Raw genomic sequence first — 72,089 nt, 5'->3', positions numbered from 1 at the left:
AGACACGTTACAGCTAATAAGATTAGCATCAGGCGAATAAATAGTTTTTAAATTACATTATCCGGGTTTTGCCAATATTTCCGAACAAAATACTTTTTTCTAATGGGTTCAAAATTTACAAAAATTTACACAGCACAAGGAAGATACGTGTATCCATAAAATAGATATTTGATTTTAACGTACTGGTATTAACTAAAATGATTCTGGCCCTGTTATTTTAACACTTCCCTGCCATGAAACGGTAACTTTACAAGATTACTTAAGATAATTTAAATGCAACTATATTATTTAATCTAACTTCGATTATATTTCAGAATTTTTTGTAGCCATAACTCCATTCTATCACGGTGCTAACTTTAAAGGAATGGTGTAAATATATTTATTACCATTAAATTTCCCTATTATAATACAAGAAACATAACTACTCAATGATCTTAACTGTAAAGCAGTAAATATAAAATAGTGTAGTTTTCATTTTAGAAGCATAATGTGTGAAACATTCGAATATTTCAATTTTTCCCATTTTTTTCGTTTTTTTTTTCAGGTTCGGGAAAAACGGTAAAAAAATGTTTTTTATTACCCAACATTTCCTTTTTGTTTTTTTCTAGACCTTTGCAACACTAGTCGCACATATTGTGAACATTCATCAGACACGAAGATATGATTCATCACTGAAACTCCTATTCTCCAATCATCAGCAATCCAATGTTCTTTGCCACGTGCCCATTCGAGGCGCTTCTTTGTAATGATTGGAGTAATTTTTGCTTTCTTTCTTGGCCTGAGTGCTTTTATTCCCTTAACACAAAGAACCCTTCGAACGTTTTCAGGCAAAATGTCTACACCATACTCAGCCATTTTAATGTTTAAGTCTCTAGAAGTTGCGTTTCTGTTTCTCAGTGCCAATCTTTTTTAGTTTTTTGATACCTCTTAGCAATAGCTTTGTATCTCACCCACTGTTCCAAAGCCTATTTTGCTTTGGAACAAAATATATATTATTTTAAACTCTGTTAAACTAACTTTTGTGACACACAGAGTTTGACCCTGGTTTAGCAGATACCCAATAGTGACCAACAGATTCCCTTTTGTTGTATGTATATCTTATGTAAATAAACAATCATCATCATTATATATTTCCTCTCTTATTCCATTTTGCAATTGTTAAATAAGATTAACAAAAGTTTGTAAGAACTAATAGCGTTATATTAACAAAGGTTCACCAAATAGTTTATAAAATAATTTTGTCCTTATTTGTAATGGAATTGCAGGGGCTTATCGCCCATCCTTGTTAGGAAGAAGAAGCATATACAGTTTATTGCATTGCAGATAGCATACCCTACAGGGAAATTAAATTATAGGTCACACTCTATCACTGTACTACCACACCAAACTAGTAATATTCCAAGACAAGAACCATTGTCTTGTTCTACAAATAGCACTAGACTAGCAAGTGATAACACAATATGTGTACAGAAACCAATACATAGTCATTCAGGGAGTAGCCAGCAAGTTATTCTAGAGGGCCTTGATTTTTACAAACTAAAAACAAATCCAAAGTTTCTTTCAAGATTATGAAAGAATTAATAACGCATAGATACATACGTATTTCAGAAGTGCATATTATTATTATTATTATTATTATTATTATTATTATTATTAGTAGTAGTAGTAGTAGTAGTAGTAGTAGTAGTAGTACTACTACTACTAGTACTACTACTACTACTAGTAGTAGTAGTAGTAGTAATGGTAGTAGTAGTAGTAGTAGTAGTAGAAGTAGTAGTAGTATATTTCACATATGCTACATTTCTGAGACTTGAGTCTTGAGAGTACGTGAAGTTAAAATCAAAGGTTATGTTACGGACGGCAAATGATGGCTTAACACCAAAAACACATTCCTGGCCGGGACCCGGGGTTAGTCTGTTTTATGTTTACTAAACGTGTTTAATAATTACAGCAAATGAAGGATGTTTATAAAAGAATGTGAAAGAATACAGTTTTAAAAGAATTAAACTACGTCAACATGTTAAAATAATTAAAAGAACCTAATTAATTAGCCACTTTGTACTCTCGTTTGCTTAACTGGATGAACCGAGGCCTAAAGGAAAAAAGTTTTCTGCCCAAATCTTATAAGCAGTGGGATATTTTAATATTATAGAAATTGACCCTCCTTCCCCTTAGAAGTGTAATTTTCAAGATGCTGAAACATAGTATTTTATTACTTTTAGTTAAAAGTTCAAATACAGAGTTTCACGCATCTAGCTTAAACAAATCCTTCCTTAATTTATTTACATATTTTCAGAGTAAGTAATGGGGAATTCGAACATTAAAAAAGTGCTCCCTTTGCTCTTTCCTTTTTATGTGTTCAATTTTCAGTTTTTTTTTTTTTTTTTTTTTTTAACAGGAAAGTTTATATGCCAAGTTTAATTTTACTAGCTTCAGAAACATGTGAAATACACTACCCTTTAAAAAATCTTGCCCCACCCGTTTTACGATACTTATTTCCAAAAATTATTCCTTATGTCCTGCTTTCATAAGAAAATTATATTTTATAATTAAAATTTAACGACTCTACTTGTAGTAGCATGCCCAAAAAATTACTCATCTTTACTCTTTTATATAAGAGTACAGAAGATAAATACAGTCAAACAAATGGATTTCCATGAACAGTTTCCGATTTCTTATAACTACCTGATTCGTACATTTCTCACAAGCTGTGATTTTAAATTTACGCTCTGTCAAAGTCCAGGTTTCAGAAAGGTACTAACTGGAAATATAATAATATTATGTATTTGTGTACATGTGTAATATGTATAAAATTATTGTCTTATTGAAGCTTTCGTAATCTGGAAATAAACTTTTGATTTGCTTTTAATATATAAAAAATCATGCTCCCCTAGAAAAATTTGCAGGCTACACCCCTAAATGACTATGTAGTAATTTCTGCAAAAATGGCACAGGACCTAAAATTTAGGTCTAGTGCCTATATTTTTAGGACTTGTGCCGTTTAAGACTTATGAATGTCACCCACTGTATTGCATAATAAATGTTCTTTGCTAAATTTTAAATTTACTGCGTTCTTTATGTATACAGTTGGTATTTAATGTTCACTCGTTAAATATCTAGTGAGCTTATGTCCTAATTAAGTAAACTTTGGTGGATTTTTGTCCTACTCTTAATAAAATACACTCCGCACAGTATATATTGCAATTCTGAATGTTTGCTTGGTTTCAGAAGTCTGGTAAAATATGCTTTTTAAACATTTTTTAATTATTTATTTATTTATTTTTGTTTTAGGAATTTGTCTTGGGATTCTCGTATCTCCATTCGAAAAAACGAATTCCTTAACTAATTATATAATTAATTCTTAGAATGAAATAGGTTTTATTATGTAATTCGTGTATAAGTGCAGAACAGATAGTGATAATAATAATCTTAGTAGTACAAATATAGCTGTTACTGTTGGAATTAGATACGTTCGTAGCATTATTGCCAACTAGTTGCTGCATCGTCCCAATTTCGTGTGGTGGTGGCGAATTTCAGAACTAAAGCAAGTGAATGAAAAAGGCACAAGTCCTAAATGGCAGAAGTCCTAAAAGGCACAAGTCCTAAAAGGCACAAGTCCTAAAAGGCACAAGTCCTAAAAATCATATCGCGGCAGAAGTCCTAAACGGCAGAAGTCCTAAACCGCAGAAGTCCTAAAAATCATACCGAGGCAGAAGTCCTAAACTGCAGAAGTCCTAAAGTGCAGAAGTTCTAAACTGCAGAAGTCCTAAAGTGCAGAAGTCCTAAAGTGCAGAAGTCCTAAAGTGCAGAAGTCCTAAAGTGCAGAAGTCCTAAAATTTAGGTCTAGTGCCCATATTTTTAGAACTTCTGCCTTTTAGGACTTCTGGATGTCACCCGTTTAGACAATATGTCCAACTCTGTAATGTGGCGCTTGTGGATAATGGCGTCATATTAAAGAATAATAATGCGCCCATTCACACATATGAAAAAAATGCGGTATGGTTTGAAGAACATTTGGATCAAGCCTGCCCGATTCCCGGACCTGAACACAATAGAATACTTTTTGTCCATTTTGGAAACACGAATCAGGTGAATATTTCCCACTGCATCCTCTCTCACAGAGTGATGCACTGCACGCCAAATGAGGTAATATTCCAATTGATAACATTCATGACCTCTATATCTTCATTCTCCGTCACATCACAGCTGTTTTGAGGGCGAAAGCTTGCTTCAATGCTATATTTTTAGCTGTTCTTTTAACCCATTGCGCACTAGGAACGTACCTGTGAACGTTTTTATAACGTCGCACATAAATACCATGGACGGACCTGCGTACGTTCGTGGAATTACTACATAGACTTAACTTTTTTGTACCTGGTATTCTTAAACACAGTGTATAATTGTTACCCGGCGTTCTAAGCCGTGATTTTTTCACATGTCGATATTTTAATCCTTCATTTCCACTCACTAGATGACATTAGTATTCATTGAGTTCCTGAAAACATACTACGCGGGGTGTTTTTGAACGGTGTTAGTAGATGAAGGTGGAATTTTATTTCACTTGTTATTGTTGTGTTCTATTGAAAATATATCTGATTCGGACAGTGATTATATGCTAAATTTGGATGCAAAGGTTGATGACAGCGATGACAGCTTTGAGTCAAGTGATTACTATAGTATATCTTTAAATTGTATAATTCAGCCTCCTAACTGTATTTAAATAGCCATAACAGTTGAAAAAACGTATTAAACAAAATGTAATAATCTGGTATTATGGTCCCTTTATAGATAAATTGGCCTGGTGCGCAAGAGGTTAGATCAATAAGGATTTGCATTTTCTGATTGTCTTAGGTATGTAGATTTTTCTCCTGCAATTCCTACCACTTTATTTTATGCATAATTTATTCTTCTTTTGTACCACATTTCGAAGGCTTCCCAAAATAAATAAATATAAGAGACAGAAGAAAACGTTGTAATGAATAAGTATATCAATGAGAGAAAATAGAAATATAATAACACGACACCGGACGTATTAAGATTAATAATAGAAATAAGTGGCTCCTTGCAAAACAATGGAAGACACCACTTCCAGTGAAATTGAGTGATCGAACTACAGTGCGGTATGTGGGTAATTTAATTTTGGACATTTACCGGAAGATGACAGAGGAAGCTTGTTTGGTATGCGTCATTGCATTCAATATTATGAGATGGTCAACCTTATTTTCCAGTTTACTCGAAAGTTAGGAAATGTGACATACCATTGTTTACCTCCGATCAGCTCAAATAGAAGGTAAAAGAAGAAGAAAAACTACGTAGATCAAACTACTTAGGCCCACTCTATTTTTTGCAGTTAAATAATATAGTATTTGATACAGCAGGTTTTCTACAAGATACCCCCCAGCCATTCGTCCAGTGTCACTTTGATTAAATTTCAGTGAAGCAGTCAGATACTTGATACTTGAAGATACTTGAAGTGAAGAAAATATTGCTTTCCCTTCTTCATATAGAAAATTTTAAACTGTATTGTGTCTACTTTTAAGCGCAAGTATTACGGTTTCATAATTATTCGACTTCAAAATAGTTAGGAATAGCTGTATGAATAAATTAAAATTAGAAAGTATTTTTCTTTGACAACTAATAAATCTAGTGTTACTTTAAGTGCTTTTTAGGTCATCACAAGAATCCTTATCTTTTTTCAGACTCACTATAGTTCCACTTAATTAACTCAGTAGTAGAAAACACCAAGTATTTCAATCACAGTTAACTATAATATTTTATGATTTTTATAATAACATTGACTATATACATTTTCTCAGAAGGTTTACTGTGAATTTCTAAGTTGTAGCTCGTGTTTGGCCTTTTTGTGATGGGCACAAACAGTTTTTTTCTGTTGACTTCCACATCAAAATTTAATGTATCAATAAGTAGTAATGTGTCGAAGATCATCATTAGTAAAGTATTAGGAATGATTTTTTCTTTTTTTTTTCGTTTTTCTCTTTTTTTTTATTTCGGAAAGCAACTCTTCGTTTCATATTATTCTACATTTATATTCAGATAACTGTTTTTCATTTATATTTTCCGTTTGTAAATTCCAAATATAATGCTCATTTTGATTTCATATTTTTTTTTCTTTATTTTTAATGCTTTTTTTTCGAATTTACATACTCTACGTCAGTGGTGTATTTATTGCTATATGGCTCAAGCCCACCCTCCGAAATAAAGTTGTTAGTTTCTCCCATTCCACGTACAGGAATAATCCTTTGACAGTTTCTAAGAATTTCATTGACTTACCATTTTCTTATGCTTTTTGTTCAGAAATATTGATGATGCAGTATTTGTCAAATTTCATTCCATGTAAAAATATGTTATTTTTTTCTTCCTTTCGTCTATTCTACTCTTATGTTTATTTTTCTTAGTTGTTAGGTTGTTTCGTTTCTCCTATCATACATTCTACAGTTGCTAGATATGATTCAAGTCGGCCGTCGTCAGTAACACCAAAACTAAGGAAGTATGTATCTTGATATAGGTCCTAATTACCATACTGTTCACAAGCAGCTGTAAACAAAATGTAAATTCATTAAATTAGTTGTGGAAAATTATGTAAGAACAAATATTATATGTTATTTAATAAAATATGGTGTAATAATATTATCCTTATATTGTTCATAACTATCTTATTCTTTGATTACTTCATACAAGTTTTACCTTTTCCTTTAAATGACTCACATTTCTTTTCCTTATCACAATATCTGTATTTAATTTTAAACCATAAGTTATGTGTTTTTCTAAAATACGCAGCCACCGAATTTCATACCTCCTCCCCACGCATTTCCTTCTTCATAATTTAGGTATTATCTTACCTTTTAGTTATATCGTCCCCCCCCCTTCCTACTTTCACTCAATGTTTTCATTCCTCATACCTGGAAGTGTCATTGTACAAATATTAAAGAAACGAAAACGAACTTCATTAAAATTTGTGGGCAGTCAAAAGAAAAAAAAATATAAGTGCTTATTCACTTGTTATGCATAGCCTCCCTCCGAAACAAAATCCTAAATACACCACTGCCCTACATTGACGGAAACTGCCGGAATAAAATCGTATTGTTTTTCATACTCTTTTCTGTGAAAAATGTGTTACTTTTATTTACTTATATTGATTATTATTTATTTTTATTTATGCTTATTATTACCCATTATTTTTTTAAATATTAAACTTACCACATACTAAGAAAAAAACTTCACTACATTTTAAATCAAATGTAAAAGAACAATATAACAATTATATTGCACCCGCGAATTTCAATTTCAAGCAACTGTTATCTTGTTTTCTACAAAGTAGAACATACATCTAAATTCTTGTTTCCACTTCATCAAGAGATTTGTCAACTGAAGGCCTCTTGTAGTTTCTACAAATGTTAAATACCGACCTACCTGATATTATCGTATTTTTAATGCATATTCTCACACGACACTAGTAAACATGTATTGGTTTATATAATTACGTGTTTTTAATACGAATGCGTTAACATCAATAGCCAATTGTGGCATGCAGTTTGTTCTGATGTAGGGGAAAAAATGACCAAAACCAACTAAAGCCATTAAGCCAGATGAGTTCTTTTCTTAGCACGTGACAAATCACGTTCAGTGGATAACAGTCGTTAATGACTGCTTTGTACGTGATCAACAATGAAGCGAGATACCTCACGAAGTATTTTCACGTCTTTTGGTATCAGGAACGCATTTTCTTATGCAGTGTTGCCGTATAGCATATGGAGTCCGTACCTCCATTCCCAGAAATCACTGAGCGTGGATGTGTTGAAGTCACTAGGCTATTACCAGAAGACAATTGATACGTTCTTGAGAGGTTGCTTGATTTCCAAAATACAAAATTCGATGCTCAGTAGTCTCGTTGTTCTAGTAGAAAATACCAATGAAATAGCGTAACATTAATTTTGTTCTACTTTTGGAATTAACAAGCATATATTATGATGAATACGTTTAAAAACATCAGTCATATCTAACTACCATTGCATTATAGTGCTAAATATATGAAATAAAATATCAATTGTATACTATGAGATTGACAAATATAGGTGAGAATTTTCTGGCACGCTCAGATAAATACCAGTTATCAAATATGATGCATGCCTCGTACAACTTTTCAAGTCTTCTTTCTTCGGTCTTTATGCTACTGGAAGATTCTGAGGTGATTACTTTCATATTTTATTGTATTTCTGACATTTTATTCAAATCAGTGATGTCATTAAAATCGTTTAACAACCGTTTCTATGTATAATAATCAGTTCTGTGATCAGTATAGTAAGTTTACTTGCTGTTATGTTTATTACTTACTAGCTGTAAATGCGCTGTCTACTCAGCACATCGTTCGGTTATGACTATGAATTTCCTTCCCACTCTGCATGTCTCCTTATTCACACAAGTAAAGGATAGGAAACTCACAAGGAAAGTGAATTGCTAGGTATAGATGCTGGAGTGTGTTTGTAGCTAACTTGTAGAAGTAACACGATATCAAGTGGAAGTACTTTTTTTCTAATAAATCCATATCCGTTCAAGTACGCCTCATTGCGTCTCTTGAGGCCTTTCAAGTGGCCAGCATGCAATATTGTCATTCAGATTTAAGCAAAGCGCCTGAAATGTCCGTCAACCCGCCATACATAACTTATCTACTGGTTGAATAACACCGTAGTTTCGACCTGCAACAATAATAATCTTATGTGCTCAAAACGGTCCTTAAAATGTTGAACAGAACAATAACGACATTGTTTTTTTTAAAAATTTGAATGAGAACTGGACAATATACATAAAATTTGGAATCGACCACTGAAAATGACAAGTTCCTAGCACCTGTGGTTTTCAAGACCTCATTCTTGAAAGGATTGCGGACAAACATATAAACCCTGCATTTTAATATATAGACTAGCTAAACCTGTGCTCTCTACACAGCGCATCATTCACATATGAGCATGAATATCCCTATCATTCCTCACAGCATCTGTACATGTCCCTTTACAGACACAAGTGAAAGACGTCTTGATAAAAATCGGCAAGATGTACCGTAAAGGGGAATTTTTTGGATGAGTTTTTTTTTTTCAATATCTCGCACCGTTTGCAAGATCGAGACTACTTCCATTTGGAGTTTCTAATTCATGTATGATCAGTGTTTTTTTTTTTTTTTTTGCATGTAGTATGTAATAAATAAATACATTACATACACAACTAATTACGTCACTTCATTGGGCAAAACACTCCAAAACAATAAAGATTCATCTTAGTCTGGAGAAATGGTTACCCTTCGTTTTTCATTATCATTTGACCATGAAACAAACACCTTAGAGATATACAGCCATCGTATATAGCTATGTTGTGCTGGAATGTATAACTCATAGGGTATGATTTACTTTTTTAAAAAATCAACACTTCCACTATACCCTACAAATGTAATATAGAAATAACAGCCATTTTTTTTTTTTTTAAAAAAAAACATACATTCAGAACTGGACAATCTACAGAAAATTTGGAATCGGCAAGTGAAAACGGCACGTTTCTAGCACTTGTGGTTTTCGACATTTCATTGTCGAAACGATTGAAGACAAACATATAAACCTAGCATTTTAATATATAGATTCCAATGATACTAGTGATGGTGACTATGATTAAGCTATATAACATATTTATATTCATATTTTGAATATTTATCTTCAAAATCGTACTAGGGATATTTTTCCTTAAGTATTCGAACAAGAGCTGAAAGGACAAATTTTACAATCGGTTCCTGGAATCTGAGAAACTTTAACAACAGGTTCGGGAAAAGCAGTGTGAACCGGTTAAAGGACACCACCAGTTTGGATCATTAAGTATAAGTCATTGTAATGGTGCAAGGTGAATGTTTTATTCATCTATGATACATATGAATAAACGCACCATATATACCAGAATACCAGATAACTCACTGAATCTGTAATTTCAGAACAAAAAAATCTCAAAATATAGTCTACGTAGAAACAAATAAATAAAGAAAGAAATAGAGAAAATGTGTGTAACACCTTATTGTTTTTTTTTTTTTCAATATTAATACACAGTTTGTTACATACTCTTAATGTTAAGTGCTGGTTGATATAACCAACCAATTATCAGATTTAATTTGATTCTTTTTTGTTTTATTTCATGTTTCCCCCTATCCTATTCTGAAATTTCTGCTCCTACTTTCCTCCAATAGCTTACTCTCTTGTTCAGTTTCAAAGTAAGATTGTTACCATTACTTATTCGATTGATTCTAAAACAACAACAAATTTTAAACACATATTTCTTTGCATTATTCCTAAACTGTGTATACAATACAGTTGGGAGGGTTAAAACCTTACGTGTTTGCTTTACAAAATTCGATTTAGGAATATGCTGAAATTCTCTCCGAACAATCAAAATGACTGGAGAGCAAATAAAATGTACGGAATTGATCCCAACCGAAAATTGTTTAGAATTCAAAACACTTTCCATGTATCAGGGGTGTTATTTGCTTCCATTCTCCCGCGTGTATGCCTATTACTGTGGCCATTCAGGAAATGCTATTCTACTATCACTCATTTAAAATTATCTTACAGCATGTAAAGTTCTACGGTTTCATGATCAATGCGCAAATTACCTTACAGCATGTAAAGTTCTACGGTTTCATGATCAATGCGCATTTTGAATCAGAGTAACTTACCATCTGTTTCAGATAATAAAAGCTTTTCTACACTTAATTTGATTTTGAATTCTAAACGATCGTGTCTCACAGGAAAATAACAATCCTAATGCTCACCAGAAACTTGCAAAAACTGTCATTTCATTGTGAAGGGCATGTACATCTGCAAATATATGTCCAATTGCTGTAACGACTTTTACTGCTTTTATTTATTTATGTATTTTTGTATGTATTTTTTTTATTTTTGCTATTATTGAGCTGTAGTGAGATGTATATGAAATTAATTTAATGTTTACTAAAAATAAATGAAAATGATGATGTTTTGAAGCAGTTTGGTGTGTATATTACTATTACTATAACAATTTGAATCCATTCAAATTCAGCTCCCGCTACAATGAAATGACCGCTTTCCAAGTTTCAGGTGAGTCTTAGGATGATTTTATCCCCCTGCCAAACACGATATTTTATAATTCAATATCAAATTGAGCGTAGAAAAGCTTTTCTCATCTGGAGCTGACACTAAGTTGCTCTGATTCAAAGTATGCTTTGTTCATGAAATCGTAAAACTTTTCATGCTGTAAGGTTACTTTAATGTCATCCTGTTCCTCATAAAAGTACAGTTTATGTTTAAATTCTTAAGTTTGAAACTTTAGTATAAATATTTAAAAAAATATATTCCATAAAATAAACTGCCTGGCCTTGCGCTGCTATTGGAAATAAATCATAAATAATAGTTTTTTTGTTGTTGTTGTTGTTGCAATAATTAGACTAGCAAATTAAACGCTTAGAATTCAAGAATTATGTTTTATTTGGCATAGTTTGATTATTTTTATTATCTTTTTAAATTATACTTTATGATGTTTTAAAAGAAATATTTTTTTCTGGGTCCTTATGTAACCAAATTTATATTTACAGTAGCAATCGTTTGTTTGAAGTGGCGATGTGCCTTTATGCATTTTTTTTAAGTTATACTTTATTATGCTTTTAAGATTAGTTTTATCTGGACCCTTAGGTAACCAAATTCAAGGTAGGAACTGTTTGTCTGAAGTGGTGTTATGACTAGTTCGCTGTAGTAGTATTACTAATAATATATAATTCACATGCAAGTGTTCCTGGTAATTGCACGCAGGGTACTGTTATATCAATGCCGAAACCCAAGTCAGGCATAATTTCATAATAATACTTGAAAGTTTAGCAGCGTTATTAATGGTTGGCATGTGAGCATTTTAGGCGGAAATAATGGTAAGCGCCACTTCCTGTGAAAGTGAGTTATAGTGTGTAATAGGTTATGATCGAACCACAGAAGTGTATGAAGATACTTTAATTTCGGAAATGCACCTGTAGGTGAAAGGGAAAACTTGTGTGGTATGTATCATTGCATTGAATTACATGGGATTGGTCAACATTCTTTTATAATTTACTCGAAAGTTATCAAGGTCACACACACACACACATTATATATATATATATATATATATATATATATATATATATATACGCAAATTAATGTACAAGGCTGGCCCTAAGCATCTTGCCACCCTGTGCAATGGCATCGCTTGCCGCACCCTCACTTTTCTTCAGAAAGAACAAATCTTAAAAGCCACGATTTTAGTATGCTACACCGTCATAAACAACTGAGGGGAGGGAAAATGCACTCACACTCAGAAAGGCCTAAACACTTTAAATACAATCTCGTTGTGTCTATTTTGCTCTTTCTTTAAATAACAATCTATTATGTCAGTGAAGATAAAGCAAACACACTTACAGCTATTAAAACAAGTAAAAAAATAATAAATAAACGTTTCCACCTTCAATGATAAGTTACTTGTTTGTGGCACAGACAAGACTAGTTTTCATACCAGAACTGTGATAGCTAACTAAACGCAACAGGTGTTCGCTACTGTTCAGGAATTGAGTTCTTGTATTTGACAACACTCAAGCAATTCATCCTAGAATTTGTTTGACCAGTTACTTTAACACTGTTCATGTGATGCAACTTAAATGTGAATTATGAATGTAGTATCCAAATACAAGGTCAACTTAGTAAATTTAACTACCATCGTTATCAAGTCTGTTTCCAACAAGAAATGCTTACCTTAAATAATATAGTTATGACATTTTGCCGCCCCTCGGAACTTGTCGCCCGGTGCAAATGCATGTATTGCAAGTATGGCAGAGCCGACCCTGTTAATGTACAATATATAAATCCAATGTCTTAAGAAAATACTTACTTTCGTTCACCGCAATTCTAAGAAATTTAATATCGATATAAGCAAAGCGAACCCATTGTTTCTTGATCTGGCAACTCTGAGGCCTTGATAAATTAAGGAAGACTTAGTGAAAAGCAAATAAGAATGGTGCTGCCATATGATTATAAGCTATAATAATTTGACCCTTCTTCTAGACAGCTCGCAAGCCCGGTTATCAACGGCAATCACGACGCAGTAGGCGGTTTCTCAACGCATGTAGAAGCTAGTAGTTCATAGTTGTTGTAAAAAAAATGCAAGTGGGAAACAAAGGAAAGCAGCTACTCAAACTTCACCTCAAAACAGTTACAGTACGTCTGGGGCTTTAACCAGAAGCACTAGCACATATACAGAATTTCATTAATGTAGTAAGTCTTACACATTAGTTATTCCCACTAAGTATATAAAACATAAACAAATCATCTGCCAGTGTTAACATTACGAACGGATAATCAATATTTCCCTCTTTAAATTATCTAATTTCTTACGTAAGTTGGTAGATCAATGTCCCTCGTAACACCGTACAATACAAATGAAGTGAAATATTGGGTCGATGCATAAGTTCGTGCGGTTCATATATTTTGTTTTAATTCTGTTGTTCTATTAAGTCAAATACAAATACAACATAGACATAACATTAACGTATTCTACGAGTGTAACAATACACTGCATACATTTTACTGTCATTCACATTAACTCACATACACTCAGTGATGTATTCATCTCCATTATCTATGACCTTCTGTCAACGTTCAGGTAGCAGTTCAATGCCTCGCCTGTAGTACTGTTTTGGTTTTAATTGGAAAAAATCTGTTAGCCATTGGTCAAGATAAGCTTTCCTGTGCTGTACTTTCAACAATTGTTTCATTTCCGTACACTGCACAAATTGATATCGCTGCTTCTGCTGCACTGGATCCTTGGTTAAACTCGAAGAGTAAAATGTTAAGGTGATGACCACTTTTCTCAACTTGATATTCCATATTAGTTTGTCTGAAACAGTCTTGGAAAGTAACATAACGCAAATAATGCGTTAGTTTTTAAGTAACGTTTCCTAGTAATGCGTTACATTTTCACCAAAGTAAATGTAACGGTAACGCGTTACAAATTTTGAAGTAACGTACACAGTTTGTGTTACTTTTCTTGCGTTACATTTCGAGTGAGTAATTACAATATATGTATATATATTTTTCGGAAATAATTGTTTCTTTCCTGTAAGTGAATTTCTCAGAATGGATCAATGGAGCATGAACTATGTCAGTGACCAACAGTCAGTCACCGACCGTGTACCACTTGCTGTTTTTGGAAGATGAGTATAATCTCAGGAAAATTCCATGTACTGATTGCAAGCACCTGTAAGATTTTGTCGTAGATTTTGGTAGCTTCAAAACAATACATTCAGCAAGTGAACTATAAGTGCAATGGTAGTGTATTCTACTTTGATTGGTGTTGTTTTTATAAAGATCTAGAACGAAAATATTTTGCCGTTCGAACTTTTTAAAGAATACTTTTTCTTAAAAGCTGAGGATGGTGGTGGACAGAATTTAAAAGTAAAGTGTCTGAAGTGAAGCAAGAAATACTTACCAACAGTTAGGATGCCATAATTAACGATATACAGTAAGGAGATAATGTTGTAAGGATCCCCAAATCACGACAAAAGGACATGTCAACACAACATGTGTTATTGATTTTAAACAGTGCAGCAGACAAGAAGCCGACACGAAAGACACCGAGGAACGCCGAAAGAAGACGGACCTCACGAAAGGACCCGAAGAGGACAGATAAAAGCCCGACCACCGAGATACCTGGCATCAGTCGATCAACTGATCAACTAACCAACACCTGCCCTGAGGTCACATGGGACTAGGGGTATACCTATCCTTACCTGAGGTCGCATTGGACTAAGGATCCTTACTACAACCATGCCTGGCGAAGCTGCCTTGGGTTGAGGGGGTTATCCTTCAAGACTCACCACAACCAGCAGGTGCCTTGGAGACTGTACTAAGAGAAGGGACACCGTGCAAAACACCTATTTCTTCTCATCTGGTCAATAACAAGATAGACACTATTTTACTCTTTGTAATCAAAGAAATTTGTATTTAATAATCTTTATAATAAATTGGTGAAGGGGAAAATACTAGCCCGGACCATCATTTAGCCTCTACCTATAAAATCATTACAATATGAATAAATTGTTTTCTGATGAGCAGGCCTACTTTATTACTAGAAAATAATTTGTTGATGGTATGTAATATTGGATTGTTTGTAGGTTTATAGAGTTTAGAACAACTAGCTTTAAAAAGCATATTATATAATTAATTTAGTAGAATAAAATAAGCATTCACTTTTTTCTAACGCAGTATGGCACTTTAGTCAGTGTTACATTATATGAAAATATTCATATAGCTGTCAAGTAAGAATTTGTTCTTGCAACTTCCTAAAGCGATTCACAACGTACAATATTGAGTTTATAAAGTCAGCGAAGCATATTGCATTTCCAATAAAGTAACTTTCAGCATGAAAAGTTATAGCAACGCTACTATTATCAACCTACAGTTCTAAATATTTACGATAATTGGGTAAAACCAGAATGTTCAATAATAATAATAATAATAATAATAATAATAATAATAATAATAATAATAATAATAATAATAATAATAATAATAATGGTAGTAGTAGTAGTGGTAATAGTAATAGTAGTACAGAAAATGGAAGTAATAAGATTTATTTTACAAATTCAAATTTTCGGACCTAAAAGTAACGCGTTAGTAACACGTTACTTTCGAAGTAAGGTAACAGTTACTTTCTTGGGGCAAGTAACGCGTTACTAACGCGTTACATTTTAAGGGAAAGTAAAGTAACTTGTAACGCGTTACATTTTTACAAGTAACATACCCAACACTGGTCTGAAATATATACAATAATACGTTCACAATCAAGAAAACTTGTGTTTCACAACACACAAACCTCAAACTACGTTAAAACAACAGGATAACGATAAACAATCGCTTCACGCCGCATTCTTGTCAATCCAAAAGAAAACGGCATGAACTTATGCATCGACCTTTAGTTTAATTTTCCATATTTATTTATTTATTTAGATAGATAGATAGATAAAATTTGTGTTGACTATAATATTGGGGTGTTGGGTAGGCCTATGTCGCTTTCAAAGTTTTTTTTTCATCTTTGAGAAAATACAATGTTAGGAAATTAACCATTTGAGTTCTTGTGTTCTACATTGTTACCCAACACGAGGTTATGGAAGACGGGATCTACTGGTAACGGGAGCTTAACCACGACCAAGGTTTGAGTATGGTGCAGTTAACGGATAGAATTACCATCATCCAGGTATAAAATGTAAAGTGTTCCCCACCACATTATCGAGTTCCGTATGTGGCTAAGCAGTTAGCGTACGCGCCTTTGGAGTGGCACATGGATACACAGATTTTATTCTCGGCAGGAGCTCATGTGGTTCAGATCGCATGTTAAACTAAATGCCCACGTCTTATATTGCCCCGCTGCTGAATAGGGACGCTAAACTGAAAATCAAATCAAATCAACCCACCACCAGAGATGATGTGGGGCATTAAAAACTCGACCCATGACTCACTGACCCACGACCCACCACCCATCGTGACCCACTGTGACCCACCACTCACCAAAACACATCGTCATAAATTCTGACCTCCATACCCTCCTCTCAACTGACTAAGGAGTTTACACTTGTAATAAAACAAGACTGTGAAATTATCACTAATCGGAGTTTGAATTTCTGCGGTCAATCTTCCCAGCACCGCTCTGTTACAATAACGGTGTATCTGACTTTTACCATATAAAATGGTAAAGTATTTGTCACGGGCCAAACTACCATGAATTTCAATTTAATTATCATATACTCAGAATTATTTCCTTGTGAATTACAGATACTTTTTAGCGGAAAATAGGATGAAATTTGAAAATCTCAAATCAAGGTAAAGTAGACCAATGTAAAGAAAAGAAGAAAATAATTTTTAAAAAGTCAATATCGTTTTTATTACAATTACAAATATCGTTATCCAAAAGTGTCTAAAGTTCTTTCTTTACTTAGACATAGAATACTCATCTCAGATAATATGTGCAGATGAAAAAAAAAATTTAAAAAAAATGGAAGCCTTGAAAGTAAAACGTAGACAAATTCACCAGTGTTCAGAAGATGCTGTCTATAATGTACTGAGGAGAGTGGGTCGGTGGCTCGTAGTGGGTAAGAGTGCGTCAGTGGGTCAAGTGGGTTATGGTGGGTCGGTGGAGCATGGTGTGTCAGAGTGGGTCACGGTGGGTGGTGGGTCGCAATGGGTCACGTCCTGCTGACCCACTGACCAATTCCATCTCTGCTCACCACACTCTCTCACCTCCAAGATAATTGAATCATAGGACCACGCTAGAAAACATTTTTGTCGTGTACTTACAAGAGGAAACTGCTAATGTATATTTTCATATACAGGGTGGCCAAAAAGTAGATATGCAGCCTAGTACTGATGAACTCATTGCTTTTTATATAATTTCTTATTGTTATCCGTCAGATAGAATTAATTTCTTTATTATTTGTTCTTAAAGCCTATTTACTTATACCAGAACAGCCGTGGCAAATAAGTTCATAAGCTATAATATTATATTTGATCAATGCAGGGGTGTATACCTACTTTTGGGACACCCTGTATATGAGCGACTCGGGAAAACACAATATTATGTCTCGTTTTCTAACTTTCAAGTCAACTAGAAAACAAGGTTGACGATTCCCATGCAATTCAATACAATGACATATACTAAACAAGACTCATCTGCCATCTGCAGGTGCATTTTCGAAATTAAGCTAACTACAAACTGTTCTATGGTTGAATCCCAACCCATTCCACCTAATAACTCAGAGGAAGTGGTGCTTACCATTATGTTCGCCCGAGCATATACGTATGTACTGTACTACGCAATCGTCATTGTATAAGACGTTAGGTTGAATAATAAAGAAGAATGGTAAGAATATAGAATTCTTTCGTTCCCACGATCAAATGATCTCTAGGAAACAAAGCCACGTGCTTTGTTAACTTATCTCGGTAGTTTGAAGTTCACAGCAGATGTGATACGCGACTACAATAAGATTTTGATATAAATGCTGAAGTTTCAAATGTGAACTTAACCCAAGAGCAACGGGTGGCTTGATGATATCTATATTAGGGTAACGGAATAATATGACACACACACACACATATATATATATATATATATATATATATATATATATATATATATATATATGAGAGCAATAACCTGGTATTTTAGTAGTAGTTTCACGTTTGAATTAACCTTTTTTCATGCAATTATTATTTTTATTTTTATTTTTTTAGATATTCAAAAGAAGTGGAAAATGTATGTATGAAGGATCACGTAGGAGCATTCTTTTAGGAAATCTTTTTAAAATGCTAAAAAGACACCCTTCGTTGCAAGAGTTTCAGGAAACGTTCAAATGTTCAACGTTCAGTCTTAGGACTTGAATATAATACTGTAAGTTGGGTAAATAAAAGAAATTACTGTCCGAAAAAATGTTATTTCATATGTAGGCAAATTTGCTTGTTATATTTATAAATAAAAATGTAATTACTAGAGCATATCGCATATACCACACTTATTGAGCAGTGCCCTCCTTACTGGTCTAGTCAATAGTGCACGTTGCATACATAGATACACACACACACACACACACATATATATATATATATATATATATATATATATATATATATATATATATATATATATGTGTGTGTGTGTGTGTGTGTGTGTGTGTGTATGTATGTGTGTGTGTGTTTGTCAGTCCATGCATCACAACGAGCTTCCTTTGCCGTGGGAGACCCGGGTTCGATTCCCGGCGGGAGCTCATGTGGTTCGGATTCCACGTTAATCAGTAGGTCCATGTCTCATATAGCCTCGCTGCTGAACGGGACGTTAAACTCAAAATCAACTCAACTCAACAACGAGCTTAACCAAATGAGATGCTAAAGGGTAAATGTTGATGCGTAATTTCAGAGAGAGTACTAAAAACAAAGATTTTTTTGCAGTAAAATAGTGTTTTTCGTTCCTAATAATAATTAGTAGTGTTTATTATGTTGGAACAGAGTGTTTACTTTCTATGTACTGCATATGTAAAAAGAATACCCTAATAACTAGAAGACTGTTTACTCTTATGTATTTGATGTACAAAATACACGCTGATAATAAAATATTGTTCACTCTTGTGTACATTATATATATAAAAATCATGCTGATAACTAGAAGATTACGTTTTATGTACTATACATATAAAAATACGCTGATAACTAGAAAATTGTTTACTTTTTATGTAATATAGATATAAAATACGCTGACAACTAGAAGATTATTTATGTTTTATGTACTATGCATGTAAAGCATACGCTGATAACTAGAAGATGCTTTATGCTTTATGTACTATGCATGCAAAAAATAAGCTGATAAATATAAGATTATTTACTTTTGTGTACGTTATGTGTATAAAACACACGCTGAAAATTAGTAATGGTAATGGCGTGTGAGTTTTTCCTAATGGTAACGCACACACTCCTAGTGGTGACACATACACCTAACAGTAACGCACTTATTACTTGTAATGCATCGGTTTAGAGATTTTGAAGACAGTTCAACAGTCAACAATAAATCAAAAGTATTACCAATATATAGTTACTCTGAACTAGTCTTTCGTCTATCATACATCATTCTTTAATTAATTACAGCAGAAGAACAAAATGAAGTTGAAGCAATTTACTACCTTACATACTTACGTAAGAACTTTACAAGGTATAATTTTATTGAAGATATCAAAAGTAATTGGTCTTCCTTGGTCTTAAACTTGTGTACATGTATACACAAGAAATCAGTGCGTTGCGTACGTGTGCATGTATATTCCTTCCAAGAAAGAAAACACCATAAGGAAAGATTTCTTTGTCTCTCAAGGCTGTCTGATTGGAAACTGCTAATTACTGCAAAATTATTGATCGACTTTGTGATTAGTTTAAGAGCGAGACCGTTCACGCAATAATTAGTACACTATTCGCGAACTAGGTGCCGGAACACGATGCAAAGATAACAATCGTACATTACTAACAAGAAAAAGTAATATGGCTATTATACAGGTGTTAATTATTTTTTCTTGGTCCTCTTCTGGACAATTTTATGATACACCTCACTTTGTTAGTATTTCCTTCTATTTTCCTTAACTAAACCACTGCTAACCAATACGTGTATAACGATAATAAAGTAAATGGATCAAGTTTTCTTTTTCATTCCTTTTTTCGCATAATATATGAATTACAGGAACAATTGTTTGTTATTCGCAAATCAAAAAAAAAAAAAAAAAAAAGGAAGAAAGAAAGAAAAAGAGAAAGAAACCGAGATTGTAACATAGAATCATTAATAACAACGAATTCATTTCGGTAACAGTAATTTATATGGTCAAATGATAGCCAAGTATTTACGTTTGAGAATGAAGGATATTGTACAGTATCCGTCAAATATTTGACACAAGAATATGCTTAAATTGATACAATAAAGTGTGTAAAACACACAATATGATTGTGAACCCAGAAGCACTATTAGGAATAATACGCTTGTTAGTCTGTGCGTCACGCTAATCCTAATAATAAAAAGTGGCACCAATAGGTGTTGCTAGTTATTGCTTTCCTGCATAACAAAACCTTGAATACATGTATACATGTGGTATGGAGCTTAAGATGCATGGTGAACGAACTAAAAAAGTAATAAATTTATTAAATGTAGATTGTGCTTTAATTAAACATAATTTAGACATATGGTGTATAACTGGAAGAACTCTGGGGCGAATCAGATAGTAGTTAATTCATTATATATATATATATATATATATATATATATATATATATATATATATATATATATATAGATAGATAGATAGATAGATAGATAGATAGATAGATAGATAGATAGATAGGTAGATATATAGATATAGATATAGATATATAGTGGCGGATCCAGGATATGGTCAAGGGAGGGGCTAAACCATAATTTGCCGTTTTATCTAGTGTAAAGCAGAATTGAAGCCCATTTTATCCAGTGTAAACCTGAGCGTCAAGGGGGTGGGATATAGCCCCTTAGCCCCCCTTGGATCCGCCCTTGTATATATATATATATATATATATATATATATATATATATATATATATATAGAGAGAGAGAGAGAGAGAGAGAGAGAGAGAGAGAGAGACAGATAGATATAGATATAGATATTGCGCATAACGAGGAAGAAAATATCAAAGTATGAGACATATACGAATCAGTAGATATTATTCAACTGAACAAATTGATATGTGAGTGTAAAAGTTAATGCGTAGTTTTTGAGAATGTGGAGAAGATAGATTGAATTTCTAAACCTAAATATTGATGCCCTACGAGAAACATGCCATATATTGCGGTGAAATTAACCTTGGAATATACCCTCATTAAACTCGTCATTATGACGCTAGCAGAACAGTACATTGTATGATTCATGAGCTATAGCCCAAAATTATCGTTAACTTACATATTTTAAATTGTTCTTTAACTAAGATATTTTTTTCATATATAGAAAAATATATATCTAATGAACTATACCGCCAAACTGTAAGAGAAATTCTTCACATCAAAATAAGAGAAAAAGTCCGTATGGATTTGTGGGGGAAATGTGCCTAATTTCAGAGCTAGGGCTTTCCAAAATCATGGAAAGACTAAATTTCCTCATGTGCTATTTTAAATTCGAGAATCTGTGTAATATCAGCGTAAAGCAAGTTGTACACACGCAATCCAAAATGTATATCTCATCAACGTATAATGGACGTGCAGAAAATTCCCTACAGTGTATAATTTCCAGACATGTAATACATAACATAATTTCTAGATATGCTCTGGCTTTAAGGTGAATTCAGAATAACCCCAAAAAAGCAGGATATACGACTTAATTTACGCTGATATAGACTGGCACTCAAGGTGCCGATCCTGGGGGGTCGAGGGGGCCCGCCCCCCATAAAACTTATGTGGGCCTCTTATTGTATTTATGAATATACAATATTTGGCATAATTTGAGTGCAATTTGTCTTAACATCTTCATATATATATACATTCTGCATCTGAATGTCCCCCCCCCCAATTTACAGATAAATCGGCGCTATTGCTGGCACTCCAAGGTTTATCGAATTCGAAATAGCGCTTGTTAAAATTTAGCTTTTCTATGATTTTGGACAGCGCTAACTCAGAAACTATGCTCCTTTTCCCAGAGGTCCATAGGAACTGTTTCTCTTATTTTGATGCGAGGAATCACCTCTTCCAGTTGTCGATATAGTTCTTTAACACCCTATACAAATAGCAAAATGTACTATTAACAAGCAGATTATTGTATTTTCTTTGCGGTGGCACTTGCATTTTTTACGCACATACTATTTGTAACTATAATTGTTTGAATGAAATAAGAATGTAACAATTTCAAAGAATTGTTTATCAAATGGCTTAACTGAGTGTATCAAGTGATTATAAACACATTTCTTTTATGTAATTCTAAAGAATAAAGAATGAATCGCTATAAGAAAGATATCATCAGTATATGTTTACAGAAAATGACAAAATTTGTTCAAATAATATTTGATAAAAGATATCAATTTAATCTAGTTTTCCAGGAAAAATATGAGCAGAAGCGAACAATGATTTGCATCTGCTTTGAATGAATACGTATCTTTACTTCGTGGTTAAGTACTTATTGATGATGGATCTCAAGGATTCAATCAGTGGTTGCTTACTTTTTCCGTCCTTCCCTATCCTTCTTTTCAAATAAATAAATTAAAAAAAAAAAAGAATTCACATTGGGTTGAAACTTTCTCATATAGAAGTACGCACTGGTTGTTTCAAGAACCTTATTTGCTAAGTCACAAAGATAATGCTAAACCCTGAATTCTCTAAAATAGCATTATTCCAGAAAATACGTGTGCGTGTGGGGGTGATTCTTTTCATAGAATGAATACCTACTTCAGAAATAAAGATCGAAATGTCAAACTCTTTGGACACAACTTTAATGTCAAAATTGCTATTTGTTCACTTGTAACGTTGTAGAGTATTGATAAATTATATAAAGTTAATAGAGTGAAATTTGTTTTAGAGTGTCATTTAAACAAATGTAATTAAAACAAAAAATAAAAACAATAAAATTATTTTCACTCTTAGTGGTTCTGGTAAGTAATGTGTTAAACAAGATATCGGTTTGATTCTTTAAAATTTTGAATTTGATCTTATTTTATGCATTTATTTTTTCTAAAAGAAACGCATCTTTTGAAACAGTTTTGTTGCTTATTACGAAATGTAAAGATCAAATACAACAATATATTTTTTTTCAAAAAAAATAAAGCTCTTAGAAATTAGAAACTGAAACTAAACCAATTAATTTTATTGAAATATCATCGGAATTCATTTTATAAAGTAACCTAAAATTACAACTCATCAGGATTGCATAAAAAATAGCCTGTAAAGATAATTCTCTTGCGAGACACTTTTTTTAAAATCCTTTGAATGAATATCAATATGTCCGCGATTTATTGCCTTCAGGTCTCGATCCTTCATCACGTTTGTTATTGATACTTTTATCAAAATTGATTTGACGTTTCATATCGAGCCAGGACAGTCAAGAACTCCACCCATTGATTTTGCCAGATATACCATTGAGTAAGTGGTTAATTCGTGGCCCACCTCCTCACGCTTCATTAATCCTTCATATACAATTCACAATTGGCTTTGCCACTCTTCGAGAAAACAAAACAAAAGAAAGAGTATTAAGCTACCTGTAGGCATTATATCAATACGTCCCAGACTAAGATCTATTTTCGTTATGCGTGGATGTTCCAGATATCACGTAGCAAGTAATGAAACTGGATTGAACAAGCCACTGAATAAGTAAGTAACTTTGTGTCAGAGTCTATACGATAAGCCGGTTTCTCCATTTAATGATGACAAGAATAAATTATGTAAATATAGACTATGAAATCTCGATTTTTATAAAGGTAATTAAGACTAAACGTGCTTTTTCCTCCTTTCGTAGGACAAGTTATCAAATGATTCTTAACTGGTCTCCAACATGGAACTTTCCTCATGTCCTTACTTCCTTATACTATGATCAGATTATGTCGTAATATTGACAATAAAAATGACATAAAATATATCCAAATCATCATATATTTCAAAACAAATAAGTTTGTTCTTATGCGCGAGAATATACAGTAAAATTCTGGAATTTAGATCTTAAATTTCGACAAAAAAAATCATATATTTTATATTGTTCTAGTGTAATTCCTATGTTCCCTAGAGTCCACATCAAGCTGCCAAACCTAACAGATGTCTTTTTAAAGACAACTCACTTAAAATTAAAATAAATAAATAAATAAGAATAGCTGTATCAATCAAAATTTAAAGACTTCAATTTAATTCACTGTCTACAGCTGTCTATTGTTTTCTAATGCTATACAAAATTTAGAGTTCACTGTAAATCAGGTAATTTGTGACATTAAAAATACCTGACATTGAAAATAGCTGAAATTAGACCTACCAGTAACTCAGGTAAAGACCAACGCATAGACGTCCGTTCTGCGAGGTCTAGTAGATACTAACCACACTCAAACCACCCGTGCAATCAGAGAATTTGTCAAGGTGTTATTCTACGTACAATGGTTGGGTTGTTAGTTCGGAGCGTAGCTGATTGATTCTCACCCAAGCTATATGAGATGTGGACCTACAGCTTAACGTGAGATCCCGAATTGCATGAGTTGCCATTCGTAATTCCCAACCTTGGTTTTACACGACAGAGCCGCGAACGCTAGATGCATGCAGAAGGAGTCGCAAGGGAGACCATGTTATGAAGAGATTTAACTTTAAGAGTCTGATCATTTTTCTCTTCTTCATGTTTCTAGTGTTTGTTCAGAGACATAAGCTGTCAACTATATCATACTTAGCCTGATACTTCTAGTATTAACGTGTATATAAACAAATAACAACTAAATTTCGTTTCACAAAGTGAAACTATGGTAGACTTCCAAACTATCAGGATTCAATACTAAAACCGTAAGTGGTAGATGTATAACTTTTCGTTACAATATATGAGTAAGATCGCAGATGGAATCTACTATTGAGTTGCCAGATTCATTTAGACATGCTATGTTCTCGCTACCCGAAACCGGTTTTGATCTAAGAGGATCGGAGCTGATGCCGGAAGTTGTAGCAGATTTCTACTACAGCTTTCAGTTTTCCTCGAAAGATAAGAGAGAATTTGAAAGGTAATCTGGCAATACTTAATCAATATCTAAAAACTGTTCTCACTATCTATTGCCATTTTATCTTTTTACATCGATGCTTTGACTGTGAAATGATTGTTTTTTTTTTTATTTTATCAATATTTGTATCATATATAGAAAGATAAAAGAAAAAAATGTTATTGATCAAGTGAGAGGTGCCGTTCTTTCTTATTTCTCTAGGATATGAGAGTGAAGACAACTTGTTGAATAAAGATGTAAAATGCATTAACTTTACTATATTTTACATCGGCTCTTGAAAACAATGGGCATTAGAAGAGAATGGTCGCTCAAGGGTCGTTGTGAGAAACTTAATTGATTTTTAAGTAAGGTTTCTTCCAAGTGTCCACTCTAGGGAAGCTTTGCCCTTCTCCTAGAGTTGGCCAACCTCAATTTCCTTCCGGAGCTAAGAAAAAATGAATTGCTATTGTCAAATACCAAGATAGTGTCTCAGTGTAACCCCCCACATCTATGCATCCCTCCGCACAAAATTTTCTGTTAGAAACCCTATTTTAAAATAATATGATTTCATGTAGAGGTGACTAAGAAGTGAAATATTAATTTTAAAAAAATGAAATCGCATCATCACATAAAGTCATTTTAAAAATAAACATTGTATTAGCACATTAAATTTTGAGGGTTACATTCCCACAAAGTAATCTTAATGTTTAATCCGGATGGCAACCGTGTTACTACTTCAGATATAAATAATCAAGGCAAACACTACGAGTTGTCTAATTATTTTATCAAACGGTGGCATTTACAAAAGATAAGTTTGTTGGTTCATTGATAAGTCTGAAATTGCACAGGTAGTTACCTTGAAATCTTCTTATCTTATTTTTGATTAAAATATTTTCCTCTGGATTACGCAAAAGTTATTCGAAGAAGAAATTACTTTTATACACGGGAGAAACAAACAGTTCAATAAAATTGCTCCAGATTATGGCATTCAAAAAAAAAAAAAAAAAAAAACATTATTCATAGCTATAATTTGATTGAGTATGGAACATAGATTTACAATTTTATATATATATATATATATATATATATATATATATATATATATATATATATATATATAGGGCCGGATCCAGGATTCTCTGAGAGGGGTGCACCAATAACTACCAGTACATTTGAATTGAGTTTTTTTAAGCCTTTACGCATCTGTGATGTGAATGAGGAATTCCTTTGGAAGTGCTAAATGTTTGCTCTCGATGAATTATTTTCCTTCAATCTTCAGAAAATAGACAAAAATTGATTTTGCAAAACTCATTGCTAGCCTCTCACTTTAGGTAGTGTATATTTACAACGAAGGAAGGGGCGGTGCACGTGCAACTTTGCACCCCCTAAATCCGGCCATCTATATATTTATTGGTCACACAGGGTACAGAAGTAAATCACTTTTCAACATAGTCCCCTCCTCGTTCAATGCAAGTCCGCCAGCGCTTCGGAAGAGCCTGAATACCTGCAGAAAAAAAGTCTTTTGGGTGACGGCGCAACCACTCGTGCACCGCGTTGCGTACCTCTTCATCGGAGTGGAACTTCCTGCCGCCCATTGCTTCTGGGCACCGGCTGACAGCAATCCACGTCGTTTCGTTTTGATGGCAGGCCGGAGATGATTTTTTAGGAGGTCCGAGTACGTAGCGCTCGTCACAGAGGTTCCTCTGGCTTGTAGTGTTCCAAGATGATGCCCTTTTCGTCCCAAAAGGGGGTCAGCAGGTTTCAGTTTAGGCGTCAGTTGTCGGGGCACCCATCTTGCAGACACCTTATGAAACTGGAGAACATCATTCACAATATGATGTGCCGATCCATGACTCATGTGTACACATGCTGCAATTTCGTCTATTGTCACACGGCGGTTTTCCAAAACGATGGCTTCAACGGCTGCAATGGTCTCTGGAGTCACTACGCGCCGAGCCTGGCCGGGTGTGGAGCATCGACCACAGACGTATCACCATTTGCAAATTTCCGGCACCATTCATAGATTTGTGGCTGCGACCAACACGCATCTCCATACTGAAACTTCATTCGCCTAAAAATGTCAATCGGTTTCACACCTTCACTTCGCAAAAACCGAATCACAGAACGCTGCTCCTCGCTGGTGCATGTGGCTAGTGGAGCTGCCATTTTGGAACTGTTGTTGCGCCGGTGTTTGTGCATCTGCCGGCTGCTGCCACCTCGGAGACATTTGGCATACTATCGTAAACAGGCATGCCAACTTACAGCTCACTGGCGCCATATGCGGTTTTTTATTTCTACTTTTATGGTTTTCAGTTGACTTACCCTCGTATATATATAACTTTATTATGCGTATATTCTAATCCTAACTACATACGCGTATAAAACTGCATGAACTCACTCACTCACTGACACAAAATAACGGGTACTTCCATTTGACGTGAAGTTGAGGGGATTTCTATCATTTATCTCATTTATCTGGAGTAGCATTTATGTGAATGTCTTGCCATCTTTCTGTCTGAACCATGATAACTTGTAAAATACATCTTAATCACACTTAGCAGACACCTTCCTCTAAATTTGAGAAGTGAGTAATTTGTTTGAAGTTGAATTTATCAAAAATGAGAAGATAAGAGAGTGTAAATTCAACCCAATGTGTCAAGTTTGGAGCTATACTTAATGCAATAACAAACCAATTTTCCTTTCAAACGATCGGAACATTGTTGGTTTTTTGAACAATAGAGTGTACATTTTATTTAGTTTGTCAATCATTTTCACTACCTGAGATTAACATGAATGAAAAATTAAAAATTAAAATTGGTAGGTTTCCACTTCCATTTCGTGTGTGTGTGTATTTGTTTTTTTTAAATCAAATGATACTTTAAATAAATAATTTTGCATAATAACTTTAATAAAAATAATATTTGATTTTGCTGCAGTACGTATTGCGGAATGTACCAGATATGCAATACATATGGGAGACTAGATGTCCGTTATCCCGTGGACGTATTGAGCGACATACTGCCATGATTATCGCTTGTAGTTGTTCCTTCTTTCAGAGAATAATTTTCGTTTTACTTACTGAAAAGTCATTAGTAGTTTGTTTTTTTTAAATTATTATTATTTCAAGTGTTAATCATACATTATAACAATATCAATCATTGTCGAGGTAACACACACACACATATCTATCTATCTATCTATATATCTATATATCTATATATCTATATCTATATCTATATCTATATCTATATCTATATCTATCTATCTATCTATCTATCTATATATATATATATATATATATATATATATATATATATATATATATATATATATATATATATATATATATATATATATATATATATATAGGTGTGTGTGTTACCTCGACAATTTCCGTGATATTATTGAATTCTAAAGTTGTGTAGAAGATCGTTCTTTGGAGGTCTCATTCATAGCAAGACTCTCAACATTGTAGGATTCCTTTATTTTACTCTTTATCCCGTTACTGCACATAAATTAAGAATTTGTTTTACTACATTTGTAAGAATTATTTTTTCCCGGCAAACGTTCCATGTTGACAATTTGTAGCTACAGTTTAAGAAAAAAATGCTTATTTTTAGATTTGAATATATTATATTTCTTAAGTGAATTATTACATGATGACAATATTTGAATTAAGATTTTGGGGGCATGGTGATTCATTGGTAAACCACTCATTTTTGTTGCGAATGATGTATTGTTCGACCCCATTTGAGTGAAATCATATCCCTGTGTTTCCTGGAGGACGTTCCATTTCATCATACATTCTACCAATTACTACATTATCATTCGCTTTTTTAAAATCATCTCTCTTTTTTAGCGTAAAGGGGATAAATGTGGACCACTAAATTATAGATATCGTACATTTTATTTTAGATTGAAACTGTTTCGAAAATCACAAACGCTAACGAAAAGCACGATATTCACTATAATAATTTAACTGTGATACAGTCATAATACTGAAAAAAAAAAAAAAAAAAAAAAACTTGTCCCAAAACGTGTCAGCGTCATTTTGTGAATGAAGTTACGTTGAATGAAAAGAAAATGCCAATGATTCTTACAATGTATTATTTATATACATATTTCACGGTTTCCAGCATATATATATATATATATATATATATATATATATATATATATATATATATATATATATATATATATATATATATATATATATATATATACATATATTGTTAGGTGACCTCGAACAATATTTTCTAATCCTTCGAGTTTTGGTTTTAATACAGTTAACTGTTTTTTTTTTTTTTTTTTTTTTGTTTGTTTTCAGCCGGATTACTCGTATGAGGAAATTTGGAATTATGAGCTTTTTCGTACGCTTTGCACTTTAAACTGTGAGGGAAAAATAGATAAAACGCTACTGTGGAATTCCCTGCTCATTCAACGAAAACTCACTGAAAAAAAATATTTAATTAAAAAATATTCAGATAAATTATGTTATTGTAAACAAATGAATTCCAATTTATTCTCAGCACATATGGACTTAGATATCATTGATATAGGACTTGGGCATTAGAATTTTTTTATCGATCGTTTTTCCTCACGTGTAGAGCATATAATCTGCTTTAATGTGAAAAGGATAAACGTCATACTGACAAACACCTATTTTGATTGTTTTATCAAAGGGACCTTTGAACACTGATAACCCCAGATTTAAGAGTAGTAGAAAAAGAGCGTGAATTGTAATGCTTGCACGCGTACAAGACAAGAAGCCCGAAAGAAAATACAAGTAATAGTGACTAATAGATCTCAAGCATTGTTAACATGAGTCAAGAAATCTCAGGTACGTAAATGCATGGTTCATTGATCTTATAAAGTAACTGGTGTGCGCTGTATTTCTTCAATATACTGCTCATTAAATTAGTGTGGCTATAAAATTAAGTCAAATGAACTGTCAGTGTTGAAATAGTTTTATTCTAAATGGAACTCTACTTTTGACTCAGTCAGATCATACTTCAATTTAGAGCCATTTATCTCAATTTATTGAAACAACTCTGAGTTTGACTGCAATCTAGTTCAAGTTTGCTGTACAGAAGACAAAGGTATAATTGGGTTAGAGAAATATATTTTATTTCGGCTATCAAATCATTTACTCGAAATGACCTTGAATATGTTTTACTGAACCATTGTAGATCATTTAACTTTATGAGGAAGCTATTTATAGTCTTACTTCTTTTGTTTCTATCGGAGTAAATAGAAGACAGGTCGATTACGTGATAATCAAGGATGTTCAACTGTAAATTATGCAGGCATATTGTGTTTCCTCGTGGCTATATTGTTACCGTACACGCCTTTGTCGCAGGACAGCCGGATTCGATTCATGGTGGGAGCTCATGTGGTTTAGACCCAATGTTAGACGGTAGGTCCACGTCTCATATGGCTTCGGTGCTAAAAGGGGCATTATATTTCAAATCAACCTTTTGGCCACATTGTCACTTGATATCAAGCATAGTAGCTATAGAGTAAAAGTGTTTCTTTTCTGGGAAACCTGAAGTTTTCGTAAATTGAAAGGAAGACCATCTAGTGTTATATACTGTCTACAAAGAATACTGGCTAGGTGGCAGCTATTTAAGTGATATATGGTCAGCATGCGTGCTTCCATTTTTCACTCCCATTGCATTTCCATTGCCCTGGCCTAGTGGCTAGCGAACACAGATTTGGCGCACAGTATACTGGGTTCGATTTCCCATGAGAGAGCATTGAATGTAATGCGGTGTTTCAGATTCTACTTATAGTAGAGGCAATATACGGTTTGACCCGGAAATAATTGCAACACAAATGGTTTTTCGTCTATCACTTCCAAATAGCGATGCTAATAATATATTCAAAATCCGCTTTCCTAATGCTTGGGGAAAGTCCGCCATCTTGGATTCAATATGGCGGCCACACCGAGACATCGACTCACACTTAAATGACAATATCTACTCACAGATTTAAGCTGAAAACTTCGTTCCTGCGCCATTTTCAAGATAATAGCATACCTTAAGGGATGCAAGTTTGCATGCCTCTATGTACCACCGCCATATTGAAAAATGGCGGCGATTATTAAAAATATAGTTTCTTTTTCAATTGGCAATAATGTTTTATTGACAGATAACTCAGAAACTAACAGAGATATGCAGAAATGTCTTGAAATAAACGTAAAAGCGCATGATCTTAGCTTTCCAACGAGGGTACTTATGTTCGTTTATCTTACAAAGTAACGGAGCTAGTCGAATTTATGTGGCACTGGGTGTGCGATTTTCGATAATATGACTTTTTTCTCAGGTTCCTGCTAGAAGCTAAGTAGACGCAGTATACGGATTGACTAGTAAATAATTGCAACACAAATAATTTTTAAACCAGGATTGGTAACAAGGTGTATTTAGCTACGTATTAAAAATCTTCTACTCACCTCCTTGGGGAAAGTCCTTCGAAATTTCGTTGAAATATGACTTCTGAGATTTCGTTCAGATGTCGCTACAGATCGCGATAATCCATCATTGAAATGAACAAAGATGTGAAAAATTGCTCAAAATTACGATATTTCTTCATTCCTTGTTATGGTTAACGCTACATGTCTATTTGAAAGGCAAGAATTAAAACAGTGTAGCAACCTCTTGACTGAAAAAATTGTCCTCGTCTTTACAAAGTTTACACCGTTTTCCACATTATCACAAGTTTCTTCCAGGCAATTGTCACTAATTTATATTAGTAATAGATCACGTTTCTGGCATGAATACTTCATTTCTCTATTGTTTTCACGTATGTATATATATAATGGATAACAATTAAAACAGTGTAGCTATCTAATCATTAAAATGAATGATCATCTTCATAAAATTCTAGAATTTTTTTACACATTGCACAAGTTTCTCTCACATAATGCCCACATTCAATACAAACTATAGGGCTATCTACTTTGCACCGCATACGTGTATGTTCATACCTTATATGCATATTCAATACATAAAAACTACATTAATAATTAAAACTAATAATTTTCATTTTCAAAAACTTCAGTTTTGTCTCACATTATCAAAATATTTAACCAGAAACTGGTCACAAATTGATGTACAAAACTGTCCATATTCCTTGCATCAACACACCATACTGACATAGTTTCCTGCGGATATGTATATTTAGTAAATGGCAAATAAGCAGCACACCAACCAGCATAGAGATATTTCATTAAAGAGGATGAGTACGGATGCAGCTGATACTAAAAAAAAAAAAAAAAAAAAAAAAAAAAACAACTTGATTTCTTAACATTATGTCAGCCGTTCCGAACTGAAGAGGAACTTATTAATATTACGAACGGTTTAACTGCCCAAGATCGTGTCAATGTTAATAAAGCAAAATGTGTTGGACAAAGACTCATTCATATTTTCGAAAAAGGATAAAGCCATTACAATGGCTAGCAATTGTTGCTATGAGAGGAAACATGAATCTAGAAGACGTTTTGTCCTATGAGCTTTGTTCTGTTCCAAGAACTTTATTTGAAGGTTATGAGAATCTACGACCAGCAAATAAATCAGCACTGGCTAACGCATATGGAAAATGACAAGTTCACCTTCAAATACACCAACGTCTTGTAAATATGTGATTGACGGTGGGTGGTTGCTCCACCAGGTCAATTGGCCAGTGAATCATACATTCAAAACAGTATTTGAGTCCTACGTTTCTTACATGAAGACACACTTCAGTGACGCTTCAGTTATTTTCGATGGTTACATTAGTGGTGCATCGATAAAGGATTGCACACATCTAAGGAGAACTAGAGGTTTGAGCGCTCCTGAAGTGCTCCTTTCTCCAGAAATGAAACTTTCTATGAAAAGGGAGAGACTAATTCGAAAATTGGGTTTGGAGCTTTCTGCTGTTGGATTTCAAGTTTTGTATTCAGACAGGGATGCTGACACACTGATAGTCAACACAGCTATTCAAGAATCACGAAACCAAGATACTTGTGTTGTTGGAAATGATACTGATCTACTCATTCTTCTCCTAAGTCTATCACCGTCAAACACGAATGCTTTGTTTTATAAAACAGAAACTAGGCTTTAGGACATTAAATCTACGAAAACAGACCTTGGCGAACTCTGTAACAATTTCCTATGTATCCATGTATTTCTTGGTTGTGATACAACATCACGATTTTTTGGAAAAGGAAAACAAGTGGCATTACAACTAGGTAATTCCGATGAGGCCTTTCAGAAATCCATCTCAGTTTTTAATTCTAAAAATGCCTTTAAAGAAGAAATTATTCGTGCTGGAGAACAGGAAACAGCAAGGCTGTACAAATGCAAGGAAGATGAATCTCTTGTTGCTTTAAGAATAAGAATGTTTTCTAGCAAAATCAGTACAGCAACAGATTTTGTACGACCAGAAAACCTTCTCCCCACTCCTGATGCACTTAAATATCATTCTCTGCGTGTTTACTACCAAATCATGAAATGGAAAAGTCTATCCTCTCAAATGCGACCAGGAGATTCGGGATGGCGACTACATAAGGGAATGTATTTTCCAGTGATGATGGACAGGAAACCTGCTCCTGATAATATACTGGAAATCATTCATTGTAATTGTCATGGAAATTGTATAAGCATGAAGTGTTCTTGCAAGAAGTATGGTCTGTTTTGTACATCATTTTATGGACAGTGTCTGGGACAAACTTGTGATAATGTAGAAAGGGAATCAGAACATTCTGACAATGAAAACGACTTGTTTTAGTAATTAGGTTTGTGTGCTGCTTATTTGCCATTTACTAAATATACATATCCGCAGAAAACTATGTTCGTATAGTGTGTTGATGCAAGGAGTATGGACAGTTTTGTACATCAATTTGTGACCAGTTTCTGGTTAAATATTTTGATAATGTGAGACAAAACTGAAGTTTTTGAAAATGAAAATTATTAGTTTTAGTTATTAATGTAGTTTTTATGTATTGAATATGCATATAAGGTATAAACATACACGTATGCGGTGCAAAGTAGATATAGTTTGTATATTGAATGTGGGCATTACGTGAGAGAAACTTGTGCAATGTGTAAAAAAATTCTAGAATTTTATGAAGATGATCATTCATTTTAATGATTAGATAGCTACACTGTTTTAATTGTTATCCATTATATATATACATACATGAAAACAATAGAGACATGAAGTATTCATCCCAGAAACGTGATCTATTACTAATATAAATTAGTGACAATTGCCTGGAAGAAACTTGTGATAATGTGGAAAACGGTGTAAACTTTGTAAAGACGAGGACAATTTTTTCAGTCAAGAGGTTGCTACACTGTTTTAATTCTTGCCTTTCAAATAGACATGTAGCGTTAACCATAACAAGGAATGAAAAAATATCGTAATTTTGAGCAATTTTTCACATCTTTGTTCATTTCAATGATGGATTATCGCGATCTGTAGCGACATCTGAACGAAATCTCAGAAGTCATATTTCAACGAAATTTCGAAGGACTTTCCCCAAGGAGGTGAGTAGAAGATTTTTAATATGTAGCTAAATACACCTTGTTACAAATCCTGGTTCAAAAATTATTTGTGTTGCAATTATTTACTGGTCAATCCGTATACTGCGTCTACTTAGCTTCTAGCAGGAACCTGAGAAAAAAGTCATATTATCGAAAATCGCACACCCAGTGCCACATAAATTCGACTAGCTCCGTTACTTTGTAAGATAAACGAACATAAGTACCCTCGTTGGAAAGCTAAGATCATGCGCTTTTACGTTTATTTCAAGACATTTCTGCATATCTCTGTTAGTTTCTGAGTTATCTGTCAATAAAACATTATTGCCAATTGAAAAAGAAACTATATTTTTAATAATCGCCGCCATTTTTCAATATGGCGGTGGTACATAGAGGCATGCAAACTTGCATCCCTTAAGGTATGCTATTATCTTGAAAATGGCGCAGGAACGAAGTTTTCAGCTTAAATCTGTGAGTAGATATTGTCATTTAAGTGTGAGTCGATGTCTCGGTGTGGCCGCCATATTGAATCCAAGATGGCGGACTTTCCCCAAGCATTAGGAAAGCGGATTTTGAATATATTATTAGCAACGCTATTTGGAAGTGATAGTCAGAAAAAAAAAAAAACATTTGTGTTGCAATTATTTCCGGGTTAGGCCATTTTTTCTCGTTTGTTTCTTCTACTATTAAACTAGATCCAGGTTTCATAGAGTTCTGGTGCTGAAAAGGATGATTCCTCTAAACTTCAACAAACAAATAAACGAACTTCTATAGCTATTATGTTGGGTATTATAGAAGTTAGTAAGATTTTCGTTAAGGTATTTCCCAAGTTGGCTCCCGATGCCGGACTAACTCAGAAAAATTGATGACCTACAAAAAGTCGAATCAGGAGATTTCGCACCACACAAAAACACTCTTGCACGAATTTCATTAGCATAATAATGACAATTTGACTACATATGAGGGGCAGACAAGTGAAAACATACACACGCAAAATAGTACCAGCGGAATGGTTTTAATTCAAAAGTAATCGTCGGACGCCTTAATACATTTATCACACTAGGAGACGAGCTGATCAACGCGAGTCTTGTAGAAGGAGTTAAGTAGCTGACAGATCAACAACCTAACCCACTCTTGCACTTCCTCATCCAAATGAACCCGACGTCCACGAATGTCTTTATTCAGGTTGCCGAAAATGTCAATGTCACAAGGGGAGAGATCTGGGCTGTATGGGGGATGCTGAAGTGTTTCCCACTCAAAGCTCTGAAGAGTATCTCTCACCAGCTTGGCGGTATGGGGGTGTGCATTATCATACAAATGATGATTCTTTCCCATAGCATTCCAGGGCGCTTTGAATATATGGCGCGTCTCAGTTTCGGCAAAGATTCTTCAGTGCACTTCACATTTATTGTGACTCAACTCTCGAGGAAGTTAACAAGAAAATGACTCCTGAGGTCGAAGAAGATCATCATGACTTCACCGGAACTTGTGTGAACAGCTTTGGATTTCTTTGGCGGGGGAAATTGGGATATTTCCATTGTTGGCTTCGCCGTTTGTTCTCCGGCTCAAAATGGTAGCACCCATAGGCGCCGGAACCTGGGGGCTCAGACCTCTTCGGCCCCCCAATATTACCGATGAGGGGGCTGAGCCCCCCCCCAATGTTTCAGTCCTGTTTTAGTATTCTTATCTCTTTAAAATAAATTTTCCAGACTTAGTTTTAAAAAATGACTCCTCAGGTACATTTTTATTTTCAGAATATAATAGTATTCAGTTTTCTTTAGTAAAACTAGTACCGCCAAACTTTTTTTTTTTTATGTTTCAGAATTTTTATTGAAAGAAGGAAACAGATTATATTTTCTTACTTTTTTTTTCTCCTCCGGCTCCCAGCTTCAATTCTTTACTGGTGACTGGTGAGCATTGTCGTCCTAAAGTATCAAAACAAACAGAGAGAGAGAGAGAGAGAGAGAGAGAGAGAGAGAATTGCCGTTCTTTTATTAATATATGAGCGGATGTAAAGGACAAGTATCGTAGGCCTCTTTTCTAGGAATTCTGGAAGCCCCTGGAATTTCCGCTCCTTGCCCTCGCTACACATGGTATTTTATATAGGGGTTTATGACCCCTGGTTGCAGAAAATCAACTCTGCTTTCGTTTCTTTCTTTCCATATTTTTCAAATACTGGGTTTTTGTCATTTTGTGCGGGTGGAGAAAACGTGCTGAGTAACAACGTATACCCCTTGTTGTTTGCTCCAAAGATTTCACTGTTACAGTTTATCGGTAGTGTTCACAGAAAACAAAAACGTTATTGTAGTGCCTTGTTATCGTTTCAGTTTAATGGAAGAAGAGGAGTGTGAGTTTTAGTGAAGTGCTTTAGTTTTATTTATTTATTCATTATTTGCTGGCAAATAATGTTAATTGCACATTTGAAAAATGGATCATTTTGTAGTGAGAACGGAAAAAAGTACAGAGTGAATATTCTATGTCAGTGACTGACAAGAGGGAGCCATTCCATCGGTCGTTTATTTTTGACGCTACTATCCACCACGGGCATCTACAGTATCTACGATCTAACTTGGGCCAAAAACAGTTCAACGCGTTACTAATTTTAAATTGTCATCAAGAACTTTCTGCAAGACTCGATGTTGATATTATTGCAGACGAATTTATAGTGCGCACCGAAATCCGCGGGCAAACTTTTGCTATGGAAAAGAAGTAATTTAACCTTTACCGCCTTTAAATCTGAACCTAGATGGAAGAAAGTCAACTAGATACAAGTAACATAAAATTACAATTTAATGAGAAATTTAAAATGTGGTGGTCATATCTTAATCTTACATCTATTTTGCAAGTTAATATAGGCCGAAGAAAGTCTTATTGTATCATTCAAATGTTGGAAATATTTATACACTGTAACCTCTCTTAACGGATATCTCCATAATATGAACAAACTATGTTTGTTCCACCCAGTAAAAAATACGTGTGTTGTTGTGGGAGAGAACACTCCCTTTTACGGACATCCATCATTTACGGACAAATATTCATATCACACTGATGTCCATTATTGAGAGGTTTTATTGTATTTGAGGCAATTAACTGAACTTATTGAGCAATAGAAGGCTAAACAGTTTATTGGTTATATTAATGAATTCTTATCCATTGTCGTTTCGGAATTATTGGAACTATATTGTTGAGTTAATTATCATTTAGGGTATATTTTGAGCAGCGAGGCTATATGAGATGTGGACCTACAATTTAAGATAAAATCCGATCAACTATCGTTCAATGCTCTCCCACCGTTAATCCGCGACTCTGTGCACCAAAGTCATTCGCACTAACCACTAGATCAGCGGAGAGAGCTGCAACTGCATTGTGTCGAGCTGTCAATGTAGTAGTTAATTATTGGTGCGTAGAAACGCGGAACATAAATAGAGAAAAAAATTAAAACTGTTAAGAAAAACGGGGGGGGGGTCTTACGCTGGAAGGTGTCTAAATCCAAAACCCTACATCCCTTGTTCTTGTTTACAGTAGCTGAGCCCCCCCCCCCCCAATGTTTTCTTCGTGTCGGCGCCTATGGTAGCACCACGTTTCATTTCCTGTGACGATACGGGACAGAAACGCGTACTCTTCCTCGTGGTACCGCTGCAGATACATCAAACATGAAGCCATTCTGCCATAGAATGCACTTCGCGCATTTTTTTTCGGAATTTCAGGTGTTCTTTGATAATGGCATGCACTGAGCCATGTCTAATTCAGACCTGAGCACGAATTTCTTCGTATGTGATATTCGGTTTTCCCGAATAAGACCATAAATCCGCGCAACCACATCGGGGGTAATGGCTAGATGGGTCTGTCCTGGGCGCGATGCGTCTTGCAGTGATGTGTGTCCTTCTCGGGATCTTTTACGCCACTCCTACACACTTGTCAGTGATATCCAGTGTTCACCATACACAACAAACATATGACGATGAGTTTCGCGTGTTCTAACACCCTCAGCCATCAATAATTAAACCGCATTTCTCTGCTCTTCTTTGCTTTCCTTCATTTCTAATGGTTGACGAACACACTTTTCACTAAGCTCACCAACAGAGCAATAAACGAACAACTGTGTATACCAGTGAGTTGTCAGTATGTATTTCTCCTTCCGAGAGATGGCAGTATCGATAAGTAACAGCAGTGTTGCCAACTTTTCCGAGGAATGTTGACGGAGGGTGTTCGTTTTTAATTTGACTGCTCCTCATATTTTGTTGGAGGTTAGAGGGTGAAAGATTTAAAATGAAGAACCGCTCAATACAAGGGCAGTTCATTATGTTCCCGAACTCATGCTGTAAACTTGAATTGTTGATTTGGAATTAACGTCCTGTTTAGCACCGGTGCTATATGAGACGCGAACCTACATCTTAATGTGGAATCCGAATCACATGAACTTGCAGTGAGAATCAATCCAGATCTCCATCGCCGAAACCGCGTAATCTAACCATATATCCGCGATGTTATGGGTTATCACCTATACATGATTGTTCTTTTAAAAGTATATTTCTCTATGATGATACTGACAAGGAATGTAAGATTATTGGCGGCTGTTTCATCTAGTTCCCTGTTGATGTTGGTATGACTGTCCGCTTGGCCTTGTGTGAGAACCCTCAACACGAATTTCGTCAATTAATGCCACATTCCTAGGTCTTCGTGCAAGATTTGATGTTATGGGCCGATGGAAATATATAACTCTTTCGCAATTTTACAGACATTCAGTTGACTAAAGTATTTTAGAAGTGTACTAACCTGGACAGCTTTCTGCTCATTCTAACTCACGCACGCATGACCAGGACACAAATCACACTTCACGGTCATTCTTCCAGCTTGGAAAGGTGTATGTCATTGAACAATCGTTGCTCGGCTCATTGATGCATCACTGAATGCTATTTTTGCAACATTTTGTACATATCTATAGCCGTTTCTCCAACTTTAACACAAAATTTCACAGGTATTCGCTGTTCCTTTTGATCGTCATTTCAAAATACGACCAACGACATACTGCACGCAATATCAACTCATTTAACACTCTCTGCACTTAGGAGATTAATAATGCATTGGTGTCATTATGAGATTTTTCCGCATGTACCTGGGGGAGAATTCCGAGCTACAATGAATATATTGAAAAAACGAAAAGAAAAGAAAACAATCTACGAATTAAATAAAAATCCCTTATATTCTGCATACCCATTACAAATAATCGACGTCATATATATATATGACAGAAAAACTTCTTGGCGAGTGACGAATGCAGATACGAGTAAAGTATGGTAGAGGATCTAGATCAGTCTAGTAAATTCACTTAAATATCACATGTGGATTCGCGATAATTGAACTCAAAGGAACGCGAACAAAAAGAGTTGTCCAGATGTGAATCAAGTCGTTGATGGTTTGCAATGTTTATGTCCTAAAATTGTTGTATAATGAATGGAACAAATGCTAATCCGACAATGCAATCTCTTGAAAAATAGGGGAATATCTTACCATTTGTAAACAAAATTTGAGTGTTACGGGTGGTCTTAGCAATGTGTGGTTTCGCTTTGCCTGAAGCAAAATAAAACCTTTGCGATTCAAAACATGGCTCTACTGTTTTAATATTTCATGCACATGTTCCAATTGCTTTGGGAACACAGTTGCATTGACCTTCTGGTGACCAGGTAGCAATTCGCGATGCACGATATCCTGAACAGTTTACCAAATACAGATCTAGTATTCTGTTGACTAACTGATAGTTTTGATTGTTTGAGATTGGTTCACATGATGCCAAGCAATGACGATGGTGCCGTGGGGTATCATAAAGAAACAATTTTTCATTTCACGTCAGCATTTTCAGCAGAAGCGACTCTTCCCCTTGGTGAGTCAACAAAAAAGCACAGTGGTTTGCTCGTATAGCTTTCTAAAATGCAGCAGTCAAATTATGTTGGACAAAACCTACTTTATACCAATTTCAAAGATGGTGAAGGTGTTGATGACCAGTTTCAGTACTTCAGTTGAATTTTCCCCCAGTTCCTCGTATGCTTGGCCACTAGCATCGTTGAAATCCTCGTAGTCTACAACTCGTGGACGTTTCTTTCGTATTCCGTCCTGCAAAGACACATCAATTTCCTTAATTTGTTAAGTAACCCTTCCAGTGTCCAAACGTTCATCACATACACAATAATTGACATATTTATCTTCCGTTTTATTATCGTTTTCAGATTAATCTCGCAAACCATAAAACTGGTAGAACGTTACTTTTGGTCCCATGGTTTAAACTGATCCCAGTGAAGTCCCCGTTAATGTGGAATCATAACCAGCAAGATACAAGAAAAACCCACGATAATACTGTACGCTACCTCTCTCTTGTGTCACTTCGGAGTGTATGCTGTGCAGGTGGAAATCCAATGTAACTCTTTTGAGCAGTAGAAGACTAGCGTTCTCAACTCGTTCAACATTCACCTTGTATACTTTTTTTTTTTGTAGTCATTTGCTCATGATTATGAGAATTTCAATTTTACAAGCAGTGTATGAAAAACTGCTGTTTATGTGTTTTAATGTATGCACTCACCAATTAATGTGGCTTATCCTATCAATAAATATTTTACTCCGTTCTTCAAAGGTTTACAGATTGAATTTTAGACATTTATTAATCTGCAACAAATGTGAAAATGGAGCTGCAGATAAAAGTACTAAGTATAAAGTGGCAGTGTAACATGTTTTGGAACACTGCAATTCTATGTGTTGCGAGGTTATCAATTGCTTTACAGTATATATACACTATAAATTCATATTTTAAGGTGTTTTCTTGACCTAATTTATAAAATATGATTTATTATCTACTTATGCTTATAATTATTTAATTCAATAACGTGTGGATAGTTCAATATTCTTCCTTGTTATTGAAAAATAAGAATACATGTGCAACATGCAGTTCATAGTGCCCAATAATGACAAAGTTAATATGACTGTTTTTAAGAAAGAAGAAATAGACACAAATAATTTTAGTTATATAAAATAAACATTTTAAATGACGTATTTTCATTGATAAACCAATAAACGCCAGCAGATATTCCTATTAACTGGATTGTTAGCTTAAGTCCCTTTTCACCATGAGAATAAATGAGACGGGACCTGATACTTAAAATGGGATCAGAATTTTTGTTTGTTTGTTCTTTGTCTAAGACTTAGTACTTATACTGCGGATGGAACTCGAAACTGCATACACCATATGCAAATATGTTAGACATATGACCACAAAAGGGCACTTTCTGTTGTTTCGGTGTTTGAAAAATTGTTTGATGCACAAATATTAATAGTCTTACCGGGTTCTAAATATTCCATGAACCCAAGTTGACCATTCCATATATTGATGCGAGTAAAACCAGATGGATGATATTATATGAATCCAACAATGTGAAAGATGAAAAATGTTAGGAATCGATGATTTATATTTCAAGACTCAAAACTTCAAAAATATTCAAAATTGTATATTGTTACAGAAAAAGGGCAATATTTATATATCAACCTTGTGAGAAACAGAGCACTTTTGTAATATTTGGAACAAGTGAAAGTAAAATAGATGTCAAACGAAATTCTTGTAAACTTACTACTACATGACATGCGAAGTTGAAGGCTATTGCAGTCATTGATTAATTAGTTATATTTGAAGACAGAAACATAATTGTCCATAAATCCAAACTGTAACGAATGAACAAAAAACAATTATATTTCTAGTTTTGCGCCCTACAATTATGCCCTTTAGGCTAAAGGAGGCGAATGACAGAGGAAAGTGCATAATTAAGAAAGAATTGATGGAATTTGAATGTGAGATAAACCGGGAGAAGCTCGAGAGAAATCGATGTTGTCCACCACAAACTCTTACGGCATGGGATCTTACCAGGGATCCCACGTAACAAGTGAAGAGGAAAAACACATAGACCAAAAATATCATTGAACGTAAGTTACGTACTATTGTTTTTCATCTCAGTTTACTGTATTTCAGGCAGGATACTATAAAAATGCCAAAAGTAAACACGAAACATTTTCAATTTCAATGGCACATTATTGTTGAATAACAATCATGATTTCGATTGATTTAGTACATTATAATGCCGTGAGTGTGCATTAAATGGTTCTTTAAATGTTAATGACAACACACAACTGTTTCTCTATTTATTATGAATACGCTTTGCATCTATCTGTCAGGTCAATTTTAAAACTCTTCCTTTTTTCCTTAATTTTTGCATATTAAATAATTTAGAGCTTTCGTTTGGAACCACTCACCAGCATGTGTGGTTCCTGCATGTGTAACCTTAGTTTCATCTCCAGTGCGATCCAATGTTCCTTGGCCCTTTTATTAAAAATTTAAGTACACTAGTCATATAGGCTTAGCACAATGGGGCACTAAATTCCAATTATTGATAGATTATTTTAAAATGCTGAAGTTACAGAAGAGTTGAATAATAGAATTTGTTGTATTTCCAGTTGACAAGTATATTCTATGACAAAATAGAGCTCTAAAGCTTATTTTAACAACATAAGCAAATATAACATTATCTAGTAGTACTAGTGATAGTGGTGATAGGTTTGTTGGATTTCATTACCTACAAGTATAAAATAATTCTAAATGTGTACCAATAAAATTGTAATTATCTTCAAAATCGTACTTTTGGGTCAAAACATCCAATATATTTCAATTAAAAATTTCAATCAAAAATCTAGAGAATTGCATATACTGTAGCCAAACTATCAGTTAACTCAGTATGATTTGCTTATTCTCTAGAAAATACGAAAATTCGATTTAGGGATCGTTCAAAAATTTTGTGACTTCTGATTCAATTAACCCAAATATCCAGTTTATTTCTACAAAAATCTTGTAGGCCTTATATCTAAAGAACTACATATAGCGTAGCCAAACCCAAACTACCAGTTAACTCAATATGATGTGCTTATTCTGTAGAAAATATGAAAATTTGATTTAGGGGTCGTTCAAAAATTGTGTGGTCCCTGATCCAAAAATTAGTTATTGGCCAACATCTTATGATCCATTTTTTGTTTTAGTAAAATACTTTTTAATTGCTTCTCACATACTAAACACACACACAAAAAAAGAGTAACGCTTATAAGAATATTAGTATTTGTGCCTTGATAAATATGTATTGTATGTTATAGATAATGTGTTTGTGTGTTTTGAAATAAGTCTATAATAAAATTTAATATAATACATATCCTTTCTAGGAGGAGGTAGAAAATTCCAGAGACCAGAATCAGTCCCATTTAAACTTTGGTGGCGAAAGGACAATATCAGAATTGAAGACTTAACAGAGGATAGAATTGACGAAGCAGTGGAGTTACTCCGAACTCATTTTGTACCCAAAGAGCCATTGGATGTAGCGCTTAATCTACCAGCAGACAAAGAAGAAGTGGAAAAAGTGATTGACTTCTTTCGACCATTTTTAAAAGAGAAATGTACACTAATCGCTGTTGATGACAATACTAATAAGATGGTTGGTATTCATGTTGGTCACGTGGCTTACAAACCCGCTCCAGGAGAGAAGAAAGAAGAGTTAGGTAACTCGCTGCTCGACGTAATACTACGATTATATTACAAACTAAATTCTATGGTTGATGTGTATGAAATTTTTGACACTGATGTTATATTTGAAACGTATTGTTTGTGTGTTGATTCTGCATATGGCGGTAGAGGTATCGCAACAGAACTTGTGCGCGCAAGATTAGATCTTGCAACAGCGTTAGGTATGAAAGGAACCAAAACATCATTTACAGGAATATATTCAGCTGCAGCAGGAAGGAAAGCTGGTCTGGTACCCTTAGCTGAAATACGGTACGAAGACTATAAAGTGAATGGAGAAGTTGTTTTCAAAAACATGGATCCACACAAAGCAATAATATTAATGGGGAAGAAATTGCCGTAATTTTAACATATTGTTTCAGATAATTGTTACAGTATTACAAGACAGTGTTGTGTCAACATAAAATATAATAATGTAATAGGTTATTTTTTTTTCAAACGTACGTATAACATATTACATTAATCGTTTAAGAGTTATCGGTAAACCAGAAATATTATAAATCGCAATTAAGTGCCATGGTTAATGTGTATGAAAATTTTAATACACTGATGCTATATTTGAAACGTATTGTTTTGTTGTCTATTTGGATTCTAGTTTTGTGTTTTATCTTATACAACGCACACTCAGATACACGTATAAATATACGAGGAAATTTAAGAAGCTTTCAGCTATTAGTTACTTCTGATAAAAATACATGTGGAACATAAAGAACTTGTGTTTCTTTAATTACAAAATGGTTAATAGTGAAAATTAATGTTTGTAAAAAACAGTAGTATTTTAAGTAAAGTAAAGCAAAAATCAAATACTTGATGCATATAATATATTTGTAGTTTAGTGCCTTGCATGTCTCTTTGAACATAATCATAACCAAAAAACACGTATAATTTCACTTTTTTAAAAAATGTATTTATTACTTCAAGTTTGAACCTATGGACAAATCACCACTAAACATTTATTATTAGTATTATTATTATTATTATTATTATTATTATTATTATTATTATTATTATTATTATTATTATTATTATTATTATTATTATTTGAACATATAGGTATAATATTTGTAAACTATGAAGACGTTTTCATATTCTTATCTAATTATTATTTCAGAGTGTAACTTGGGGAAGGTGAAAAAGTTTTCATATTTTACAAGTGTTAGAGTATTAGTATTAACATACCAACAGTTATAATTTGGTAAACTATTTACTATTTTTCCATAGATATAGAACATAAAATGGATTTGCACTGGCCTGAATGTTATTTATTCCATTTGAAAACACGATTCCGAGCTGTGATGTTTACCCTGGACCAGCCTTTCTTCAACATGTTTCACCATTGACAAGGAACTAACTCATCCTAGTTATATGCACAGCACTAGTTAGCAAAATTTACGTACTCAACTGCATTTTCTTTTATTTGCCCTTTTCATTATCATTATACATTTGCTGTAAAAAGAGTATTGTTAAGTTTCAGGTATTTTTCTGTTTTGCATTATACAATGTTTCCTTGATTTACGATAAATTATAGCTTATGCTGAACTAACCTATATTTGACAAGAGTAAAGTGTAACAATAAAGAGGTATTCTTGTTCAGTATGTTAATTATGACTTTATAAACTACCACTTTAACAAATTTCATGCTCTATGAGCATCTTCCTAGCCTCGAGCTTTAGTTACTGGTTCCGGTTGCAAAGATTTCAAACGTCATATTTGATTTTTTTTTCAGTGAATATTCCTTACTAGTGCATAATTACAACAGTCCTTCTGATTCTAAGAAATTCACTGAAAAACAAAAACTTCTAAACCTTGTTCCGTCCTTTATTTGGTTGCTCTAAAAATAAAAAAAAGTAGAGAAAAAAGAAACTAATCAGAATGATAATACATATCGTACACGATCAAACTAACTGATCTTGACCAAACTCAAAATAGTGGTAAACCTTGACAAATTTAGAAGATATACGAAATATTATTGTATGGAGACCTTTAATTCCCGAGTTTTGGACCATAAGGGTTTTTTTATCCTCGCCGTTGCAGTATCAGTTGCTCAACCGTCGCTGTTTTCACTTTCAGTTGTATTTCAGATACTATTGGCTCTAGTGGGGAGGCTGCACGTCAAAGACAGTGTTACATGCCTACTCACTCTACCGTTCCGTATTGGAGTCACTCATGTTTCGATTTATACACTTCATATGAAAACTAACAACCGGACAGGTGGCTGTGAATCTTGGGCGTTAGCAGCGCTGCGAGCGGCCGGCAGACGGAATCTCTGTGGCTAAAAGGTCCCATAGGATGCAATGTAATTAGAAACCGCTTAACATCCGTGGGTCATCACTATCAGTGGTTGAATTTTCAGATCCTGACTGTTGGATATCCGCTCCGTCGTGGACAAGAGAACGCAAGGATTGAGCAACCACTTCAGCTGCTGAGAAGGTAAAGGGATCCTAACTGATATTTATAACAAGAATACATGGGAGAAACATGTTATTAAATATTAATTTAAGGCATAACAAAGCAAATGATGAAATAGTTGATTAGCAAAGTTGTGAATGTAGTGTGTACTTACAATAAAGATTCCCCCAACAATAATAACAATAATAGTAAAGTTCAATCATTTTCAGTAATAAAGAGAAACTTTCCAATTTCTAATGTTTTGGTGTGATGAAATAATTTATCTTTTCATGAATAAAGAAAGTATCCTAATTGCAAACTCATAATTAAATAAGATGAAATGAAAACTACGATTTAACGAACTACGGTTGTGTCGTTTAGGCTAAAGGAACCGGTACCTAATAAAAATGTGTGTAAAATAATTGGTGAAATGAGAATGTGGGAGAAAACGGACAACCTCGAGAAAATCTAGAGATACCATGTTGTCTACCATAAACTCACACAGCCTTGGGAAGAACACGAAAGTCCTTGCACCGGAGGTTAGTACTTTGTACTGAGCCGCCATGCCTGTCACAAACTCATAATGAATAAGAAAAAATAAACCGTTATTGAATCTCGTTTTGCGATTCACATTCTTATTTGCTCTGCATCGTTAGAAATGACTGTTCTATATTATGCTAAGAGGAGGGAAATGGAAAATGTATCTCAATATTTTGGCCCCAGTAAAATATATGAACGGTTTAGTAAATACATAAATTTTGTACACGAATTTGCCGGAATTTCTTTTCTTATTTTACTTTTTTTTTTTTGAGAAAGGTGGCTGATGAACAGCTTATTTGTGGCAAAATTTTTCACGATCTACGTTCCGTTTACGGTAGAGAGTACTGTTTGTTCTGAAAGAGGAATTTAAACTGAAAACAAATAAATTTGAAAATTTTCATTAAAAAAAAAAAAAAATAGAAATACACTAAAGACTAAGGTATAGGCAAGTACGCAATATAATAATTGTTATTACCAAGAGGATGGCATAACTCTTTGTGGAAACTGAAGAAGAAAATGTTATATTAAGCTTACACTTTTTGTTTCACCAGCTAGTGCTGCTTCAATGCCACAGCCGAGTGGTTCACAACCTTTTCAAGTCTAGCACCGTCTTGGGTTGTCCTGAGCTCCCTCCCTAATATCATCTTAACAAATCAAACAATGTTTAATATTGAGCGTTAGAGCGTCAAGGTAGAATAAAAACCATAAAAAGGCATCAATTCTTAATATCAGCCTTGAAGGATATATAAATTTATGCGTATGAAAAGAAATGTTGTTCCTATAATTTGTCTTGCATTAACCATTTTCCCCTTACATCCTTTCCATCAAACGTCTCCTAACTTGCATATTGTCACTCATTTGCCCCTTTCTATTTCAATTCTCTCCTCTGGAAATTAGACGCCCCCTACGGAGTGTTAACTCTCATGTTGAGACCCATTTCCATAGTATATCATTTTCATTTATCTTAGTGACAACATTTACAACTATTTGCTGAAATGGACAAAATTAGGACTGAACTAAAGAATCAATTGGTTTCGTATTATGTCTATTGTCTTTCTATTATGTATATATACACAGTAAGTGTAAGTAATCAGTAGATACAAATCATTCAAGGAACTTATTCAGATAAATCTAAATGACAAGGCAAAAACGAACAAGTAGATTATGGCAATTTTGGAAGGCCATGTGTTATAGATATCCTTGCTGATACAAATGTTCTACGTAATTTTTTTCAGATCAGTTCTTATTAAAAGAAAGAGTTCTTAGGTATAATATTAGTCTTAGTTACTTCTGCAATATAAATTAAGATTGGTATTTTTTTAAAATTACTTTTATGTGTGAAATATTTATCAAAATCCGTAATAAGAGGGTGTATTAATTCTATATTTACAAGGAACAAAAACAAGCTATCATCTCGTTTCCTAACATTCCAAGGTTAAATAACATACCATAATAAATAGTTCATATATTTTCCTGCTTAGATGTTAGCAGATATGAATTTGGCTCCCATGTTATTTAACATATGCTTAAATATTATACATATCCAGAGAGAGAGAGAAAAACTGTTCGTTATTCTATGTAATTTTCGGTAAAAAGATAAAAAAAAACATATGCCTACAGCCTAGCTGTAAATCATACAATATATAGCATGAAACACAAATTGGAGCAATTCTACGTGGCCTATGTTTATGTATTTTAATAGTTTTGTATGCTTGAAAATACGCAAAAAATGTAAGATTTTCCCAAATGCGAGCTTTTATTATAGTGTGTTATTGAAGAAGATTTATATAAAATAAATTCAGTAGACTCAGATTACAGAGGACATTATCTTTTAGATAAAGAAAAAGGAACATTGCGAATTGGTGACCTCGACGTGATCCAGAAGTACTTATGGGTTCGGATGCCATTTTTGACGTTTGTGAATTGTGGAAAAGTTAACTATTTTAATATGTTATAGTGTTTTGGGACTTATAGTGTTTTAGATTAAATGGTCACGTTTATTTTGATAACTATGTCGGACACGAGCACGGGAGCTGTTTGAGTACATATATCCTTGTGAAACATATTTCTAAAGATAAAAGGTGTGGAATGGTTAATTAGAACGTTCAACCTGAGTCGATTCTTTCTTTAAATCATTTTTAATACCTATTCAAAGTCGCCATTTAATTTTCTGATTACTGCGAACTTCTTTCTTTAAAAGAAAAGAAAAGAAGGCTTCACTTCTCTACTTAGCAGTTCAGAGAAATAAGTAAATTTTCAACCAATTTGAAAAACAATTTTGGACACTATTGCTTTTCAGTGGCTTTTCGGAAGAAATTTTCTTTCAAAAGAAATTACAATATATTTCGTCTTTTTCTTTCAAAGTAAGTTTCACTAGTATAGAAGATCAACAAACTGCTCTCCCTCCCTGTTTCTTTTCTTTTCTTTTTTGTATTTCTTTTTTGTAAAGATCTTTGTTCGGCGATAACCTACTAATCATACAGTTTTGTTTACTTGATGTTTATCGTTACTCACTGTTTCTAAGACCTCAGACGTAGACATACAATTTAACAAATCAAGACGGACTCCCTTCCAAGAAGAGTGTGTGAGAGAGAGAGCGAACGTGGTTCTCTCTTAGCAGAAACAAATTTTAACTATTCATCATGGCTTCTTTCTTGGGAGTTTCTCCATTTTTTCGCTATTGTCCAATGCACCTCCTTCATACACTAGCATCTATTATGCGTCCCCTTCAATTATACAATTTATGCTTTGATGATGTTACAAGGTCTTCCCTAAACTCCTTAACACATTTTGGACCTTCAAGCTATGCTACAAGATTGGGTATTCGTATGAAACGACTCTACCCCCCCCCCCAAAAGTAGAAGATAAGATTATTAGAATAAATCCAAATGATAAATATAGGGTGCTCCAGGAATAAGCCGAACAACTTGCATACGTATCAACGACCTCAATACAAAAAGAAAAAAATGCGATTTTGTCAGAAATGTTTAAATACGAAGCTGAAACCAACTTAAGATAATTAGTGAAATTGATTGTAAAGTGGCTATTCTGAATAAAAGATCCGAAAAACTTCCCGTATGTCTTCAAGATATCAATGTAAGAAAAAAAATGTTTATCTGTAAATTTGCTCGGAAATATCTAGTTATGAAGATCGGACGAATTTAAGGTAATTCGTGGAAATAGTAATAGGATGGCTGCTCTGAATAAAACAGCCAACAGCCTTTCCATGCGACTTCGATCAAAAGAGCTTAATTACAGAGATGGAGCCAATTTAAGATAATTAGTTGAATTAGTCGCTGGGTGGCTAAACTGAATAAAATAACGGACAAATTTGACATACGTATTCAGGACCTCAATACCAGAAAAAAGATTTATCTGAGGCTTTCGTTGGAAACATCTAACTACGGAGGGGGAAACAATTTAAGGCAATTAGTAAAATTTGTCGTAATCAGTGGGATTACGGTAAATTGGCATGGTAGTATCTCCTTAATTAGGCGTTTCCGACCAATGTCCCAGATATATAACCTATATATTGTATTGAGGTCCTGAATACCTATGTGAAGTTTATCGATTTATTCACGGTACATCCTATGGATTTAGTATCCGAAGGAAATATCTAGGAAGGATAGATAACGTGACCCTCAAGAGTTCTATCTTTCGGCATCAATACTTATCCCTATACAGGAAAGACCTTATCGCAAGAGGCAATAGCAATATCTATATCTATCTATCTATCTATCTATATATCTATCTATCTATCTATCTATCTATCTATATATCTATATATATATATATATATATATATATATATATATATATATATATATATATATATATATATGGATTCAATGCTACGAGAATAAGTTCAATCTTCGCCTTTGCCCCTCAATCAAAACTGGAAGTGACACATCTACAATTCATCCGATAGTATAACTTCCAGTTTAAATACTGGAGTCTCAACAGTTCAGAAGTCTGTCGTAGTTCTACAACATGAAAGGAAATTTGCTTATTTGAATTTGAGTGACTAATTTGAGTGAGTATGTCCCAGAATATTCGTACTAATACCGTGAAATTCGAATTCGATAAGGGCACAATATCCATTCGGTCATTAGCACTTGGGATTCATAAATGACTAAGTGATAGCTTTGCACTCTTATTAGCTGAGGCAACGGTCATACAACTGTATAGCGAGGAATACTGTATATATGTGAAAATCGGTGATGTTCATAAGTTTAACGTGTTTTTGTCGAACAACCTTGGAACAGTGATTTTCCACCACAATGATGGACTCAAGTGAAGTACGAACTACAGACGCAGCTTCTGCCTTGATTCGCGTAAGAGTATTGGATTTCCTATGAAATTGCCGGATGAGGTGGTAGTGAATGTATTAAATTAATATGGAACTGTACGTAACGTTACTCATGAAAAGTGACCTGTATATTTACCATACCCTATTTATAATGGAGTACATATTATTTCCATGTTACTGAAAAAAAATTCAATCCGAAGTATTTGTTGACAACCAGAAAGCCAAAGTGATGAACCAAATCAACAAACAACGTGCTGGATGTGTCTCTCACCAGCACACATACAGTCAGTTTGTCCGAAGAAGAGAAGTGTAAGATACCCCCCACCTCAACTTGCTGAGGAACTCCGAATGACGGAAATATTTAAAGGAGAACTTCCGCCTACAAAGCTATGTGTGATTGTGCATGTTGCTGATCCTCTACCGCATATGAGAACCCCGCTAAATGACTTGCAAAGATGTGATAATGTTGTGCCTCCTTTTAATGTTGTTGTATTTAAGGCTTTATTTAAACCACCTCTTGATGCATCACATTCGCCCCCAGCTTCTCCAGCGACAACGAGTGAAGTGACCCCTTTCTGCCACATCTGGACCAACTCAAGAATTACTTTCACCAGTGCGCTCTGGTGAAAAAAAAAAAGAAATGTGTAAGTTGTCTTCCCATCAAGTAAATAAAGTTAATAGTAAAACCCACTTGGAACAGCAATTAAGTGCCACGAGGACTCTGAACCGCTGCCTTTAGATAAGAGACGAAAGCCAAATCTCGCTGATTTTCTCTTCGAGTGATATGTGTGAAACTGTAACATAAACTTTTAGCTATGATTTAGATAATTCCTCCAAAACACCTGTTAAACAATTAGAGACAGTCCCATCAGTGGAAACAGTAGAAAAACACGCCAATCAGTTACCTGTTTAATTTACCTATTCAACAAAATAGTCCAGGCTGAGAGCCAGCACTATATCATCATTATAAGTGTTGTGCATCAAAATGTTTATAAGCCTTGTACTTTCTTTCACTGAGAAATTTGCCTGTCTTCATCTTTTTTCTGCAGTAGCAGTATTACTGTTTCCAACAGTAATATGCCTCTACGAAATGCGCTGCCATTTTGTGCACTCAGTTTAAATGCTATAATCAAACTTATCTAATCAGTGCTTACTGCAGCAATTTATGGCACAAACTGATGCCGATTTTCTTCTGTTTCAAAAAGTGGCATTCTCCTCATTTTCCTTTTTACCGGCATATAATTTTATTATTAATCAAGGTGAACACCCAGGAATAACTGTTATTTTGTACAAAAAATGTACACAAATGGACGACATAATCTGTTTACCTTCCGGTAGGGTAATTCATCGCCGGTCCGAGAGGTTTACCATTATTAAGATTTATTCACCATCTGGGACGTAAAATCATTTAAGCAGGGAACAACTTTATAATGTAGACAAAGTGTCGTTGTTGCCCGCATTCCTGGAAAACTTATACTGGCAGGAGACTGGAATGCGGTGGAATCAGCATTAGACATGTAAGTACAATGTATACCATGTAAGGCTATGCAAAATATTATCTCGCAGCTTCACGTACTCGACGTTTGGTTATTATGTCATGCAGATCGCCAAATGACCTACCGCTCTGTCCGAGTACAATCACTTTTAGATATAATTTATATCTCAGAAGTTCCGCGGCACAATATTACAGAAGCGGCCATGTGCATCCCCTTTTTTTCTGACCATGTATCCATCAAAATTGCCTGTAAGTTTACACAAGTTGTGAGTCGTTCTGTTGGCCGCTCTTGTTGGAAATTGCCACCTCGACTTTTAAACCGCTCACCACCTCGACTTTTAATGATGGCACTTGATCCTATTTTCTAAAAAAAGAAATCAAACTTTTTTTTTCTCTTGAGGACTTTCATCCTATTACGTTTCTGAATACCGATCTTAAAATATTTACCAAAAATGGTTGTTAGCCACTTAAAAGTCATCTGTAGTCAGCTCATCAGCCCATATCAAACTGCACTCAGTCCTACGTATAATATGCAAGCATCAGAATCCAAAATGAGGGATATTATTTCATATTACCAGTTTAAAAATCTCCCATCCTGTGTAGTCTCACTTGACTTTCGGAAAGCATTTGACAGTGTGACCCATTAATATATGTATATGCCGTACTTACGGCATATACGTTTCTTCCATCCCTCACCAACCTGATTACCAGGTTATACAAAAATGCATCATCTAAAATTCATTTAAATGGCCATTTGTTACCTGCTATAGACCTTGAATGTGGTATCTGACAAGTCTGCGCATTTTCCATGCATTTTCTCAGTCTAGTCCTTGATCCCCTACTACAAAAAAGTGAGAGGGATCAACATATACATTTACATGATTTTAACAAGCTTAATATCAAAGGATACACATATTATGTTACACTGCTTTGTACTGAATTTTCTCATCTTCAGAAAACAATGAGAAATGTTGAGTGGTATTATTTGCTCACTGGACAAATGCTCAATACACATAAATCTAAGCAATTATTGTTTCATAACTGGCAACGTCCGGATTCCTCGCTGAACACTTGGAACGTGCAGTCTGTCTCAGTTCTTAAAATTCTTGGTATTACATTTACCAATTATGCCAAGAATCAATAGCAACATATCGTTGTCTGAGATTCAGCACCGCGTATCTCCAATTTTGGCGAACCTGAAATTTTTATACCATTAAAATTAATATAGGATGGCGTACAATCTGATTAAGTAGCACACTTATATTATGTGCTGTTTTTCCCTCAAAGTAATACCGCGTATAATGAGTCTGAAGCTAGTTTTCAAACATTTTTTTTGTCTCGTTCTGTAAAATTGATGAAATGTTACTTAGGCGGTATTGAATCTCAGGCAACGATATATGGAACCCGATCATAACCCAAATGCGTATACAATGTCAAGCAGATAAAGCACGCGCACTTCCCTTGTATCAACAGGTATGATATGTTAAAATTTGGTATATGGCACAAATGTTTCCTTTAATAGAAATGTATGCCAAGAAAATAGACTTCCTAATTGGGTGGTTTCTATGGAGGGAATGCTTTTACCGAGTATGACGGCCGGTTCTGCCCCTCCTATATGATCATGGTCTAAATTTGATTGCTATTGGCCAGAAAGTTAAAATACTACTTTTAAAAAAATACATGTACACTTTTTAAATGCAAATACGCACACTACACAGTAACGTGATCTGGTTAACGTGCTGATCAGTAAGCCTTCATGGCAATAACCGACCCCTAACTTACGTCATGAAAAAACATTGCCCATCCTATCTTCGTGACCTCATATTAACCTGGGCATATTTGCCCCACTTGTCCCCAGGACAGGCCGGCGCGGTGGCTCAGCGGTAGAGCGTTTACTTCTGGTGCTAGGGGTACCGGGTTCTATCCCAGCTCCCGCCAAGTGACTTTGTGGTGGACAAACACCGTGTGCGTGGGTTTTCTCGGGGTTCTTCCGTTTCCTCCCACTTCTACATTCCACCATTTCATTCAATCATCACCGTCTCCTTTAGCCTAACCGGCATAACCGTGAGACGTAAAACTCAGAGATTTCATTTCATTTCAGAACACACCTCCAACTCCTCCTCTTCCTCCTCAAGCCACTGCAGAACGACATTCTTATAATTTGTCATCTCTGTCTTCCGGCGTTTTGACATTTTACTTGTTACGTATATAGGCGCGTGATTGACAATTGTCACCCAAACAAGCTGGTGCAGAGAGAACTTATTTATTACAAACTGTACACGGTAAACAGAAGTGTACTACTGCCGCCATAACAAACACTAACAACTAACGTTCAACTACTGAAAGGCGCAACTCCGAATACCGACACAGAGTGTTGCAAATTTGAGATAAAAATCACTGGGTGACACCTGTCACCCACGCGGCAGGATTAGGATCTAGGATTAACATCGGTCTCTTCTCGCCTACTGTTTCACAATGCAGCGATATACTCTGCCCTATTTGAAGGTGGTCGACCATCACCTCTTCTTCCCATGTAACAGCCCATAGTTCGGAATGTTCATCATGCACATGAAGCAATGTTGTGTACAATATCAAATTCGTAGAAGATTCTCGTCACGCTCACCCACCTTTCAGTTTCCCTGATTATTCTTTACGACATAAAGTCACACAAATGTTGACTCCGGGAGATGTTGTTGTGAGTAATACCACCACAATACATCTTAACATCTCTCCGATTGGCACATACTATCTTCTCACTTACATTCAACTGTTTCGTATTGGGGAAGCAGACAGATTCGCTACTACGGTCACACACGTCGCATTATGTAAAGTCTTGGTCAATGTGCACATGTAGGAGACCTCTAGCAGCATTTTGTTGGGCTTTCATTCATTTCCATAGACTATGCAATATCAAGGCACACGCCAATGTATCACTTCAGCCTAAATTGCACCACTTCTGATTATTTTTTTTTCCTGATAGTTACAAATTCAATTTGAAATTCACTGTAGTTCAACCCTTTTTAATATTTATATTTGGCAGAATTTAAAGTTTATGTGTAAGTATCCTAAAACAATCCGAAGTTCTATAGAGATCCGAAAGCCAGATAATGATATTTACAACTTTCGTGCTGAAAACAATTTCTATATAGGATCATCTCGAGAGTAGTTTGCCTGGCAATTCTTCTCAGCATTAAGATTGCGAATTTCATTTTTCCGATATCCGAATTTTAAATGAATTTGGCATCGTTTTAGGTCTCTATTCTTTTTCTAGCCCAATATAGTGATAAATGTACAAGAACTTGGCGCTATTTTTTTTACATTTATGTTTTTGGTGAGTATTTATGTTACTTTATCTATCTTGTCCTTAAGTTTTGCATACCAGTGTATCTTGAGCATAAATATGTATTAGTAGCCTACGTTAAAATTTATTACTTGTTCGTTACCATTGAGTTATTTACAAGAAAATAAAACAAAATGGAGAGAAGAAAGAAAGGACAGGGTGATGAAGAGCTTGAAATTCATTCAATGCCAAAAAAAAAAAAAAAAAAAAAAAAAAAAATCAAAAATTACGTAAAAAATCAACTTATTCATGGTCCTTGCTTAAGTAAAACAGGGTATAGATGCATACTTAAGTAAAACAGGGTATAGTTCCTCTATTTGGGGTTTTATGTAGAGGGGTCAGTTTAACTCAGTGATTCCCAAAAGGCGCGATTGAAAAAAAAAAAGAAACAAATTTATCCCCTTATTGAATAGAACTCGGGTCTATGCATTATCATTATATGTTCCTCCATTTTACGAAGACGAGGTCGATACATTTCTTTTGAATAATATTTATTGATTAATTTGTATTTACGTAATTTATTAACAACAAAATTCTATAGAACAAGATCTACAGTCTGAAATGAGATTTTAACAAATGTAGTGCGTCCGATATTCTATCCGTGAAACTCGAGCTAGGGATCTTATGCACGAAAGGCAAACACTTTAGCTACAGTAGCCAGAGATGAGGACCCCTGAAAAACACAATAATAAGTTATAATAATATACTGGTATAATTTGTTAATTATATCAAACACATGCATGAGTACAGGTACTTTCAACCTAGAATACTCGATCTTACGAACATATACAACAAAACGAACACAAAATATGTAAGCAACTATTTTCACGAACACATTCCAAAACTGTTTTGTTTCTTCTAATGTTAGTTCTTGTTCTTGAACTTTTTAACGTTCTAAAAACTTAAAAAGGACACGAAACAAATTTCAGTAGTTAGTTAACAGGAAATACTTTTGAAATGAAGGCAAGATTTGTGGTCGTTTTATGGGTCGAATTAACAACCTCTTTCAAATAGGCTAAAATTTCTTTTTAACAGATACCCTATTGCAATGTAGAAGATCCTTTTTTCACTTTTTTTATTAGTTTTGCTATTCCATGTATTTCTTTCAAGGCTCCACAAGTATGTAAAATACAACTCGATGTAAAGAAAAGATAATCGAAGTAATCAACGTCCGCTGTAGAATACGCTTTACCTTAGAACATAAATCAATGTTTTCTTGCAATGGTCGTTTGCTAGCTACACCAAAACGACTTTAACAAATAGGGCCTCGCAATAAATGTCAGCAATACCCATTACAATTCTGAGCAGACTGGCGTCGTACAATTTTCTAACTTATTCTTTTCATTTGCAGCTGTGAAATGAAGTCATGAAAAAACACAGCTGACGCCCATGGATTCTTCGACATCTATAGCAAGAACTGGTGTTAAGAGTTTTCGCGAGAAGTTAACACTGTTTAATTTCTTCCCTTTGAACAAGTAGTATATTTTTTTCTCAAGTCTTTTGGCAATGTTATCACTTTGGAATCATTAAAAAGGAATTTGTAGACTTTGTGAATAGAATGTGTTTCGTCTTATCAAACAATAGTATCTGCTACTGTGTTGATCGTGATGAAAATCAGTTAAAGCAGTGATTAGATGACGTCTCTTCAAAAGAAAACTAAACTTGCATATAAACGTTGTCATTTGTCAATTTAAATGTGTCCAATAGTTGATAGAAGCTATTCATATGGGAGAGCAAATACTTTGATTTAAGAATGTTCCCATAACTTAAAAGCTTTAAATAAAAACTAACATATTATTGTCAATCCTGTAAATTATCTTTTATCACATAGGAACTAGTGACTAGTTATTAATTTAACACCTTTCAATATTAACTTTAATGCAAGGAATGAGTACAAATTTATAGAATTTCTTAACAGTAGCTCAGAGTATGGACAAGTGTTAATTTCCAGGAGAAAGAATAAAACATAGTAATAATTATACCTTTTTTTTTAAAAAAAAAACGTAATATTCCTCTTAAACACGTGGAAATTTAAGCAACACAATAAATGAATGTTTATATTTTTTTATATTCTAAAATGTTATCCTGTCTTACGAACCCAACAGACAAAATGAATATGTCCTTCTCGTTGGTTTAGTGTCCAGCGCTCGTGCAATTTGTACCTGTGGTCCCGTTTTCGATTCCCGATAGAACATTGAACGTATTTGATCCTAAGTCGTAAGTTTACGTCTCATATAGCCCCAGTGCTGGAGATACAAACTTAAAAATAATAAAATAAGAGCAACAATATATATGAATACAGGTTACCGGTTGCAATCCAACTTTCATAGAGGGAGAAGAATGACTTATACTCTGAGAGTTGATCGTCTTTGATTATCTGCGCACCCGCCAACTGCACCAATTTAAGTCCCGGTAGTAAATCGAAACCCATGTTAGTACTAGCTCCTATCCTTCATAAACTAAGTGTTGCATGAGAATGTAAAACACAAACCTCAGCTTAAAGCTGTGACAATAAATAGAAAAGAACTGCGATATGAACAATCTTTTGCCATAATGCTGTTTAGTGTATGAAGGTCTATCGAACGATGTATCACTTGACCCATATTTTCGATTAAAATTTCTAAGTTGGGCCTGGGTCTCCATGAAAGGCGGCCCTGGAGGACACCGCGACAACATCATTCGATTTGCGACATGGCTTTCCTATTTGAGATTTTGTTTGGTTCATTTATGTTCAGCCGTTTCCATATGAGTGGTACTGGACATTTATTTGATACAGGTAACATATCTTGGCTGCCATTTTGAATACGGTGACCAATATGAAAAATCCTTTGCCACATTGCTTTTTAGTTTTTTAAACATGGAGGTGTCACCCGCTCCATGTTTATATTTAGAATTTTAAATTTGGGCCCGGGGCCCCCTTGAAGAGCGGCCCTGAAGGGCACAGCGACATCACCATTCGATTCGCCCTATGGTATTTCCTATTCGAGTTTTTGTTTAGTTCATTTATGTTCAACCGTTTTTGAGATATTTCCGTGGAAGATTAAAATGGGCGACCCTGTATATACCTAGGTATATATATATATATATATATATATATATATATATATATATATATATATATATATATATATATATATATATGAATAAATGGAAGTTGATAGTATTGTGATAAGATTATTGTCCTGTATAGCAATAACAGAATATGTTGTATCCAAGATTTTGCTTTTATTTTGGGTCTATTCTGTATAGGTATAGTAGTTAATGCATTCAAATATGTTAATTTCTTGTAGCTTAATTAGTACAGTAATTAAACGTAATCTGTGAGTATAATTCTTTTAAAGCTAATAATAATGTTTATTTTTTTTATAAATATCCAACAGCGCAGTATGCAAATATGTTTGAAGCTCTATGCCAAGTAACAAATTAAAATAACATTAAAATCAATATGTTATAATTGATCAATATGTTATAAACACCTTGGTTACAGTACAAGTCGTAGGCTTTGTTTATGATTTATAATCGAGAGCGTTATACAGCATTGTGGAAAATAATCACGAATTAAACACAATGTAAAGGAAGAATCTTGTGACGGGAAATAAGAACTATACCATACATTATTATTTGCTCACGACTTGTTAAAAATTGTATTTCTAAATGAGCCGGAGGACACGAAACCAGATCTAGTTTCGTGTTCAGTTGTGGACAAGTTACAATTGCATAAGAATGGTTTTGAAGTCGCTTACTCTTAATTAGCTCAAGTGTAATTAAAAGTCTAGCGTATTCAATACGAGGAAATCATCCCTTCGTGTTCATTACCTGAGTTTTGATACTTTTCCAGTCTCCTAAACATGTATCATCTGCAAGAAGCTAAAACATTACATTAACTTGGCGGGAGAAGTTATTTAGTCCATAGGGGGCCAATGTCGGCTGCCTTTGAAACCGGTAATCAGTATAATTTAACAAGTTAAGAGAAAGCAAACATGCAGGGAGATGACATGAGGCATCCATTTTCTTCCCACAAATTGTCTTTTATTTTATTTGAAATTCGTTGTCTGTGAGCATAAATTTTAATCAATAATGCAATGATTAGTTTTCGCATTTGAGAAATTAATTTTGGGTAATGTTTACATGTTGAAATATGATAATTCCAAATGATAAATCATCAAATTCAACAACCTTTCTCGTAATTACTTGGCGTTCTCAATGAAAACTTCTTTTTTTTTTCGTTGAAAAGACAGCTTGTTACGGTATGACAGCAAAAGTTGCTTACACAGCAATGTATCACTTCAGGCTAAATGTATTAATGCGAATTATGTCGTTATGGACGAGAATTCAAATAGAAGTGGGTAGAAGGGTGGACAAGAATCAAAGCATCATGAAATAGAGAAGATCGACAGTTTGACTAATAAAAACCAGGGTACATATCGTCGCTGTGCCTCGAAGAATCGCTATGTGTTAAAACCGCAACTTTTCTGGAGAAGCAAAAAAACATTCCAAACTATTAAAATTTTGCCAGATACACGGCAACACTTGAAAAATATAATAAAATTGGTTATGCGTATATTATGCACTGAACACTGTTGTAGCTTGCTTCAACAATATTATATTACTATTTTTGTGTCTATTGCGCCTTTATAAGCACATAGAGGATTTGTATACAATAATCAATATGTACGTGATGAGAACCTGAAGCCTTTAATTTCCATTTATTACTTTTTCATTGTTGTGATGAAAAAATTGAATATTCACTTATCACATTATAAGAGACGCTACCTGACACTTTCAGGTTTGTTTGCGCCTCATAACTCGTTTTCGACAAAAATGTCACATAGCAGTTCTTCGAGGCGCAGCGACGATATGTATAAAGAAAGAGAGAGAGAAACATGTGTACAATATTGAGATTTCAAATACTTTTGAAACGAAACAAAAATGGCAAAAACACGTGCACAGGAGTGTACTCCCACGAGATACTCACAAGGAAATTCAGAAAATAAAATATTGCTGGAGGTTTCCCGTATTTTGTTTCATTTCGAATATAGTGTATATATTAAGTATTTTGACCAGAACGTTACATGAAACACTATGCATATATAAAGTAAGTTAAACCATACATTGTTTTATTTTGTTGGTGGAAAGTGACACGAATGACTTCAAGATAGAAGAGTGAAGATATTCTTTAAACTTAATAACACTGACGATAATAAAAATATAGTGATAATAACATACGAAGTTAGTGGATATTCATACCACTCAAATTTATTTATTTATTTGACAACGTACTTGTGCATAAAACCTAATATATTTGATAAGGTTTAGCAGAGATAAAAAATATTTCATTAATTCAGAAACAATCCCTGATGTGAAATTGATAAAGCATTGAAAATATAGCTGTGTAAAATGTATTTTCGCTGAAAGTTTGAGTAATAATGATCAGAATGTTAAAATTTAAGAATTCTTTTTTATGTGACCAAAATTGTAGTAATATTACTTCGCTACTTTGTTCTGAAGTAATAAAATTATCGTACATACAGATTCGTTTCGCACTTGCATAATTAAGATTTGAACATGTTAAATGTTACACGTTTGCTGTAGATGCCCACATAGCTTCTCAGGCATGCTATTGCCGCACAATATATCTGCAGAAATATAGCTTTTCAAATAAAATGTAGGTGCTAAAAGCCCATCGACGAATAAGAGAGAAAGAAAAGTTATATAACCATAAAACAATATAGAATGGAATCTTAGACTGAAAGAGAAAATATGAACAAAATGAAAAAAGAGGACATTATATGAGTATATTCTACAACATATGAAATTTAAATATAATTTTTAAAATATAGCAAACCCCAAAGGGCCCATCCGGTTGCAATGATGTGAACTGACTTTGGAGAAGATGGCTGAAATTCAGCTTAAATGTAGAAGGGACTATACAGATTCTGTATTAGGAAACCAAATTACCCTAAAGTGGATGGAACATAGTCAAAAATCGCACGAAAAATTAACATTAACGTCAATTGAAAATCAATGAAAAAAAGCAAAAATTCCCCCACTTACCTCAAAAAACAAAAAAGAGAAGTGGCAGAAATTTAGCTCAAAAGCATAAGAGACTATGTAGATCCTATATTTCTTCATCTTCGAAAGTTCATAGAGTCAAAACGCCTAGGGAAACTGTTGAAGGTGGCGATTTTGCTTCATGGAAATGTGCGGCCGCATACGGCCAATGTGACGACGAGGACTTTGACGAAGTTTAAATGGGAGGTTCTCCGCCCTACAGCCCCGACCTCTCCTCTTCCGATTTTCGCATCTTTGGGGAACTGGAAAAAGCTCTAAGTGGACACCGTTTCCATTCTGACGATGAGATCATACAGGAGGTGATGGCATGGCTTCGCCAACAGTCCAATGCCTTCTACCAGAAATTCGTCCAGTGGCTTGTGTCATAGTGGACTAACTGCATCACCACCAGAGGTGATTATTTTTAAGGTAGGTGAACAATTTCCCATACTTGTACAGGGTGACTACGAAATAAATGAATTCTTCTCATATTTCTGTTACACGCAGTTCCAGAACAAGAATGATAAATATTCAACATAATCATTTTAGGCAAATATCAATTAACAGGAAATAACGTATTAACCTCCAGGTAGCATATTCTATAAGCATATCAACTTCTGCTATGTTAACTCTAGACACACGGAACTTCAACTATACACATATATTTAATTTCATGAAAAATTTTGATAATCACTATACGGCCCAAAAGATTTTGTTCATGGTTTCGAAGATCCACTGCTGACTTCTTATTAAATTAAATACGATTACTTCCAATAGATTTTGATTATGTATTTCTAATATTTGAATAGAACTTATGTATTTATTTATTTACTTATTTTTGTATGCTGCAGATACCAAGGTGAAAGGAGTCTTACAGCAATTATGGATAAACGCATTATCTTACCGCCAGGCACCTAGAGCAATTCAAAGATGGCGCATCAACTTGAACATTACTTCAACGGTTAATTGTGTGTTTTATTCTATATATATATATATATATATATATATATATATATATATATATATATATATATATATATATATATATATATATATATATATATATATATATGGGCCAAGGGATACAAACTAATTGGATTTCATCGAAAATTGGCGGATGTTTATGTAAAGAGTGTTATATTGCAGAAACAAGCGTGTATTTAGTGTAACACATTCACAAGTGGCAGAAGAACTGCGGCAGATAACGGCAGAAGTAGCAGACCATCAACGTTCATCACAGATAGGAATGGGTGTGACGTCGATGTGAAGATTCGTGAAGAGAGCAGAATGAAGTTTCATTACATTGTAGATACATTGCAAATCTCATTTGGTTCAGTGAGGAGTATCACAAATAATCAACTTGGCTTCCGGAAACTTTGTACGAGCTGGATAACAAAATATCTGAGTGAGGAACAAAAGCCACTTTGAATGGGCATTTCCCTGACCACCTCATACGGTCCATGTCTACTAAGAATTTTCATTCCTTTATCGCATCATAACGGGCGATTAAACTCCAATACCTCTATGGATATCTGAATTAAAACGGCAGAGCATGATATGGAAACATCCGTTGTCGCCGCCCCCCAATAAATTCAAGACTACGTCTGCCAAGAAGACAATGGCTACTGTGTTTTGGAACCGCCAGGTTGTCATTCATGTTGAATCTCTGGCAAATGGTGGGATCACTTCTGCGGACACGTACTATCAAACCATGAACAGGTTGAAATCAGTCATATGTCAGAAACGAAAAGGGGCACTTCGAGAGAGATGTTGCCATTCCACGATAAAGCACGACCGCATGCAGCGCAGTGGACCTATGGGAGTAGGCTATGGTGACTCAGTGGTAGAGCGCTTACTTTTGGCCCGTCGTTCGATCCCGGACCCAGTAAGTTTGTGGTGGACAATATCGTGTCCGTGAGGTTTCTCAGGTTACTCCCATTTTTTTCCACTTTACGATTCCGTCAATTCCGCAATCATCATTCACTCGCCTTAATCATCGTCTCCCTTAGCCTAAAGGTCATAATCGTGGGACTTTAAACTGAAATATTATATGTCATTTAATTTCATTTTCCAAATGGACCCTTACGCACATCATGAGTTTAAACTGAGAAATTCTTAATCGTTCTCCGTATACTCCTGATTTAGCCCTCCCGACTACCGATTATTTGGATCTCTAATAAAACTTCTCCGTTTCCGATATTTAGATACACTGGAGGAGGCGCAACAGGCCTATGGTTATCTGGGTAGGGAACCTGGAGCAACATATCTTTGCAAAATACATGGACGATTTGCCATCACGTTAGAATGCATATTTGAGCCGCAATGAATCGTATATCAAATGAAGGTGTGATATGCCACGCATGATACAGTTTCAGATATATATATATATATATATATATATATATATATATATATATATATATATATATATATATATATATATATATACTTATTTATCTCTGCACTTCTTTTTTTTTCAGTAAATCGAAAATTCAGCTTAATTTTTGATACTACGAAATATGTATGGCTTACCTTTTGCATACTTTTGACCATCCTTGAAATCAGAGCATATCTAATAATTCTCTTGAGAGCATCTTTGGAAATTATATCTTTAGGGAATAAGATGCACGGCTATTGGACAACGATAAAACATGCATTTTTGGATTGCGTGTGTATGGCTACTTTATGCTGATGTGGACTGCCACGCCAAGGTTTCTCTCATTCGAAATAGCGTGTGTTGAAATTTTGCTTTTCCACGATCTTCGACAGCCCTAGCTCTGAAACTATGCATTTCCCTCATAAGTCCATATTAACTTTTTCCCCTCTTATTTTGATTTGAGGAATCACCCTCTCACAGTTTGTCGGTATAGTTCACTAACGCCCGATATATATATATATATATATATATATATATATATATATATATATATATATATATATATATATATATATATATATGTGTGTGTGTGTGTGTGTGTGTGTGTGTGTGTGCGAATCCAGGATATGATCAAGGGAGGGGCTAAACCATAGTTTGCTGTTTTATCCAGCGTAAAGAAATTAGGATTGAAGCCCATTTTATCCAGTGTATACCTAAGCGCCAAGGGGGGGAGCTGTAGCCCCTATGGCCTTCCCATTGAATTCGCACGCGTGTTTACTGCACCTAAAAAACGGAAGAAAAACGAAAAGAAAGATAGGTAAATTGGGGTACTGAGTTTTGGTGTAGCGATCACTGTACTGCAATCCTCACGTAAGTACAATTGGGGGTCCGTTGTGGGAGAAAACCTCGTGTTTGTGGGATTTTTTCCCGTTATTTTGTAACACTTTTTGAGTCCAATAGTTTCTCCGTCATCATTCACTTGTATCCACGAATCAAAATACAATTTTGATCAAAATACAAAGTACGTGTATAAACATTTATACATTTCATTTTAGTTATATATATATATATATATATATATATATATATATATATATATATATATATATATATATATATATATATATATATATAACTAAATTAATTACTGTTATTTATTGATATTATATATTTATATAATTGATGCTATTTAAATTATTATTGCTGTCAATGTTATCTTGTTTTCGCCATTCTCTGTGACTGCATCAATTCGTAAAGACATTATTTGTGAAAGTCTCTGAACATCTATAGAAGCTTACAAACTGCTTAAACGAGTTCTTCATATTGTTCAAAGCTTTAGGAGCGAGAACAAACCATGTAAATGTTGTCAAAACGTAAATCACTATCAGTAACTAAATGTAAAGAAACTATTAACTTCGTGTACTCGATGCATGCTATTTCTTTCGTCTAGTCTGATCAGTAGAAAAGATCTGGAAATAATTTACGATTGAACTTTAACATTTCCTAGTCACACTGAGAACGAACTATTGAAGAACTGGAAAGTCAAAAGTTCGGCCGATAAACAGGTTTTGTATTCTCTCTCTCTCATGTATATATATATATATATATATATATATATATATATATATATATATATATATATATATATATATAACATACACAACGACTTTTAGAAGACTAAGCTGAGAATATACTGTGTATCCTTCTGATTCCCAGATGTTTGCGAATACGGATATTTAGATAGTCACTGTACAATTTCTCGAACCGCTTGATCCAATTTTCCTAGCTTTAAAAGAGATCCCTCACTTCCTAAAAGTACTCTGTTAAGTGGTGAACCCTTTCTTTCTTTCTTTCTTTTTTTTTTTTTTAAATAGGGATGTTAACACACAAAATCATATACATTAGAGTAATATTGTACAGATGCCTCCAAAGACGTTGCATCGGACATAGTTATGGTCTAATGTAGAATATGTGACCCTGTTGACCGATACTCATCAACTACACTTCCAATCCTTAGCGTTATTTGGAAATTCCAGAAGGCAGAGTGTTTTGTTCTTTGCTAAATGAAGACAAGAGGTATCCCTGTTACTTCCAAAAGAATTAAGCCGCATTGTACTATTATATAGTGGCTCATATGACTCAATATGTAACTCGCTCGTCATTACATGGAACTACGTGCTCGAGCGGAATGACCACCTACATTGCTTGACCTCACTCCCTTTACTTTTGTCTCTAGAGTCATGCTAAAGTAATATTATACACTGTAAAATTTCGGGAAAGATGTCGTCTTGAACAACAATTTTTCGCTCACCTTGTATGCTAAGAAGCGTTAAAGAAACCTACTGTAAAAATCACATATTAATCAATCTATTAACAATTTTAAGTAATCGACAGACAATGGAAACTACTTCAGTTTTAATGCATGAAGTCTCAAATGGAGAAATAAGTTATAAAGTATTTGTGCTTTCGGGATATTTTGTATTTAGTAACATACCAATTAATCTTAATGATTAACTCTCTTCTTGACTTTACAGAACTTACTTTCTTCACGTTTTAGGGATTACTGCTTCTTGAAACATTAATACGTTGAAAATCTCTATGTGTCTGTGTGCTATTTACTACAATTTCAAAGTATGCTACGAGTGCCCAAGTACTGGAAGTATTAACTTTAAGAACTGGTGGTCGTCACCCTTGTGCGTTTGCAGGTCTCCTTGCTGCAGCAATGGCTGACTCTCTTGTGGGGGTGGTATGGTAAACGCTCAAGACATACATTTTAAAGCATGAACATTTTTTTTTTCCATTCTTGGAAGTACTTGAAGATGTTAATATCCACATACAAAGAAAAGAGTGAACAATTCACTTTAACAATTCTAAGATGCTAAGATACGATTAAAATCCAAAATTAAATTGAGCAAGTTTATCAAAATAAGCTAAGTTTGCTAGTTAATTATAGATATGTTTCCTCAAATTTGAGACGTAGTTGAGAGCTTTCAATTCACCCGAAATTTGTAGTATCAGCTCCATTAGCACATATAATTTTCATTCGTTTTCACTCCTCATATCGCAATTTCATAAGTGTGTTCCTTTTCCACATTCATTATCTTACACTATATAATTTAAGAGCTCCTTCATGGCTAAGCGGTCAGCGCACGCGCCTTTGTCTTCGGAGACCCCGGTTTGATTCAAGGCTGGAGCTCATATGGTTCGCATTCCACATTAGTCAGTAGGTCCCGTCTCATATAGCCTCGATGCTGAAAGGGACGTTAAACTCAAAATCAACTCTATATTTTACCGAGTATTGTACTGTATGGGGCAGAAATATGGATATTACGCAAAAATGATGAAAAAGGCCCGGAAGCTTTCAAATTGTGGGTGTGAAGAAGAACGTAGTGAGTTAGCTGAGTAGAGCGAATAATGAACGTAATTGTCATAAGTTATTTTAGAGCTATTCGCTTCTATAAAAAGACATTTTTTTTTAAATGTATATATAAAACCAAAAAATTCTGACTCATTCATGTCTGACTTATGGTAATTTTGACCATGTTCTTGAATAGATTAGAATTTCATTGTTAAGCTATTCGTCATTTTTTCAGTTACTGGCCAGACTAGGGTATTTTTTTTTTCATAATTTGAAATTTTTGGTTGAAAGTCAGCAAATAATAATAAACTTCAAACTATGCCAAATCACTGATTTGTGACCCGAGTCAATTGAGATAAAATTGTTTCGAATTAAAGGTAGAATAACTCCCTTCAAGATATAGGTCAAATTTTCATTTATCCTTTGTATATATTATCTGTACATATAACTACTAAGCACAGGGTGGACTTTATCTATCTTTTAAAATAATCGATAAAATTAATGCAATTTTGTAAGGTGCAAGTATCGATGGGGAACATTGTTTGACGTACTCTGTAATAAGACAATATTAACAGTGTTGCCAATCGAACATACAGTTTTTTTTTTAATGATCTGCTTCATATGATTGCACCCTATGAACCGTCATATTCGTCTCGCAAACTTACAATATTACATTTAATATTCACTATTACAAACTAAGGACGCTGCAGGATCACTAAAATGAGGGGCGTGGTGGTTCAGTGGTAGAGCGTTCACTTCTGGTGTTTGAGGTCCCTGGTTCGATCCTAGCTCGCTCCGTGTGGACTTTGTGATGGACAAACACCTTGTTCGTTGGTTTTCTCGCGGTTCTCCCGTTTAATCCCACTTTCTTCATTTCACTCTTTAATTCATTTCTCATCTTCACCGTCTCCTTTAACCACACCGGCATTACCGTGGGACGCGAAACTCAAAAGCATCACTACAATCCATAAGTATCCCAATTTAGAGGATTTCTAGGGATGAACACGAGCGAGTTCGAGAGAATTTTTTTTTTTTTTAACTTGACTCGACTCGAAACAGACATCTTCGAGCTCGACCCGAGTTGAGTCAAGGCAAAACGAGCAAAATCCTATGTGTAGTTTCAAGTACTCTCTTCAAAATCCTACATAGGAATACAATTAATATCAATGATACTAGTAAAATTATTATTATTATTATTATTATTATTATTATTATTATTATTATTATTATTATTATTATTATTATTATTATTATAACAGCGTGTATAAACATGAAAACTTGATCACCCTCCACAGCGCTGACGTCATTATCAAAGGTGAGAGGACAGGTATAAAACGGAATCGAATTAAATTTAATTACAGCAAACCTGGCATCTTGGGTATGCCGTTGAAAATAGATGGGGGGAAGTTAGCTGCCAGGTCAGGGTTATTGAATATAGGTTCCATCCCGACATCGTAGGTGAAAACAGCGTACCGGTTTTTTTTTTTTTTCTGTCAAATGAATTGTATCAGGAGAAAGTACTGCAACCCTCACAAAAAGATGCCGAACCAAATCGAACCTTGTAATTGCAGTACAAGTCACCTATTCGTTGAGATATTATGTAAATACGGCAATTGCATAAAGCATATGTTCCATGATTGTCCATCTTGTTGTCCATCTATGGCCACATGATACCACACACCTTGTTCTGTATAAATAGGCTCAAAAAATCGAACATACAGGTCTCAGCATTGATGGTAAGAACTACAGTATATTGTTACTTATATTGGTGCTCACAACATTTGAGGCTGTCTCGTTATTAAATATATATTGTCGTCTCGTTACCGAGATGAGACGAGATGCGAGTACATCCCCTCTCGTGAGCAGCAGTGAAAGTATTCCACATTACTGCTTAAAATTCTCACAGCTTTCTCTTTTCAGTCTAATCAGGCCATGATTTCAAAACGATTTAAGACGAGCTGAACGAAAGAGCCATTTATAAAATTCGAATCTACTCGAAACTCGACGTGGAGGCGCGGTGGCTCAGTGGTCACAGTTGTTCGACAGACGCCGTGCTGTTCACACCGCTGTCTCGGAAGGTGTGCGAGTGGCAGTTTTTTTTTTTTTTTTTAACTCGCGCTGCATTGTCAAGTGGAGCATTTTCTACTATCAAGTACTTAGTGTTTGCTATTTCCTAATTTCATCATATAGTCCAGTGCGAAGTACTGTTTTCCATTCTAAGTGAACCACGTCAGTTACTCGAGTGAATACTTTACGTTTGTCATTCTAACATGTAGTGAACAAGCCTAATACATTAGTGTTACATGAAAGGATTCGTAATAATTACCATTTCGTTCCAGATCAAGTTGTCAATATTGAGTTTGATTATAGTCGCAAACAGTTATATCTAAAGTTAATATCACAAGTGCTTTGTGAACAAATTCTCTTTCGAGTGAATGGAAAGGTCACTTATTCAGATGAGCTTGGTACATACAACAGTTTAATAGATTCCGCAAGTTCAAATGTTGTGACAGTTCGTTTACATTTGGTATCCACTGAATTAGAAGATCAACATATTTCCCGTGTCCTATCCTAGTACGGTGATATAAAATCCATTACAGATGAAATGTATTCTACTGGACATTTCTACGAAGTCCGAACTGGCAGAAAGATAATACGTATATGTACTAAGCGACCTATACCTTCTTATGTGACTATATGTGGTTTACGATTGTGGTTAACGTATGGAGGCCAAGTTAAAACCTGCGCCATCTGTGACTCCCCGAATCATTTTTTGATGGAATGTGCGAAGCGCCGTATCCCTTCAGCCGTATCGGCTTCCCTTACCAGTGCTCCAACATCCAGATCAGTGCCCATGCCCGGTTCCTTGAACAAAGTGGATACTTTACCGGATGCTCACTCATTTAGCAGTTTTCCCGTATTAAGTGAGAAACGTCCTCCGACTTTACAGGAAAACCTTCCATCGCCGACTATGACTTCTGGTCCTGCTCTTCCCAGTGCACTCACTATAAATGGACCTACTTGTCAAGTCTGTGTCCCCACGAGTTCTACCTTTGCACCTATCACTAGTACTCCCACTACTGTCTCCCAGAGGAACCTTGCATCCAATACAACATCTCAGAGTGACTCATCAACCTTCAGTGCCATTGTGACAACTACTCCGGGTCTTCCACAACAAAGTCCTCCTGCTCCAGCATTTCCAAAATCGGAAGAGGATCCATTACCTGAAACCGCCGTAAATACTCCGTTGTTAGCGATCATGGATGACTCCCACCAGGAAATTAGTGTTTCATCTGATATGGATTCTCCAAGTATAGAAGCATTCCAGTTTCCCGCTCTACCCGAGAAGAGGCGTAGAAAAGGCCGATCTAAGTCCTCACCTCGTGATAAATCCAATCGAGCCAATAAACTTCAGAAAACTAAAAGTGTTCTCCCTGTGAACCATAATTGTGTGTCTGGTTTCACGAAGTCACGAGCAGATCCCCATCAAAGTGAACCAAGCACTAAGGCAAACAATATTGTTGACCCTCCAGACAAGTGATCATATCACCTCCCAATTTAAGATGGGAATATGCGCGAGACTTGTTACCCGTCTTTGTTGTGTCAAGTGTATTATGCCATTTCTTTGTGCAGTGTTTATTTCGTGTATTTTTTTCTTTTTCTGTGGCCATTAACTATGTTTGCAACTCGTATAGCCACCATTAATATCAACCGCATTTCTAGTCTTACTAAGCAAAAAGCATTAGCCGATTACATCACTAAATCAGATCTGGGCATAATTTGCCTTCAAGGGTGCAATATTGATAATTTCTCCTATCTCTTT

General features: G+C 34.6%; 1 protein-coding gene across 1 annotated transcript; it reads left to right on the top strand.

Annotated features, from left to right (window-relative positions):
• Positions 1-30,011: 30,011 nt before the first annotated feature.
• Positions 30,012-46,001, top strand: LOC145688148 (arylalkylamine N-acetyltransferase 1-like). The gene is made up of 2 exons (XM_081761961.1): positions 30,012-30,129; positions 44,054-46,001. The coding sequence occupies exons 1-2, from the start codon at positions 30,111-30,113 to the stop codon at positions 44,749-44,751; spliced, it is 717 nt and encodes a 238-aa protein (XP_081618087.1). The 5' UTR covers positions 30,012-30,110; the 3' UTR covers positions 44,752-46,001.
• The last annotated feature ends 26,088 nt before the right edge of the window (positions 46,002-72,089 follow it).

Source organism: Thermobia domestica, chromosome 6, assembly GCF_964235325.1.
Source record: "Thermobia domestica chromosome 6, izTheDome1.hap1.1, whole genome shotgun sequence".
NCBI classification, from domain to species: domain Eukaryota; kingdom Metazoa; phylum Arthropoda; class Insecta; order Zygentoma; family Lepismatidae; genus Thermobia; species Thermobia domestica.
Note: the sequence above shows the minus strand (reverse complement) of the source record. Positions and strands in the feature narration are given on the sequence as shown.